The sequence below is a fragment of the Triticum urartu genome, chromosome 2A (genome assembly GCF_056163025.1).
Source record: "Triticum urartu cultivar PI428250 chromosome 2A, HENAU_Tu73, whole genome shotgun sequence".
Taxonomy (NCBI): Eukaryota; Viridiplantae; Streptophyta; class Magnoliopsida; order Poales; family Poaceae; genus Triticum; species Triticum urartu.
The window spans coordinates 279,335,118-279,406,548 of NC_141874.1; the positions used below are offsets into that span (position 1 = coordinate 279,335,118).

General features: G+C 48.0%; 2 protein-coding genes, 1 long non-coding RNA gene and 1 pseudogene across 3 annotated transcripts in view; 2 read left to right on the forward strand and 2 right to left on the reverse strand.

The window, feature by feature from the left end:
• Positions 1-22,183: 22,183 nt before the first annotated feature.
• LOC125537162 (ubiquinol-cytochrome C chaperone family protein) lies at positions 22,184-27,257 on the reverse strand. The gene is made up of 7 exons (XM_048700468.2): positions 26,931-27,257; positions 26,034-26,247; positions 24,968-25,134; positions 23,555-23,679; positions 22,906-22,966; positions 22,762-22,810; positions 22,184-22,611 (listed from the first exon to the last, which is right to left on the reverse strand). The coding sequence occupies exons 1-7, from the start codon at positions 27,240-27,242 to the stop codon at positions 22,529-22,531; spliced, it is 1,011 nt and encodes a 336-aa protein (XP_048556425.2). The 5' UTR covers positions 27,243-27,257; the 3' UTR covers positions 22,184-22,528.
• Positions 27,258-27,292: 35 nt separating this feature from the next.
• On the forward strand, positions 27,293-34,039 carry LOC125537164 (FKBP-like peptidyl-prolyl cis-trans isomerase family protein). Its single transcript, XM_087543749.1, has 7 exons — positions 27,293-27,518; positions 27,601-27,676; positions 27,909-28,123; positions 32,400-32,509; positions 32,992-33,097; positions 33,308-33,387; positions 33,710-34,039. Exons 1-7 carry the CDS (start codon positions 27,473-27,475, stop codon positions 33,827-33,829), a joined length of 753 nt encoding a protein of 250 aa, XP_087399875.1. The 5' UTR covers positions 27,293-27,472; the 3' UTR covers positions 33,830-34,039.
• LOC125537163 (uncharacterized) lies at positions 28,133-30,219 on the forward strand (annotated as a pseudogene).
• A 35,269-nt stretch (positions 34,040-69,308) lies between the features above and the next one.
• The window catches only part of LOC147984816 (uncharacterized), a 3,032-nt gene continuing 909 nt past the window's right edge, over positions 69,309-71,431 (reverse strand). Inside the window, exons 2-4 of the long non-coding RNA XR_015616237.1 lie at positions 70,894-70,969; positions 69,848-69,966; positions 69,309-69,712 (exon numbers count right to left, since the gene is read on the reverse strand). This is a non-coding gene — a long non-coding RNA (uncharacterized LOC147984816). The remainder of the gene's footprint in view (positions 69,713-69,847; positions 69,967-70,893; positions 70,970-71,431) is intronic.

Sequence of the window (71,431 nt, forward strand, 5' to 3'; positions counted from 1 at the left end):
CATAAGTTGCCAGGCTCGGGCGGGTCACTTAGTGAGTCGTCCAGTCAGGGCGGGTCATTAGTGAGTCGCCAAGTCCGGTCGGGTTATACATCTGGCGGGTCATACCGCGGGGTATATCCCCGACAAATACTATCAGGTCCGAGGGAAAAACATAGTTACCAATCCTTAATGGTAACCGATCACACCATAGACTAGCCACATACTCTGCTCCCGGCAAGGTTACTAACATGGGTGACCTAAGGGCTTGGGTTGATAGGTTATACTTATCCACAAATCCCCTTGAGATGTATGAATGCGATGCACCAGTATCAAAAAGAACGAGTGCAGTAAATGACTTAACCAAAAACTTACCTATTACTACATCGGGCTGAGCTTCAACCTCCTCTACGCTAACGTGGTTCACCTGTCCCCTGTTGAAAGGGTTCGGCTTCTTCCCAGAACTTCCATTGCCATTTTGGCCTTCAGGACATTCATTGGCATAATGTCCAGTCTTCTGACACTTAAAGCAAGTGACTTGGCTCAGGTCCTTCTTGGCTGGGGTTGGTGGGTTGGTGCGGTTCTGGCCGTTGCTTCCTCCATTGCCATTATCATTCTTGGTGCCATTGTGATTGTGCGAGCTACCTCCTCCATGGGTATGCTGAAAATGTCCTCCCAGTCTAGGGGTAAAACATGGCTTCTGCTGAGCTCCTGAATTGTACTTCCCTTGTCCATACTTCCTCTTGCGATTCTCAATTTGCTGCTGCTTCCCTTCAATCATAAGAGCACGATCTACCAACTCCTGGTAGTTGTTCAAGGTTGCTACCATCAACTGCATGCTCAACTCATCATTCAGTCCTTCCAGAAACTTCTCCTACTTAGCTGCATCCGTAGCAACGTCATCTGGGGCATAACGTGCTAACTTACTAAAGTCCTCCACATACTGGCCAACTGTCCATCCTCCTTGGCATAAGTTGCGAAAATCACGGTCTTCATGGTCATAGCTCCTACTGAAACATGTGCAGTTCGAAAAGCCTGCTGAAACTGGTCCCATGTGACAGTGTCGACTGGGAAAGTGGCTGTGAAATTTTCCCACCATGATGCCGCGGGTCCTTCTAACTGATGTGCGGCAAACTTCACCTTCTCCGCATCTGTGCATCCTGCTGTGGTCAACTCCCTAGCTGTCTTGCGGAGCCAATCATCTGCTACTATCGGCTCAGTGCTACTGGAAAACACCGGCGGATTTAGCCTAAGAAAACGGGCTAAGTGGTCAACAGGTGGTGGTGGTGGTGGGTTGTTGTTGTTGTTCCCCTGATTCTGATTCTGGACTAGCAACTGCATCAATGTGTTCTGCTGCTAGATCAACTGGGTAAGCTCCGATGGAAAGGCAAATCCGGGGTCACGTCTCGGAAGCATCTAAGGGTTTAGAAAAGATGAGATGTAAGAATAGAGGGGGTCTAAAGAGAAAACACTACCCATATGCACATGAGGCAAAATCAAACAATTCACTTCATTCAATCAACAAGGGCATACAATCGATCTATCTATCGCAAAAGTGCTCGGACTACTATATTTACATGGTGGACTACTACTACTGATGAGGTGGTCTACTAGAATATTCTTCGGTTGCAGACTCCATGATATCTGCTCCCGCTTCATCAACATAGTCATCATCGCTACTATCTGGATCCGAATCGGTGCCGTCGATGATGATGTAGTCTTCCGGGCTAATCTCCTTGGGTTCTTCGTCTTCCTCTACTGGCGTAGGGCCTCCCATAAATATTCCAATCTTCTTGATCAGGTCGTCATTCTTCTCCACCAATACTTCAATTTCCTCTTCATAATCTTCACATGTAGCCTTGAGTTCTTCCTCCAGTTCCTTGATTCTAGTCTTATCCTTCTTTAGATCTATCATGTCGGCGCACATCTGGTTCTCCTGTCGTCGGATGTGCTGGTTTAGCTCCTGGATAAAAGCTGCGATTGATCTATCCTTCCTAGTGCTGATCATCTCCCAGTGTTCATCTCGGCGCCCACAAATCTGGTAGATAGTATCCTTGAGATCATTGCGGTAGACTTCTCCAATGCGTCCCATGGCGATGTGAGCTGCCATGCTCTTTCCTAGACTCCAAGTTGGTGCATCAAAAGAAAACTCTATGGGCTCAGTGACTGGCATGAACGTCCTTCCTGGAACTTGAACTTGAATCATCCAACGCTCTTCTTCAGGTAAAGTGGCGTTGTAGGTTCCGGTGAAGCTTGGTACTCCTATGTTCAAGTATCTAGTGACTTCCTTCAAGTGACGTCCAAAGGGTGTATCTTCATACAGTTGCGTGAACTTGTTCCTTGCATCCACCATCCTAAAAGAGTAGAAAAAGATGAGAAGTCAGAAGAGAGTGAATAGTGATCTAGGTCTTTAGCTTAGTGGTCGTGTCCTACAGTCAGCGTGTGCTCTGATACCATCTCTGTAGCGACCAGACCTCAAACAGTCTGATCTCTGTGCTCCGGTGTCATCCCTGGATCAGTAATGCTGACACCACACAGTACTCGGAGGATTTATAGCAGAGTAGCAATCACACACTTATTACATCGAGTGTCTCAAAAGAGAACTTATTACAATAAATATGGCTTAAGGCCATCTAATAACGATAACAGCGGAAGGCTTGGAAGATAAGTGAGTCCATCAACTCCAACGGCATCACTGAGTATAGAACCACGACCTAAAACTCCTTAATCGTCGTCTGAAAAGTCTGCAACATTAACGTTGCAGCCCGAAACGGGTCAGCACATGGAATATGTTGGCAATGTAACACATAGAGAGTAATGGAATGAAACAGCTATACTATATGCATATTTGGCTGGTGGAAAGCTCTATGGTTACAGTTTTGCGTAAAGCCAAATTTTCCCTACTTCAAAGAAATAAATTTATTTAACTATCATGGTAGTTGTTAAACATTGAGAATGGTTGACAGCATTCTCAATCCCAATTAAGCATGTAGCGACCCGACCCGAATGGATCAAGTCTCTGTGCTTATGTGTCATCCCTGGATCAGTATGCTGACACACACAGTACTCGAAGGATTTATAACAGAGGTAAATCACATGTATAAAGTAACGTAAATACTATTACCTCAATCCATATAGCGGAAGCAACAAGGTTGTGGATTCCCATCAACACCAACGGCAAAGTTGAGTGTAGAAATCATAACCCTAACGTATCACTTACTCGTCGTAAGAAACCTGCAACATAAGACGTTGCAGCCCGAAACGGGTCAGTACATTGAATGTACTGGCAAATTCACACCATAGAGAATGATGAACAATGGCTATCACTACATGCATATTTGGCTGGTGGAAAAGCTCTATGGTTATAAGGTTTTTGCGTAAAGCCAATTTTTCCCTACTGCAAAGGAATAAATTTATTTAACTATCATGGTGGTTGTTGAACATTGAGAATGGTTGACAGCATCCTCAATCCCAATTAAAAATAATTAAAACCCAACAACATTAATTAGAAGTAACATGTTGAGATTCACAGGATATTCAAGTACTAGATACTCAAGTTGTCCATAACCGGGGACACGGCTAATCATGATTAGTTTGTTACTCTGCAGAGGTTTGCGCACTTTTCCCCACATGACTCGATCGCCTCCGTTTGTTTTCTCGCACTACATGGTGTTTGAGAAACGGATGACCGAGACATAGTCTTTCAGAAGCACTAGCCCCTTACATGTGGGGTAGACCGGTACACCTACATCCCCTACATCTGCTAGTCCACCCCGTAAGAGTTCGCACAACTTAGTCAACTATGCCAGAGCCCATAGTGGCATGTGGCTGCACACGGAAGTTTCTAGCATGAAAGATCTTATGATCCCTTTGAGCCTGGGTGGCGGTCCAAAAAAAACAGGCAAGTCCTGATAGACATCAGGTGCCTCAATCCACCCAGATGTGTGTTTAAGTTACCACCTTAGATAAACCATTAAAATTATCAACTCACATCTGTCATGGATATCACTCACCCAATCCACGTCTACTAGCATAGCATGGCATAATAAGCGAACGTAGAAGTAACTCCCAAGGGTTTCATAATAATACAGGTAATAGGTACTACCTCATCTACTTCCCATCCCACAATTTAATTAGATCCTAATCATGCAATGTGTGAGGATTGATCTAATGCAATAAAACTGGGTTGTAGAAAAGGTATGATCAAAGTGTGAACTTGCCTGCAATGTTGATGAAGATGATTCGCACTCAAAACTCGTGATAGATCTACTCGTCACACTCCGGTCAATCTATCGTAAGCAAACAATAGTAACCACACAATAAGTACTCATCTAATGCACAAGGAAAAAAATCGTACAAGAGAACGAACCAGATAGTTCAACTTAAGAACTCCGGTTGCAAAGAAAGAAGGAACCGAACAAAGAAACCGAAAACAAACGGCGAAAGAACAACTCGGTTCTAGCAAGTTGAACTAGGTCAAAATTTTACAGTAGCAAAAACTTGTTTAAGTTGATTAGACGGAACGGTGGTTTCGAGACGAAACTCCAGGCGCTTGAATCACCTGATTCCGATAAACGGGCGAGAAGATAAACTAGAACGAAGATCGGATCTGAGATCACGATCGCGGAATAAATCCGACGAGAAGAAAAAGAAGAACGGTTAAAAGAACGGATGTTCGTTAACCTAGAAGAATCCGGTGATCACGTTTGTTAGGACGAACGGTCCGGCGAACGGTCCAAAGGCAACTAAATCGGAAAAGAAAACGAATCCGATCTATGGTTTCGAAAAAAGAGATCGAAACGAAAAACCGATCTAGAACACCGGAACGGTTTGGCGAAGAATCGGAGAGAAAACGAATCGGTAGAGAAGAAAAGAATCGGAACGGTTTATAAGAAAAACCGAACCGAGGGAAAGAAGAGACGCGGCGCGGTACCTCCGGCGAACGGCGGCGACGGCGGCGTTGGGCGGCGGCGGCGGTGCACAAGGCGGCGGCGGCGCGGCAAGGTGCGGCGGCGGCGGTGACGTAGGGCGGCGGCGGCACGGCAAGGTGCGGCGGCGGCGGTGACGCAGGGCGGCGGCGGCGCGGCAAGGTGCGGCGCAGGGTGAGAGGCGCGGTGGAGGCTTGGGGCTTGGGTGGTGTAGGCAAGGCGCGGCGGCGGCGGGTGACGCAGGACGCGGCGCGGGTGAGAGGCGCGGGGTGAGGCGCGGCTTGGGAAGGAGAGGGGGTTTGGTTTGATGTGTTTAGAGGAAGGGTGTGGGGTATTTATATTGGGGAGGGGGGGTTTGCTTGGAGGAGGGAACAAGGAATAAGAATAGAAGTAGGAAAGATCTAGAAAAAGAAACAGAATAAACGAAAGTAGGACGAAAGTCCTACTAGGACTTCCAAAGACAAAGGCGGCGGCTCCTGGAGCCTGGGCACGTACGCGGTGCGGCGATGGCCTTGGCCTTGGCTGGCCGGTCGGCGGCTTGGGCCTTTGGCCCAAGGCGCTGAGGTTTTTTTTTTAAACGGTTCCGCGTTCGGAAAAACACAGAAAAATAAAATCTATAGGACTCCAAAACTAATAAAGTAAATTTTCTCCGACTTCTAAAAAATGAGCCGAATAAAATGAACTTTTCTTCGGACCTAAAATAAAATTTTCAAAAACGCGCATTTTTCCCTATCCAAATAAAACGCAAACAAACAGCGGAAAACGAAATTTGATCTATTTATTAAATCTTCATTTTTCCTATATTTGGGAAAGTCATATTATTCCCTCTCTCATATTTTTTTTTGATAACGGAAAAATAATTGAAGATGAAATAAATAAATCAAATGATCCTCTTTTCCAATTCGAGAAAACTCTCAAATAAGAAAATAACGAAATCTCCAACTCTCTCCGAAGGTCCTTGAGGTGCGTGAAATTTCTAGGATCGACCAAAAAGCAAGAAAATAAGATATGCATGATGATCTAATATTCCAAATTGAAAATAATATAAATTCAAAGAACTTTGAATTTAATTCTTTGAAACTCCCAACTCATATTTCATATAATTTGAAGAAGTCATTTTATCTTCTCTCATGAAAATCATTGAGTCGCATAAAGTTTCAGAATTGGAATATTTTCAAATGAAATTCAAATATTTTCAACACCCCTTGTCATTTAAATAAATGGAAGAAGTCATGTCATCTTCTCTCCGGGGTTTTGTGTTGAAAAGAATTTGAATTCATGAAGATCAGAAAACCAATATGAAAGTTTGGGAAAGTCCTTTTATTCCCTCTCATTTAACTTTCAAAAAGAATTCAAAATTCACTCAATTCACGCAATCAATCAAACAATCAATCTATCTATCTATGTGTTTATAACATTCCAAAATTTAGAATTTTGGGATGTTACAAAGCATCATCATTAAACATAACCCAACAAAATTAATTTAGAGTAACATGTTGAGATTCACACGATAATTCGGGTACTAGATACTCAAGATGTCCATAACCGGGGACACGGCTAACCATGATTAGTTTATTACACTCTGCAGAGGTTTGCGCACTTTTCCCCACAAGACTCGATCGCCTCCGTTTGGTTTCTCGCACTACAGGGTGTTTGAGAAGATGGATGACCGAGACATAGTCTTTCAGAAGTGCTAGCACCTTACGATCGGGTAGACTGTACCACCTACATCCCCTATATCTGCTAGTCTACCACTGTAAGAGTTCGCACGACTTAGTCAACTATGCTAGAGCCCATAATAGCTTGTGGCTGCACACGGAAGTTTCTAGTATGAATAGTCTCATGATCCCTTTGAGCCTGGGTGGCGGTCCAAAACAAAACAGGCAAGTCCTGGAATACCCAGGTGCCTCAATCCACCCAGATGTGTGTTTAAGTTGCCACCTTAGATAAACCATTAATTAACAAAACTCACATCTGTCATGGATATCACTCACCCAATCCACGTCTACTAGCATAGCATGGCATAATAAGCAAACGTAGAAGTAACTCCCAAAGGTTTGATAATAAACGGGTAATAGGTACTACCTTATCTACTTCCCATCCCACAATTTAATTAGATCCTAACCATGCAATGTGTGAGGGTTGATCTAATGCAATAAAACTGGGTAGTAGAAAAGGTATGATCAAAGTGTTACTTGCCTTGCTGATGATCCGCAAAACCTAGAGATTCGAAGTAACAGGCGGCGCACTCCAGGTATTCTATCACAGACAAACAAACAAGCATACAATAAGTACTCATCTAATGCACGGGTAAAACTCAAATAAGAGATCTAACCAGAAAGTTCAACTTAAGAACTCCGGTTGGCAAAAAGAATCAAATCGAACGAAACAACAAAAATCAAACGGCGAAAGAAAACAACTTCGTTCTACTAATCTGGATCTAAGGCAATTTTTACAGTAGAAAAACCTTGTTTAAGTTGGTTAAACTGATAGAGGGTTTCGAGACAAAACTCTAGGCGCTTGAATCGCCTGATTCCGATAAATGAGCGAAAAGTTATACTAAAAAGAAAATCAGATCAGGAATCGCGATCAGAAAAATCGCAGATTTAATCCGAGAAAAAGAAAAATGACGAACGCTTGCTAGAACGAACGAACGGACGAACGCTCGCTATTTAAATAAACCGGAAAAACCGATCTATTTAAAAAAACTGAATCTAAAAAAAACCGACGGAAAACCGATCGGTTTTCTAAAAAAACCGGGCACGGATTTCGAGGTGGCAGCGAACCTCGGCGAGCGTGCGGCGGCGGCTCCGGCGGGGCGGCGAGGCGGCGGCGGCTGGCGTCGCGGGGCGAGGCGGGGCGGCTCGGGGCTAGGGTTTGCCCGGGTGGGCTGCCCCGGCTTATAAAGCCTGCCGGGCCAGAGTCCCGGACGGGCACGGCCCGGTTAGGTCGGTTCACTTTTTTTTAAAATAATTACGCTCGAAAGAAAAATAAAAAGAAATACTAAACGTACTCCAAAAATTCCGAAATAAATTTTCACGGGCTTCTAAAATCAAGCCGCACAAGGTGAACATTTATTTGGGACCTAAATGCAATTTTGAAAAACGCACAGTTTTCCTAAATTCAAATAAAACACCGAAAAACTCCGAAATAAAATCCTATTTGATTTTATTATTAAATCCTAAATATTTCTTTATTTTGGGAAAGTCATTTTATTCCCTCTCTCATATTTTTGTAATAGAAATAATTGATGATAAAAATAGATAAAATCAAATGATCCTATTCTCAAAATTCGAGAAAACTCAAATATGAAAATAACGAAATCCCCAACTCTCTCCGTGGGTCATTGAGTTGCGTAGAATTTCTAGGATCAACCAAAATGCAAAATAAAATATGGTATGCAATGATGATCTAATGTATAACATTCCAAATTGAAAATTTGGGATGTTACATGATCTTATCTGGTGTTTCCTCGTGAAGATGCTCAACAATTTCAAGTTTATCATTCCTCGTTCTCTCTTCTTCTCTGGTGGATTCTATTCAAGCTTTGATGATCATATCCTTTTCCTCGTTTCAAATGTTTTCCCATACTGGTGCACCTCGTAATCTTTCACTTCTTATTATTCATTTGTTCTGGAGTGCTTAAGATTATCTCAGAAGATTCATGTTTCCATTCTCGATCCGTTCAAATTATTTCGAGGTTGTTATCTCATTCAAGCCACTTAACTCAACCGGCGCAATCTATCTTTTAAATCGCTCAACGGTGTATCTTTTGAGTGGGTCCTAACCCACAGGTATTTTCCCAGGATCTTACCTGACTCTTCTTTTCTTTTTCCAAAGTTATTCTCAAATTCATAACAAAGTTTGACATAAGAATTAGTTATCATCATTCAAATGTCTTTCTCCAAGATCTTTCGTATTATTTTTCATTTTTGGCTCAACCTCTTTGTTTTTCATTCCGAAGTATATCAACAATTCATGGTGGTGTTTCTCGTCGTCATTCTCAGCATTTGAAGACTGAAGAAGAGTTCCTCTTAAATCCTTGCCTGTTCTCTTAAAGATTCGTGGTTCTAGCTTGATGCCATCCTCTCATAATTGTTTTGATTGCGAGAATTCTTCTCACCCATCCGACGTATTTCAGGAGTCTTTTTAGTTTGATTCTCCGGAGCCCATCATCTCAAACTTATTCATTCTCAGCGTGTAGCTATCGTTCTCCAAATCTTACCGGTGAATCGTTCAAATATCCTCTAATCAGTTCATGACCTCTTCGTTCTCATGTATCTAAATCCCCTCAAGTATCTTCTTTCGTTTTTCCAATTCTTCCCGGTGAATTGTGTCTTTGCTATTTTCATTTACAATTCTTATGGCGGTTCGTTCAAGAATTCTCTTCCGTTGTTATTGTATCAATTCATTCCTTCTTTCCAAATCCTACCGGTGGCTTGTTCAAGACTTTTCTCAAGTTTGCGCTATATCTCTCCTCAATCCTTTTTCAAGAGGAATAAGTAGTATGCCAAATCCGTTGCTTGTCATCAATTTAAATTTGTGAAGGATATGCATAATGTAATTCTTATTATTATTTCATCCAAGTGATTAATTTCTTATTCCGGAGGTTCAACAAAATTCTTGATTTCAGTTGTTCATCTTTTGTTTCCGGAGTTCCAAGTTTTCCGCATTATCTCATCGCGAAGCTCCATCTAAATCTTCGCAAGGCTTCACCTTGTGTTCTCAACTTCTCTTCCGTTTTATCATCCTTTTTATTACCGGAGTTCTTCATGGAGGCTCTACATGATGGTTCATCAACGATTTAATTCATTCTCGAAATGTTCATCGAGATTCTTTTCAAAGGAACTCAAGTATTCTTCATCTTGCATTTCAAAGTTCAATCCCTTCTCCCTTATCTTTTGAGGTGGTGTTATGCCATTCTTCACATTTTCCCTTCGTGTTTCATGATTCACAAGTTGTCCGGGATGACATATTTTAAACCCATCATTTTGAATTCGTTCATGAGATCCTTTGCAACCCATCAATCTCTTCATTAGAGTTATCTTGTGTCACATTTCACCTTAAGCCTTCCCTAAGGATTGTTGCTATTTATGGTGCTTATAAATGACCCAAGTTCTTCATTTATCCTCCCAGTGAAATAAGTTTCTCGTCTCCTTGTTGATATCAATCCAATCTATTGTTTCCGTTAGTGGCAGAATCTCGCCTCAAGTTTTGGGATGTTTTCAATAAGCCCACAACAAGTTTATTCTTTTCATTGTTCATTTCCCTACAACTCCGTCCAATCCTCTATGGAAGGATGCTTTCAAATTCATTCGAGGTAGAAGATGTTGTTTTCTTCTTCGTTACTTTCCATCTGTTCTATCTTTTGTTCCGGATGCATTGTGATGTTGCACGCTTCGACCCATCATCCCATTTTTGGCAAAGATCATGTTCTTTCCTTTGCTTATCCATTCAACCGGAGTGTCATGCCCTCTTTTCATGTTCTTCCCATTATGTCAAGTTTTGCCTCCCTTCTCAACCGGAGTGTTGTCTGAAATCTTTCTTACCCATTGTGCCATTCTTTCAATAGTTCCGGAGGCAGTGTGTTGTTGATTTCATCAAGTATCCTCTCATCTTGTCAAGTTCATGTTCAATTCCTTCCATTTACAGTCGGAGTGTTGTCCAAATTATATCATTCTTATTCCTTCTCTATCTTGTTTTAACCGGAGTGGTTTCAATATCTATCTTGTCACTTAACCTCTTGATTCTCGTCGTATCCCATGTTCCTCTTTCCTAACGGAGTGTTTTCAACTTCGTCCATCTCCGTTGTATTCTTTCTTTCCAGTTGTTCAACATCTCAAGGTTCTTTGGTTTCACTCGTTTGTCAAGAAGCAACCTTGTTTTACTTCTTCCTCTTCCGCCTCTCTTTGGTGCCATCCTTAGATCTCGGGAAGAGATCTCTTGTAAGTGGAGGAGTGTTGTGACGCCCCAAGAACGACGCTCCAGATGCCTCCATGTTTTGCATGCCAGCTGTGTTTTATTTGTGCTTGCTCTATTTATTTTTTTGCATTGCATCATGCCATCATGTCAGCATGTCATTTGATTTTTGCAACCCAGCTAAATAAATTGCATAGATCTTTCGATCTATTTAAATCGAGGGAACCCACATGGTGGTTTCTCTTTAAAACATACCCTCCCAATATTTAGGAAGCTATTATAAAAGTATTCCATTTATTTTGGAATTAACGTCAACCCACTTGCAGTTAAAATTCCTTCCTTTTCAAATATTTTAAATCGTTGATCTTTCTCTGACACCCCCAATCCAAGTTGTGGATCTTCGAACTATTTCATAGTGGCCATGTCTTATTTTTTCCCCAACTCTTTCGGTAATTATTTGGACCTCCAAGACATTTCTTTCCCTCTTTTCTTTCCTAATTTGAGAGAATGGAAAAATCCTCATACACTGAAAGCCGACCCATCTCTGCTGGTTCCCAATTCTTCCAGCCCAGCAGGCCACCAGGCCCAACCCGCTCCACCTACCTAGGCCCATTGCACCTGAGGCCCATCTGGATCCCTAAACCTAGCCCCAACCCCCTCCACTCGCTCTCTCCCTCGATGCCCCTTCAGCGCCGCCGCTTGCCCGATGCCCATCTCTCGATCCTTTCCTCCCTCCTGCCAAGTGAGAGAGAGAGAGAGAACGGCAGCGCCGCCCGCGCTCGATCCCCGTCGCCCTCCTCTCCTACGTCGCACCCTGCTGCCCCGTCCTCCTCGCCCCCGACGCCGACAAGCCCGTCGCCGTCCTCCAGGGCCTCTCCCTTCCTCCCTGTTGCCTGCCTCTCTTCCGGCAGCGCCGCCGCGCCTGCACCCCGCTTCTCACGCGGATGACCTCGTCTCCTCGCCTTACCTGAGGAGCTGCGCTCGTCCCCGACGCCGGGACGCTCGCAACCGCCATGGATCCCGCGCCCGAGCAGAGGAGGTTGCGTCCTCGAGCTCCTTCTGGTTCCCGCGCCTCCGGCAACCAGTGACCATCGGCGAGCGCCCCGTCCAACAAAGGAGCCCGCCAGGATCTCCGAGCCGCTGCAATGCCCTCGTCCCATTTCCCCTCTGCCTCCTCCTTACCGCCTCACAGTCGTCACGCCCCTGCTTGCTGCTTCGACCGCCTGCCCGAGTCCCCTGCATCAGTCCCGGTAGCCGCCATTCCCTGCCGGTGGTCTCCACTGTCCTCGTGCACCTCCGCTTGCTATTGCCGGTGTCGCCAGGGAGTAGCGTGAAGTTCCATCGTTGAAGAGTACCCTTGGTTTCACCAAACACCACACCGCAAGTGCCAAGTACCACGATGGCCCTCGAAGAGTTCGGATTCAACGAGTCGATGACACTCTTGTACAACTACGTTGCTGAGACCGAGACCGGCAAGACCACATAGACGCCCGAACGACTACCGCACCGGATTGCCAAGTCCAATGATATGCCAAGTACCTCTACCGACGACTCCGAATGTCTACAAAAACGTGTACCACTACCGTCGCCGAGATCACGAGAACCTCTACCGAGGACCTTGGAGTGGGCACGATGACCGTTATCGAAGACCCATACCTCTACCGCTTCCCGAACATGAACGACTACTTCCTCTTCGACTCTTGAACCACTACTTCCACTACCGTCACTGAGGACCGATAGTACCACTACTTCCCCTACGACCGTTCCGAGAACGTCTACTTCCTCTACTTCGCACTGACTCGATCCGTTCTGAAAATGCACGCTTCAAAGGTATAACCCCAAGACGACTGCCCGTGTATGGATGCATGTTGTATGAGATGCACCTTTGTTTGCCTCAAGTCCGAACTGTCGGTGCATGTTGCCCCTCTTTTGCCTTGCCACCAACATGTGGGAACCCGGTAACCGGGAGCACCCCACCGTTCATCGCATGACACGCTCCCGTCACACTTCCTTTTGCACCGGAATCTCAATCGAGTTACCGAAACCGGAACGTTGCCGTGGCATCGTTTTTGTTACTGTCGCCGTGGCACCCTTTCTTTCCACCACAGTGACAAATGCTTCATATTATGCTCATGTCAACTTTAACAAAAATTGCATAAAACTTGCACATTTCATTCGCATCATGATAATAACATTTAAAATGTTTAAAATTGTTGTTGCATTAAATTGCTAATGCACATGAGGATTTTCCGGAATTGTTGTTTGATGTTTCCGGCCTCATTTAAAATGCCTAACTGTGTATTTTTACTTATCCTTCACATCTTGCCATGTTTAATAACATTTAATATTGTTGGGTACATAAACGGGAGAGAACTAAATAAATAAATGTGGTGTTTCGTCAATATGCAACGCGTTGCATATTGAGCTCCACTTAATTTGTAGTATTGCTTGTTGCACTTTGCCATGCCATGCATATTTAAACCGACATGCATCATCCTTGGTTGTGCATCATGCTATGTTTATGCTTGTGTGTTTACCATGTTGCTGCCATGCTTCTGATAATAGTGGAGGGTGATAAGAAGAGGAAGACTGTGCTCCAGGCTGGCTCCAACGAGCCAGAGGCCTCAGGCAGCACCTTCTACCCCTTCTTCATGACTTCATGAGTAGCATCATCACCGGGTTGGTTCCCCCCTTCTCCGACTTCATCTACTCCGTCCTTAGCCAGTACAAGATCCACGCTCTCCATTCATCCCAACTCCATCCTCCTTCTGTCGATCTTTGCCTTCTACTACGAGGCGTATGTCGGGTGATGCCGTCCGTGGCGCTGCTGCGCCACTTCTTCTTCCTCCAGATCAAAGAGGGCCACTGCTCTAGGTGCGTTGGCTTCGTCGCAGCCAACAAGACCAACGCCATCTCAAAGGCTGGGAAGAAGGCCGAGGGCTTCAGGGGCAAGTGGGTCCTGAAGGACACCAAGCGCGTCCACCCCTGGCTGGTGCTACCGACGGATATGCCTGTGTCCCATGAGGGGTGGCTTCACGCGAAGCTCATCGACGCCCGGGTGGCACAGGTATTGGAGAGGATGATCGCCGACCTGAGACCTGGTGATTCAAGGGCGGCGAAGTTGACGGGAGCCATGATCGTCAAAGAACTCATGAAGCAGCGCGTGGCTCCCCTCCAATCACGCCGCGCCCCTTATGGAAGCTTGCAGACAAAGGGGACGACCTCCGCCTATGCCCGGAGGCCCTTTCTGACGAGGAGCTGCGCTCGGCCATCCACTCCTTGGTTGGGGACGATCAAGGGTACCCGCCAGACTCCTTCCTTCCCTTGTACCGCCGCCTGGATGGGGCAAAGGTTGTCGCCGCTCTACCTGTCTTCGACAAGCGTGGGCTCGTGTCGCCTGTGCCGTCAAATATCCTGGTGACGACAACTCAGGTAGACGTGTCTTCCGACGAGTCTCGGGCAGAGGAAGAGGAGGAAGAAGGGGAGGATAAGGAGCGCGACTCGGAGGTGACTCATGAAGGGGCGGGGGAGACCTCCCCTTTGCGCAAGGCCGACATCCTCCGCACCCTGCCTGACGACGATGAGGCTGATGCCCTTCTGGAAAGTAGGGAGCTGCATGCGGCTGGTGGCTCCTCGAGGTCCAAGGCCAGTCATCGGACGAGGTCCCCGACTGAGATTCCGACGAGAGGGAGGTCGGCGCTGATTTCCTGAGGCGACGCCCCTGTTCTGATGCTGCCCGGAGCTGCCTCCAACCCACCTGCTGCTTCTTCTTCTGCTCCTGGTGCTTGCGCGCCCGTGCCTCAGGCCGCAAAGCTTTCAGGCTTCAAGCTCAGGAAGCAAAGAGATTACACTACGGTGGACCAGTAAGTACTCTTGCCCTGTCTTGTTTCTGCTTCTGCTGTTGACTCTTAATGCTTCTCTGCTGCGCCAGCAGGCCTACACCCGCGGCGAAGAGGAGGAAGGAGGAAGTGGTGGTATTGCTCGGGACCCCTTCGCCTGCGGCGGCTGCGCCCCTCTCCATGGAGAAGGGCAGTGACAACGCTCGCGTTTCTCCGGCCTGATCGTCCTCACGAGGCTTGGGGGAGCGTCCTCAAGAGGAGGTGGCCCCTGCTGCCCCACTGGCTCCGGAGGTGCCAACGCCCGGCTTGGTTGTTGGGGTCCCCAAGGCTCACGATCCCTCAGCCTCCCAGGACATGGTGGCGACGCTGACTCCTCCTCCTCCTGCCCCACTGCTGACATCAGATCCTTCTGCCTCCCCTGACGTCCTGGAGCGCGCTCTTTCTATGATGACCCTGTTGTGAGAAGATCTTCAAGGCGCTGACCCCCGCCTGGTGGTCGGGCGCCTGGAGCTGGTCTCTAGCTGGTTTCACTCAGACGTGTTCATTCGGGCGGTGTCAGATTTCGGGTTCCGGCAAAACCCTTAAGGTTCGAACACTGGGTGCACGCAAAGATCTCTCCCTCACCAATAACGCCCTCAAGCACTTCGCGATCTCAAAGGCTAGCTCGACGAACTCCCAACACAAGAGACACAAGATATATACTGGTTCGGGCCACCGCTGCGGTGTAATACCCTTCTCCAGTGTGGTCTGGTGGACTGCCTCTTGGGCTGATGATGAACAGTACAAGGGGAAGAACAGCTTCCTGAGGTGAGGTGTTCTTGTGCTTGGTTGGTGTGTGGCTAAGGATGGGATGGCTCAGATCTAAGGTGAGGTCGATCCCCCTTCTACTATGGTGGCTAATCCTATTTATAGAGGCCCTGGTCCTTTCCCCAAATATTGAGCAGGAAGGGAGCCAACAACGGCCAATTTGAAAGGGGACAACTAGTACAAGTTATCCTGACAAAAGCAATCTTCGCCTGCCAAAGGTTCTGGTGGTGACGCCATCTTGGGCTCCACGGTGACCTCCATCCTTCCGTCCTGCTGGTCTTGGTCTCGTTGCACCGATATGGAAACATTTGCTTGACGCCTCGGTACTCTTCGTCTGCTCCTGCTTCCTTAGCACCAAAGAGGAATCAAGGACACTGTGAGCGCTAGCACCCGCCTGGTCTCGATTGTCATGGCTCACGTCATTGGAACCTCGCGAGGTTTGCCTGGCCTTGATCTCTCCGCTCCTCGCGAGCCGGCCTGGCGAGGCCGCTCCCGAGGAGGTCTTGCGTCGTCCGCCTCGTGAGGCTTGGCCCCTCGCGAGGGTCTTGAATGCTTGTTGGTGAGGATGGGCCATATGGGCCCGCTCGCAGCGCCATGCCGTGGGCTGTAGGCAGGCAAGTCTGGGGACCCCCGTTCCCAGAACGCCGACAGTAGCCCTCGGGCCCAAGGCGCGCTCGGTCTTGGCTTTGAGGCGAAGCCCAGGGGCAAGTGCGAAGCGCCGCGGGCCCCAATAGCCTGCGGCCTTGGTCGATGCGTGGCGGTTGATTGGACGTGGGCGTCTCCGCTTCCCCATGCCGCCTCGGCAAATGCCCGATTTGACGAGTCCTTGCTGCATGCAAGGAAAAACCATCATTACCTGTAATCATGGGGGCGTTGGTTCGCCTTCTTCAGCTATAAATGGGGAGGGGGCAGAGCCCCCGTCGCCCATCTCTCCCATTCGGCTCGCTTCTCCGCCTTTGCTCCATCGCCAGTTGCTACACTAATGGCGCCGTCGAAGAGGTTCTCCACCGCGGAGAAGGGGAAAGTCCCTCGGGAGGGACCCGGCTCTTCGGTGCCCAAGCGTGCTCGCGGCCATCCCCGCAAGCACACCGTGACCCCCGCCGCGGCCCCACGCGGCCGTGGCGGTGCCGCTTCATGTGGCAGGGGTCGCTCCGGTCGTGGAAGTCCTGTTGATGAGGTGAGACGTGCCGTGGTCGCACGGCCTCCCCGGACGTGCTTCCACTCGGCGGAGGTGCTGCCAGAGTTCGTCGTCTGGTCGGAGAACCCGGCCGGCAACTGGCTTCAGCTCCCGCGCTTCTTCGCCGACGAGCTGCCGGCCTGAGGTCCCGGCGGGCTCTGGCTACAGGCAGACGGTTGCTGCAGCAGGGCTTCCTGGGTCGCGGTTGAGGTCTCCGTTGCGGGCAACATAGCCCTGGCCCGCAGCTGGCAGACGTTTGTCCGCGTGCGCGGCTTAGGCCGGCGGTGCACCCTCCATTTTAATTATGACGGTGACGCGACCCTCTACGTGAGGGTGTTTGGGGAAGATGGTCGCCGCGCCGGGTGCTGCCCTGAGGTCAATAACGGCGAGGAGGTGCTCGGCCTTGGTGATGGTCGTGGTGAGGATGAGGATGAACCCGCCCTTGGGGCCGACCACGTCTCGTCCAGCTACGGCGGCTCTTCCTCCGACGACAGCTCCAGCAGCGGCGGTTACGACCAGCCACCGCGCCCACTTCGAAGGCGGAAGTGGGTCGTCTCATCGCCGTGCCTCCGTGAAGCGTGAGGAGGGGTGTGGCTGAGCTCGGGACAGCGCCAAGAGCCCGCCCTCGCGGATTCCTATAGGGGCCTGCTGTGACGCCCCGAGACTGTTGCGCTAGGTGTCTTCCAGTTTTGCGCCGTCATTGCCATGTCATTCGCTTGCGTGTCGCATCTTGCCATTTCATCATGTGCATTGCATCATCATGTTTTCAAAACTTGCATCCTTCCAGTTCTCCTCGTTCTCTTCGTTGTCCGTTCTGAGCCCAACCACACTTGCACGCGCCCGCGGCATGTCCGAAATATCATTTATAAGAGGCCAGAAAATGTTCTCGGAATGGGTTGAAAGATGGCATGCGGTGTTGTTTTGTTGTCAGTAGGCCGCCTGCCAAGTTTCATCGCATTCGGAGTCCGTTTGACGCCCCAACGGATAACTATAGCGGCATTATAGTCGCTCTAACGTCGGACGTTTTCGGTCTCCGAAAACCGTCATCGGGCTGCACCCTTTCTCCTCTCTCCTCTCAGCCCAAGCCTTCATACACAGCCCACCTGCAGCCCACCTAAACCTCCCCTTCGATCGGAACCGTTCGATTGCGAACGGAGGCTCCGAAACGGAGCAAGTCCCCTCAAACCCTAACCCCCATCCTTATTTAAACACCCTCCACATGCCATTTTGGCCTCCTACCTACCCCCTCCTCAAATTCTGCAGCCAGCCGCCGTTTAACCCCTCGGATCTGGCGCCGCCAGCCCACCTCCGCTACTTGGTGCGCCACCACTCGCCGGCGTCGCCACCTGACCGCGCCTCGACCACTCAGCGCCCTCCACGTCGCACCACTGTCTCCCACCTCGCGCAGGGCCCGCAGAACCCAGATCGGGGCCCTGGAAGCCCATCTAGGCCCGAACGAGTCCACCTCGCTCCCCGTCGCTCGAGCCTTCGTCCTCCTCGCCTCACTCGGCCAGCGCCTCCCGCCGGCGAGCCTCGCCACGTCGTCCTCCGGCGACCCCATTTCTGCGCCTCCTTCCTCCGCGACCGGACCCCGTCGGGACCCCGCGCCATGCCGCATCCACGCCCTCTGCTGCCCGGAAGCTCGTCGCCATCACACGCGCTCCCGTCCTCGACCTCCGCCCTGATCTGCTCCGCCACCCTCTGGATCCGTCGCCGGCGCTCGTCCCCATCGTTCCCGCGCAGGATCCGGAGAGCCACCGCCCGTCCCCGACCCTCCTGCGTCACGTCGTCGCCGCCGGAGAGTGCCGTCGCGCCGTGCCCTGGTCGGGATCGAGCAGGCCCCCTCGCCTCGCCTGCCTGGGCCTCCTCCGGCCTCACGGGCCTCGTGGGCCACGGCCACGTCCAACCGCCTGCCCAAGGCAAAGTTCGCCCCGGCCCCCGCGACCTCCTGCAGCCCAGTACCCCCCCCCCCCAGGCCCATGGTGAGACCTCCCCAGTCCTGCGCCCAGTGCACTATGCAGCCCAGTCCGCCTGTGTTTCGTCCCGTGCATGTTTTTTTCCTTGCTGCAGATTTATCTTTTATTTCCAGAGAACCAGTTTTACAGGAAGCCCCCTAGACTTCATGCATATTATAACTCCACAACCGTGCATCAGATCTAAATAAATTATATATGTAACTTGCTTAGAATTTTATCTAGTTTCATAATTTCCAACTGTCATGCATGTTTAAATTTTTTAAAATGTTGTTTATGTAATTTTGCCCATATGCCATGCTAAAATGCTTTAATTCATAACTAAATAACCGTAGCTCGGTTTTAAATAAACTTTATATGTAAATGGGGTAGAAAAATGCATAGTTTAACATGGCGACTTTACTTTGCATGTTTAAAAACTCTAAAATATGGTTTAGGGAAGAACAGTACCAAATCTAATATATGCTCATGAGGATTTTCCGGAATTGTTGTTTGTTATTTCCGGCCTCATTTAAACTTGACTAGATAGTTAGTTTAATTATGCTTCACCCCTTGCCATGCTAACCAACATTTAATTTTGTTGAGTACATAAACGGGAGAGAACTAAATAAGTCATGTGGTGTTTCGTCAATGTGCAACTCGTTGCATATTGAGCTCCACTTAACTTGTAGTTTTTCTTGTGCACTTTGCCATGCCATGCCTCATTAAACCGGACATGCATCATACTTGATTGGAGTTATCTTGGGTTATATTTCATCTAAGGAATGTTGGGTTATATTTCACCTAAGGAATGTTGCTATTGTGGTGCTTATCAATAATCAAAGTTTCCTCCTATTCTTGCGATGAAAGAATTTTTCATCTCTTTGTTGCTCTCAAGCAAGCAAACTTTCTCGATTAGTGAAAAAGTTTCAGGTGCTCCCAAAACGTGTATGCTACCGTGATACGAGCTTTTAGGCCATTGGATCTCACATCAGACGGCATCTTACAAGCATTTGTCTGCATGCAATTTTGAGAGTCTTCAAGAGCTTTTTGTAAAATGTTCAAGAGCTCCTGAAAGCCACTGGATCTTAGATCCAATAGCTCTCAGCAGCCTATATCACGGTAGCATATAAGCCTTGGCAGCATCGGATATTTCTCTTAGCATTCACATAGGGCCCAGCCTACAATAGGATCTTAGATCCAACAGCTCTCAGCAGCCTGTATCACGATAGCATATAAGCCTTGATAACACTGGATATTCCTCCTATCATTCACATAGGGCCCAGCCTGCAATAGACAGGCTACAGCAGATCTGCTCATCCAGTTTAATCTCCTTATTCTGTGTGCATAGAGATAAAGCTTGCTCTTATATTTAGATAAGAGAGATATTTTTCTCGGTGCTTCCCTTTATCGGCTTGATCTTCTTCTGCCTCTTGGTAGAGTGAGCCTATTTAGCGAACTGGCAGGACGCGGAGATAGATTGATCAATATGCATATCGAGCATCTATAGTTACTCTCTCTTCCCAAAAGATATCTCATGTCACTTCAGCCAGAGGTCGAGGACCACTTCAAATGGTTCGTCCACGTTTCTAAATAAATGGTCCGAGCGCACCCAGGTTTCTTCAACCCCCAACACGATAATAACTGGCAAAAAAGACGGGGAAAAGGATCTCTTGCATCTCTGCTGGAAAAAGGGCTGAGAAAAAAAGGGACCATGCAAGCCCAAGAGAGCGCTGCACATTATCCTTCATGTTTTCCGTGCTCTCGTGACTGAGCACATCAGTTGCTTAGGGCATCTCCAGCCGTTGGCCCCCCCAGGACGCATAAAAATCGCCCCCTAGGGGCGAGCCGGCGATACACTCGGTGCTGGGGACGGTTTTGCGCCCAGTCGTCGCCCCCAGCTCGTCCTCAGGCGCCGAAATTGGCCCACTTTGCAGCCCAATTTCGGCGAATAAAGGGCCCATATGGGCGAGAATAGGCCCATATTCGGCATGGTTTCGCCGTGTCTCGGCGTTCAATTATGGGCGTATTTCATCAAATATTTCTTATCACATATTTCAATAATAGAAAAATCAAATACTTCAACAAAATAGTACAACAACAAATAGTTCAATACAAATTATATAGATCAACAAATAAAAACTCGTATTTCATCACACGGCGTCTCCCTTGAGACTCCATAGGTGCTCAACCAGATCTTTCTGCAGTTGATGATGCACCTGTGGGTCTCGGATCTCCAAGTTCACCGGAGGAGAATGGCCCTCAACGAGCTTGGCAAAAACAGGAGAGCACTGCAGCACGTTGATGTCATTGTGAGTTCCTGGCATACCAAAGAAGGAGTGCCAAATCCAGAGGTCCTGTGTGGCTACCGCCTCAAGCACCACACTGCAACCGCCTTTGGCGCCTTTGTACATCCCCTGCCAACCAAATGGGCAGTTCTTCCATTTCCAATGCATGCAGTCGATGCTTCCAAGCATCTCAGGAAATCCTCTTGCTGCATTCTGGGCTAGGATCCGAGCAGTGTCTTCCGCATTGGGTGTTCTCAAGTATTGTGGCCCAAACACTGCCACCACTGCCCGACAGAATTTGTAGAAACACTCTATGCTGGTGGACTCGGCCGTGCGCCCATAGTCGTCGAGTGAATCACTGGGAGCTCCATATGCAAGCATCCTCATCGTTGTCGTGCACTTCTGGATGGAGGTGAATCCAAAAGCGCCAGTGCAATCCATTTTGCACTTGAAGTAGTTGTCGAACTCTCGGATGGAATTCACAATCCTGAGGAAGAGCTTTCGGCTCATCCGATAACGGCGCCGAAATGTTCTCTCGCCATGAAGTGGAGCATCGGCGAAGTAGTCGGAGTAGAGCATGCAGTAGCCTTGGAGACGATGCCGGTTCTTTGCTTTCACCCGCCCCGGCGCCGAGCCACCTCGCCGCGGCTTTTCATTGCTCGCCAGCAGCTGGGCGAGGGCGGCGAGCACCATGAGATGCTCTTCTTCCTAGACGTCGGCCGCGGCTTCCTCCTCCAGCAGCGCGGCGAGCTCTTCCTCCTCATCTGAGTCCATCGCCGAGACAGGCAAAACGCCGAACACCTTACGCTCGGTGGGCGTGTACCCACCGTTAAACTGCGCCTCCGCGGCCGGAAACGCCCAGCTGCTGTGGGAGGGGCTGCCGCGGCGAAGTACTGCTATTTTCCGGCGGGGAATGGCTATCTAGCGAAGTAGGGCGGCGGCCGTCACCGGGATATAGCTAGTGATGGCCGAGGGCGCGAAGGGTGCGAGGCAAGTCGGGGGAAGAAAACCTTGACTTTTCCCCTATCGGTGTGGGCCAGGCGTGCTTTTCCCTAGCGCCGGAGCCCCCAACTGCTCCTCAGCACGCCGGGTTCGGCCTGTGACCGCCGGACGGAAAAAAGGTCCGAACCGGAAAAGTGGCCTGAGGGGGCCTGTTGGGGGCGCGGCTGGAGATGCCCTTAGAAGTTCAAACACCAAAGAGATGATGAAATTTTCTCAGCAATTACGAATTGGCTCCAATATGCTTTGTTTCACAATCAGTTTCCACAGATCACCCACGAGACCAAAACCATGCTCGTGATGCAGACAATACATCGTTACCGACATTGCGAATGATCTCAAGTCCAAATCGGCAATGAAAATGGTAAAATACTACAAGCATTCAACCAGGAAAACGTTTCCACCGTGTGCTCTATTCCGAGAGGGCAGCCCATCAATGCAATGCTCACACAGGATAAACATAAAGGAGATTCCTAGCTAGAGGCAGGTGTAGCCACCAAAATGGCCCGAAATGCTGAGATTCGTGCATAAATAAATACTGGAAATTTCCTATTATTTGTAATGATGATAGGACTTTCAGTCTTCCTTGTCCATGTATACCAGCCAGCCTTCATATGGAATACTGATCTACCAATGCCAAAGCTCATCGACGTCGCTTCACTGGGCTGGGGACGGTTGGCAAAACGGTCGTAAACTTGAAGTTGCCAGAGAACACAGCTTCTTTATCTGTTGTTGAAAAGTTTAGGAAGTGCAGAATTTAGTCAGTTTAATATTCAACAAGACGTTTTTCAATTTAAGGAAAGCGAGAAGAAAAGCTAGTGTGTTTGTATCTCACATGCATGGGAGATAGAGATGGGAGAATTAGTCAACACTGACCTGTCAATGATAGGCAAGTTGCCTCCCTCCGAGTATATCTTGCCAATGCCTGAGATTCAACAGAACAGGTAGTCTTAGGTTTTGTAAAATATGGCATGTAATCAGCTACTTTCTAAAGCTGTCTCCATCAGAGAAGGAACTTGCCTGGACAGCAGGGGTAGCAGCTGCGTCCATAGGCTCTGAACCTTCGTCAGCGTACACATTCCTAACAATTCAACACAAGTAACTATCATACATAAGGGCAGTGCTAGATTATGAAAGAAATACAGTCCACAATTTACACAGCTACATCACATAATTACTATGGTGCCATAACCAGAAAGTTGCCGCTTTGATGTTAGAAAGCTGCAGTGCTAACTAATACTCCCTCCGTCCCATAATATAAGAGCATTTTTGACACTAGGTGTAGTGAACTACTGCTTTCCTTCATAAAACATTTATTTTCCAGGAAGTATTTAATTTCCTTGACAATAATGAACTGGCCTCATAAGAACAATGGCTGATCACTAAGATAAGATAACACATATTTTATCTTCTGGTCGATAGGTGCCATAAATATATTGAACAAACATCAGCCTAGATGATTTAAGACCAGTGTCTTTATTTATTATTATATTTTTCTTACTCCTATTATATAGGAGAAGACCATGTGACCTGTATCAGGTATTATATCACAAAGCCACAAGAGAGGCTGGATCTTGCAATTAGTTGGGACCTTGGATAATGGATTGCCTATTTTTCATCTTTATGAAACAATCAGCTACATATTTAGAGAAGGTAACTGAACAATTACCTCCAGATGACATTTACAAGATCATCCTGGCTTGCTTCTGGGCTTATTGCAGTATCATATTTCACAATGTTCCCATAGAATATTTTTTCTAGCTCTTTCATCCATTTTGTCAATAGCAAGTTGACCTGTAGACGCACTAGTATGTCACACATGAACTTTCACAACAAAAAACAATAGCATGCATAAAGAGAAATCAGTCTTCATATTATGCAAGACGAAGTGAAAAGATGACCAACACTATGGATTCCAGGCTTTATAAGATTAGTTGCATTATTCATTTTTATTACACAAAAATAGTGATGTCTTTTCAGTATTTTACACATAATACCAGCTTTTTCCTCACAAGCAAAACGAAGTTCTACTTTTGTTCCATATACTTGTAAGTCATGATAATGGGTTAACAAACTGCCACAAGTTCAACCTTTCAATCTAGCACTCCCTCGTTTGAAAACATTTGAAGTTTGACCAAGTATATAGAAAAATATACTAATATCTAGAATATCAAATATAATATGAAAATATATTTTGTGAGCAATCTAATGAAACAAATTAGGTTTTGTAGATGTTAACATATTTTTCGCTAGACTTGGTCAAACTTAAATAAGTTTGACTTAGGACAAACCTAGAACTTCAAATATTCTGAAAAGAGGGAGTACGTAAACTATGGTGATTCCATCTCCCTGTGCCATAAACAACCCTGTGCAAAAATGACAGTAGGATTACAGCCAGAACAATGGCTGTACAGTACAAATATATCCAGTGCAAATACAGCCAACGCAAAAAATGACAGTACAACAACAAATTGGAAATATAAATAACCAAGAAGTGCATCACCACTCACATCATAAAACATCCAAACATTTGCTGATATATCCCAATGGGAACTAGGAATAACATGTAGGTTATGCTTCTTGCCACAAGTCCCAACCCCAGATAGATCACACTTTCCAAGTTTGACTAATGTGTTGTGCCATAGTTTGATGGCATGGCACCTAAGCATGATGCACTGCCGATACACTAGTTTGGTTCCTTTGCTAGACCGCTCTCTATATAAGTGTGTCCAGCTGTGTATCGCATACACAAATGAAGACGTACCATTTAGATAGGTTGAGCATTTCTCCAGTTCTTTTTTGACACTGGTGGACAAAGAAAGCACAATCTAGTACTATTTAGCTTCTTGCGTTCAACCAGCAAACTTTATATCCCCTTAGGGTATCACATCTCTAGCAGATAATGTATAAAGAAGTCTGGCATCAAATGTACATGATGGTAATGGTGTGTTGCTAATCAACGTTCATTAGGACGATTAATAAGGAGGATTAAAACCATCAGATTCAATAATTAGGATAACAGGATGTGTGGATAATTTAACCTCGGATATATATCAATTTTTCAGAATTATGGATGACCTACCCCAGCCTTAGAAACTCTGAGCTCCACATCATGATTGTAAGTTTCATAGATGTACTGTCCAAATTTAACACCGTCCTTTCCTTCTTCCTTCAAGCGACGTAGAACGAGCCACATATGGAGAACAAGCAATGAAAATGTTGTTTTAAATGTTTTCTCCAACTGAAACACTGCAAAAGAGAGACATCAGAAATTGCTGTCTCCATAAATATCAAACATAAAAAGGAGTGAAATGATGTGGTTAACTTCAATTAAACGCAAATGACACGATATCCCAGCCCAATTTCATTACCAATAACAGGCTAGAATTCACAAAGCACTTCATGTTTATCAGCCGTAAGTGTTTATTGACAGAAAGCCTTAACGCACAACATGACATTCAAATGGATTATTCTTTATACTCTCTAAGAATGCAATTGCACAAGCATTTCTTTACCTTCCATAAACATACAAAAATAGCAAATGTAATGTACCTCTATAAACCGGATCTAAAAGATAGAAGTAGTTCAGTGATGCAATTTGGGGAACATGATGCAACTGACTGGACACTAATGCTCTAGTAATCAGCAATTCAGTACTTGTACAATCAGAAATTATATTGTTTCGGGATTACACAAAGTTCATTCTTTCGTTTGGAAAACAAGCTGGCACTTCATTAAAACCTCAGGAAAGCACCCTACTTTTAAGAGCAGAAAATATAACTCCTCAATGGCAAAGCAAAAACATGATCCTCCTATCTGGTTCTCACCATTAAAGATACTAGTATGTTCAGAGAAGAATGAAAGCTAATTTCTGCCGCACAGCTCAAACTGAATAATTACGGATCTATATAACTCCCATGCACTTCAGAATATCAGAAATTAAGTGCTCATTGTTAAATTAATGTTAAGATCAACCATGCAGAAAATTATGGACAACCAGAGGTATCTTTTTCTTAGTACGAAGTACCAGAACATGCATAAATCTTATTGCAGCAGAAATACAGAAAAAAAACAGCAAATAGGAAATGATCAAGGAAATGCTGAAAGTGCAAAAGGAACGAGTTTACCACCAAGTACAAAGGTGTTACCTTCATAGATATCAGGCTTGTCAACATGAGAAGTGATGCGGTGATAAACAGCGTTTGCTCCTCTGATGGACTTGCTTTGCTTACTGTAGAACAGCAGCAGCGTGAGCATCAAGCGCTTAATTCCCTCATAGTGTGGATCTTCTGCTCTAAGAGGAGAATCAGGAGGCAATGCCAGTGAAGAAGGCTTGGACAGGAACATAGAATTCAGTCGGACCTATAAAAGAAAGAATTCATCCTTAACAACAGGCATATAGGAGCTACAGATATCAGTTCTAGTTATTAGTTAAGCCTTTGTAGCATGTGTGGTAGATAGGTAGTACACACTAAGTAGCGATGAATATCACTAAATGGAAAAAAAATAGTCTGTATAAGTCAGCAACAAACTTGTTGGACTTTGCAATATAATCCTTCCATTTCTCCATACATCCACACATCTTTACAGACTTGTTGGATGTTGCAATAAAAGCCTTCCATTTCTCCATACATCCACACAAAGTGCACATCTTTGTAGATCGAAAGCTTAAAAAACACATCACTTGATTTCGCCCAATTTCTTGAAAACATTCGAGTGTTGCTAGGTAGTCACAGTCCTATGAACGAAAATACTGTAGGAAATAGACGACATTTAGAGAACCTTACAAATTTTGAAATCTATCTACATTGCAGAAGGACGGAAGCACACATATCAAGCCTATGAACATATTCCATGTTGCAAATCTACGTGGTGATGGAGCAACCCAGACCTAGAATGCGTCGAGCCCAGTAGGTACTCGCAACAGCGATCCGCCCTGGAGACAGGGGCCGTTCTAATCCGCCAGATCACACTATGAGCCCACCTGAGCGCAACAATAAGCGGCAAAAATGGCATCTCAGGGATGCGAGAGCTTCGGGCCGTACCTCGGGCCTCGGGCCGGCAGAGGAGGCCGCGCTAGGGCTGTGCGACGTGGCGGCGGCCTTGGAGAAGGTCCTAGACAGAGGCTGGGGAAGAAGCGGCGGAGGCTTGGAGAAGGCCCTGGAGAGGAGGTGGGGGGCGGAGAGGCGGGATGCGACGGCGCGCCACCGCGACATGGCTTGCTTTTCTGGTTGCGCTTGGAAGCCGGCGGGCGGGGCGGTGCGGTGCGGTGGGTGAGGAGAATCGAGAGATGGTTTATGGCCGCGGACACGCCGCGCGGGGTCCAGCCACAGAGATACCCTTCTGGCCACCGACATGCAGGGCCCCTGGCCCGCATGTGTGTATGGCTGGGCGCGGTCCACCGAGCTCACGTACGCAGGCAGAACCCAAAAACCCCATCGTCGGTTTCTTTGGCTCAATTATCCCCTTCCTTCCTTCCTTCCTTCCTTGTGCTTCTTCATTCACCTGCGACTGCGAGTGAGTGCGAGTGCGAGTGCGGGGTGGGTCAAAGGCTCAAAGCAAGTGCGTGGGATTGGAGGAGAAGGAGATGGAGCTGGTGTCCTCCTCCCGCTCCACCCTATCCTCTTGCAGCCGTGAGGCCTCCCCTCCCCTCCCCTCCATCTCCATGAACGAGCTCTTCATTTGCTCATTTCTCTCGCGCTTCTTTTCTTGCAGGACTGGTTGCTCCCTCCAGGTCCAGTTCCACGACGGCATCCGCAGCTGCTAGGCGCCACGGGAAGAGGCTATTATGGTAGTAAATCATCAACTTTGTTTTACCTCACCTCTCAACAAATTTAGACCCCTCCTTGTCATTTTATTTTGATTTTTTTCATGTATGTATCCCTATGTGTGTGTGTGTGTTGGTCGCTAGCCTTGCCTGTTTGGTAAACAGAGCTATTCTGCTCTAGAAAAAAAAATACGCACATTTCATCGTTATATCTTGTGTTGTATTTGACCTGATTTTGTTAATGCAAACAATCCAGTGTCTTGGGTGGAGACAGGAATGATGAGCTCAAGATCGGGAAGCGGGCGGTTCTTGCTCTGCTCCTGGCTACGCCCACACTCTCACTGCCTTTCTCCGCCCACGCCAAGACCAAGACCATAAATCCTTATGATGAAAGACGCTTGCTTCAGCAGAACAAGAAAATCCAGGAAGCCAACCGTGCACCTGATGATTTCCCAAACTTCATCAGAGAAGGTAATCATGTCCCATTATCTATGTATGTAGTACTCCCTCTGCAAAGAAATACAAGAGCCTTTAGATCAGGGATTATTTATATTTCTTGTCCATGCATATTGTTAGATGTGTATAGTTCATTGTGTACATCCTCATTATATAAGGGGCTTTTCTGCACTTTACCACATCTGTATATGTACTGGTCATTGGCCATTAGTAAAGTCAGTTGCTCATTATCTAACATGGTATTAGTTGCTAGGCTAGCTCCCTCCTCCCGCACGTTGCAACTCCGTGCATCTCGATCCTAGCCTACTTGCCTCCGGGCGCCGCAGGCTGTCTCCGGCCATCTGGCCGCTGCCTCTCCCTCCAGCTCTGTCCGGCCCGCCTCGCTTGGCTCCTCTGGCTGCTGCGGGCGCTGCCCTTCTCGCCTCCTCCGTGCTGCGGGCGCTGCCCGCTTGGCTGCTGCTCGCCTGGTCGCTGCGGGAGCTGCGGGCTCTCGATCCCCTTTTGGATCGACCCCCCCCCCTCTCCGCGAGCGAGCGCTCTCTCCAACTCCTCCCGTGAGCGCGTGGGACTTTCCCACGAGCGGGCGATCGATCCATCGAGTGGGTGTTCGATCCCCTCGATCCCGCTTGATCCCGATCCAGATCGAGTTCTTCTGGGTTCGTTGACTTCAAAAAAAACTGCAGAGAGACTTCTTCATGTCCTCTTCGGGCTATGTCGCCGTTCCTCGGTGCTCGGTGATCTTCGATGGCACCAACTATGCTGAGTTTGTGGGCTTTATGCGCATCCATATGCGTGGCCTCCTTTTGTGGGGTGTTCTCTCTGGCGAGGTCCCTTGTCCGCCATGCCCTGTTGCACCAGTGGCCCCAATCCCATCAGTGCCGCCGGTTCTTGCTGCTGATGCTTCTCAGGCTGACCGGGATGCCGCCAAGACTCTAGATGATGCTGCAGTGGATGCTTATGATCAACAGGTATCTGCATATTCTGATGCTCTTTCTGTCTACCGGGATGATCTGTCTGCTTACACTCAGTGGTGCAATGATGATGCTCGAGCTGCTGCTGTCCTCACTGCGAGTGTCCTCCCTCAGTTTGCTTCGGAGTTCATGGGTCTCGGCATTGTTGCAGCGATGTGGTCCTATCTTTGTCAGCGTTATCAGCCCTCTGGCGATGCTCTATACCTTTCTGTGGTGCGTCAGGAGCATGCTCTTCAGCAGGGTGACTCGTCTGTTGATGAGTTCTTTTCACAGTGCTCTGCCCTCTGGCGTCAGCTTGACTCACTGAGGTCTGTTGTTTGTGGCACTTGCCGTTGCTGTCAGACTACGCGGTCTGACTTGGAGTTTCAGAGGGTTCATGAGTTCTTATCTCGTCTCCGCATCGAGTTTGAGCCCCGCCGGGCTCGCTTGCTTGCTCATGGTCGTGTTCCTATCTCGGAGGTGCTTGCTGAGCTTCGTGCTGAGGAGACCCGTCTTCGCTCTGCTGGGTTACTTGTGATTTCTTCAGTGTTGGCTACCCGGGCTCCTGTGTCATCTTCTCGCCTCACTGCTCCACCACTCCTACCCACTCCTTCAGGGGGGTGAGCCGTCTACTTTATGCTGAGAAGAGTACGTCGCACCGTGACACTTTTTGCGGTTACTGCTCCCGGTCAGGTCACCCAGAGTCTGATTGTCGCCAGAAGAAGCGAGACCAGAGACGCTCCTCTTCCAGTGGCACTCCTGTATCTTCCTCGACTCAGTCACTCACTGACCAGGACATTGTACGCCTCAAGCGTCTATTTGCCTCCTCTGGCTCCTCGTCGACTGGTTCAGCTGCTGCTATGACTGCACCCCCTTCTACACCACCACAGGCCTCTACACAGTCAGGTACATCCTCGTGGGTTCTGGATTCTGGAGCTTCCTTTCATATGTCTTCTGATTCTTCTGTGTTGTCTTCTCTCCGACCTCTTGATTCGCCTGTTAATGTTCTTACCGTCGAGGGCACATGGGATCTGGTTCCCCTCCCTTCCGGTGTCCGTCCCATCACCTGCAAGTGGGTCTACAAGGTTAAGACTCGCTCCGATGGTTCTCTTGAGCACTACAAAGCTCGTCTTGTGGCTCGTGGTTTTCAGCAGGAGCAGGGGCGCGATTATGATGAGACATTCGCTCCTGTGGCCACATGACCACTGTCCGCACTCTTCTTATTGTGGCTTCTGTTCGCCAGTGGTCTATCTCTCAACTTGATGTTCAGAACGCCTTTCTCAATGGTGAGTTGCGTGAGGAGGTTTATATGCAGCCACCACCGGGGTACTACGCTCCTGATGGTATGGTCTGTAGACTTGGCCGCTCCCTTTATGGTCTTAAACAGGCTCCTCGTGCCTGGTTTGAGCGCTTCGCCTCTGTGGTGACTGCAGCTGGTTTCTTGCCCAGTGATCATGATCCCGAGTTGTTTGTTCACACGTCTCCTCGTGGTCAGACTCTTCTCCTCCTCTATGTTGATGACATGATCCCGAGTGATCATGATCCCGAGTTGTTTGTTCACACGTCTCCTCGTGGTCGGACTCTTCTCCTCCTCTATGTTGATGACATGATCATCACTGGTGACGACCGTGACTATATTGCCTTTGTTAAGGCTCGCCTTCGTGATCAGTTCCTCATGACTGATCTTGGTCCACTTTGCTACTTTCTTGGGATTGAGATCTCCTCGACCTCTGATAGCTTCTACATCTCCCAAGAAAAATATATTCAGGATCTTCTTGCTCGCGCTGCTCTTGGTGATGAGCGTACAGTTGTGACTCCTATGAAGCTCAACGTTCAGCTTCGTGCCTCTGATGGTGACCCTCTTCCTAATCCCACTCGCTATCGTCATCTTGTTGGCAGTCTTGTCTATCTTGCCGTTACGCGTCCTGACATCTCCTATCCTGTCCACATCCTGAGTCAGTTTGTTTTGCCCCCACCTCTGTCCACTATAGTCATCTCCTCCGTGTTCTACGATATCTTCGTGGCACGATCTCTCAACGCCTTTTCTTTCCCCGCTCCAGCTCTCTTGAGCTCCAGGCCTACTCTGATGCTACCTGGGCCAGTGATCCCTCTGATCGACACTCGCTGTCTGCTTACTGTGTCTTTCTTGGTGGCTCTCTTATTGCCTGGAAGACAAAGAAGCAGACTGCGGTTTCTCGCTCGAGCACAGAGGCTGAGTTGCGAGCCATGGCTATGTTGACGGCTGAGGTGATCTGGTTACGGTGGTTACTTGAGGATTTTGGTGTGTCTGCTACTACCTCCACTCTACTGTCTGACAGCACCGGTGCTATCAGTATTGCGCGTGACCCGGTGAAGCATGAGCTCACCAAGCACATCGGTGTGGATGCCCACTTTGTGCGTGCTGCTGTGCAGGATCACACTCTCGCTCTTCACTATGTGCCCTCGGAGTTACAGTTGGCTGACTTCTTCACGAAGGCACAGACTCGAGCACAGCATGGGTTTTTCCTCTCCAAACTCAGTGTTGTTGATCCACCATGAGTTTGAGGGGGGGGGGGTGTTAGATGTGTATAGTTCATTGTGTACATCCCCATTGTATAAGGGGCTTTTCTGCACTTTGCCACATCTGTATATGTACTGGCCATTGGCCCTCAGTAAAGTCAGTTGCTCATTATCCAACACATATACCTAGCCTGACGGTAGCACGGGTTATCTTCAGCCGATTTGGGTGGTGAGCTAATAATAGGCTAAGTGTGTAGGCATCGTAGCTTATTTTTATATTGCCGGATGTGGCACTTTTTCAGTCTTATATCACCAGGTGTGGCGCTTTCCAGTTTTATTTACTTTCGACTACTGCTCACTATGAGCATCTTTGGACCTTATGACCTTATTACGTTTTTATTTAATAATATGGCTGCATGCATCGATTGATGCAGAGGCCGGGGGTACTCCTTCTTTTTCAAAAAAGTGCATATACCTAGCCTGCCTCAACTGGTTTGGTTGTCACCACCAAAATTCTTTTGGATATAGGCTGCAACTCAATTTACTTGATTCCAAACTATGCAAGCTAATTTTTCACTTGCACAAATATCTATGGATTTCCTTTTCCAAAAAATATATTATCGATGGATTTATTTGTAGCCTTCTTTTTGTGCCTACCGTATACGCTTGTTCATTTGCAAGTCAGATGCAAGTTTCGGATCATCAGCATTTTACACTTCAGTCAGTTGGTGTTTCGTTATTCAGGGTATCATTGTTGATATGGTTTTTGTTTCTATCTGCTAATTCTGCAACCCTGATGACTAATTAAATATCACGCTATATATTGACTAAATGCATTTCAGGTTTTCAGGTCAAAGTAGTGACACCCGACAACTACATAACTCGGGACTCCGGATTAATATATGAGGACGTCAAAGTTGGTACAGGCGATTGCCCAAAGGATGGTCAGCAGGTTATTCCCTGAATTATACTCCCTCCGTAAAGAAATATAAGAGCGTTTAGATCGGGAGTAACATATTTATGTCTGTCTGATCTCTTTTCGAAACGAAAAAAATGTGTGTGATCTGGCATTCATGTTTTCTTTTTTTGGATAGGAATTAACTGTTTGTTATTTCATGTTTATTTTCTTGTGTGTGAACACGTTTCACGTAATTTGTCAATCTCGTTCTCATGTTTTTTTGTTAAGCATGGACCAGCTGGTTCTTCCATTGTTATTATAATATACTACTAAAGGATGATTAGGGATATTGGGTAATAATGTTGCATTTACATTTTCACTAATAGAAGTCTAAAGCAAAATAAGTAATTTTAATTTTATTTCTTTGTAAATTGGTGACTAATATAGGGAACTACATTTAGTTTATAAATATTTGCAGCATATGTTATTGTTCTATTCTTCTTGTGCGATACTGACTTCCATCCGCCAAATTACAGGTTATATTTCACTATGTGGGCTACAACGAATCAGGACGAAGGATAGATAGCACCTACATCCAGGGTTCGCCTGCCAAAATTCGACTAGGCAACAAATCATTAGTTCCAGGAAAGTATTCACTAATTACATGATATGTCCTCCTTTGGTCTTCTGGAATGTTGAACACCGGACTGAACTATGCCTAGCTATGTCAATAATATTCTAAACTGGGGCTGGGCTTGCAAAACTATCCTCGGCCTGGTTATTCTGATGAACTTCTCGCCTTCTCAAGACATATCGTTGTAACACCACAACTTATTTCAGGCTCTCTTGATGCAGGTTTTGAAGAGGGGATTCGGGACATGAAGCCAGGGGGGAAGAGAAGACTAATTATACCTCCTGAGCTTGGTCCTCCTGTAAGTGACTGTCATCTCTTGCATGGCAGCATTTTTCACTTGTTGACTTCTTGTGTAGTTTAAGATTAGTGTGCTGATGATGCTAATGGTAAACAAGACGACTGTTTACGAAGAAACAACAAGGGAAAAAAATCTAGTTATATAGGAACCAAAATAATTTCATATATCCCACCGAACCAGCTTATAGTGGCTGCAGCTCAGATCTTTACTCATCTGCGATGCTGCCTCATACGGACATCCTTGGCATAAGAATAGAGTACCAATCACTGTCAAGAGCAAATATGGTACAGAGTTTCTGACATATATGTTTTGTTTGCTGAAGGTTGGGCCATCGACGTTCTTTAGCGCGAAACAGTTTGAAGTATTCGACGTCGAGCTACTCTCAGTGCAGGACTGCCAGCGGAGGACAATAGCTTTCTACTCTGATGTTGTCTGCACTTGATCATCTGGTCTGTTAGTCCCGACCGGTGCAGCATTCTCCTCCTACAACCCTGTAGGAAAATATTGTTAGCTATTGTTTTTCGAGAAAACGCAGGGGACCCATGCGTTTCATGCCATTGAAAAGAGAGAGTTTGTAATTACAATCCTTCTAGGAGGTGGTTTCAGACATCAAGTAGATGCTAGTGCACATCCCATGTGGTGGGCAGCACAACTCTAAGCCCAGCAGCGCCAGCAGTAGTCCAGAGTCTGGCTTCGGCTTTGATCCTACTCACTAAGGTGTGAACGGACGGTTGCGCGCGGTCGAAGATGCAGTCGTTTCTGTATTTCCAAATCATTCAGGATGTCAGAAGCGTCGCGGATGGAAGCCCCTTGCGCATCAGCTGGGGGGGGGGGGGGGGGTGTCTTGCCTGGCGTTGAGCCACCAGTCGAGCAGGGAGCTATCATTGGCCGGCGCTCGGCAGGTCATGCGCATCCAGGAAAGGATCTCGTGCCAAATCTGCCGCGAGAAGGGGCAGGCTAGCAGGAGGTGTTGCATCGTCTCCGGGGCCTGGTCGCACAAAGGACACGCCGTGTGGTGCTGAAGCCCATGCCGTGCGAGGCGGTCAGCCGTCCAGCAGCGGTAAGGCTGACAAGCCAGAGAAAGAATTTCACTTTCGGCGCCGCCCAACTCTTCCAAGTGAGCTTCCAGTGGTTGCAGGTGATTGATCCGTGGAAGGATGCGAGGTAGGCGGATTTAGCAGTGTAGGTGCCGACCTCAGTCCACTTCTAAATCAGCTTGTCAGGCTTGGCGGAGAGGGCAATACACCATAGGAGTCGCCAAAGCAACAAGTACTGACCAATCTCGTGAACTCTTAGGATGCCGTGAATGTTGCGCACGCAGAGGTGGGCTTGTAGGCCCTCAGTGACCGTCCTGTTCTTCCTTCGCCGTTTTGGGATGCAGGCATGCAGCAAGGGGGCAATCTCGTGAACGGAGTGCCCATTGGTCCACCGGTCTTCCCAAAATTTGGTGTTATGGCCATTCGCAATGGATGTGTGGGTGCTGGCGAAGAAGAAGGCCTGCTCCTCGACAAGGAACTGGAGGCCGAGACCAGCCCATGCACGGCGCTCGTCGGTTTTGCTGAACCAGAGTCAACGGGTCCTGAGCGCCATGCCGGTGCGCTCCAGGTCATGCACTCCCAATCTGCCAAGGCTCCTGAGGCACGCGACGCGGCCCCAGTTGACATGGCAGTGGCCTCCTTTGGCCTCGGCGCACCCAGCCCAAACGAACCCGTGCTGGATACGCTCGAGCATGCGGAGGATCCTCTTTGGGGGCGCCAACACAAGCAGCTGGTGTAGCGGGATCACGCTGAGCACCGATTTCACCAGTGTAACACCCCAAGAATCATGCTATAGTAATCTCCTTCTAATGGTGGCCATGTCATCATGATTACTATGCAGCTTGCCACTTGTCCAAAAATTCAAAGCCTTTTTCAAATTTAAAATAAGTCGAATAAATTATTTTTTCGAGCAGTAAAACTAAAATGTTTGCATTATTCTAAAAAGTCTCCTGATCATTTCTCATGTTGAAATCAACATCATTTGACTCACCAATTAACCCCTAGGAAATTATAAAGTGGTCCAACAGTAAATGAAAATAGTCCTTTTCAAAATAAACAAATACTTATACAGTTCCAAGTGTCCCCAAACTTTATGGGACGCTCCAGAATATTGCATAGTAATTATTTGCAAATTTTGAGTCCAAGAAAAATTCATTTGCTATTTGAACTAAATAGAAAACTGAGACAAAATGATTAACAAAAAAGGAGAAAGGAAAATGGACAAACTTACATTTTGGACTGGGCTCTATGTGCATAGTGGACAATCGCCCCAGCCCAGCCATGCCTTCTCCTTCCTTCCTGTTCACACGAGACCGTGGCGCGCATCCGGCCGCCATGGCCGCGGATGGACGCGTGCCGGCCATCCCACGACTCCCTTACCGGATAAGGCCGAGCCAGACCCTTGCAAACCCTAGCGCCTCCCCACTTCTCCTCCCCTCGCGCCACTTCGCTCTCTCCCACACCCACATGTGTCATCGTTGCCATGGCCTCCTCCGTCTGTGTGGCCATCGTCCACCTCGTCGGTTCAGGCCCTCGCCTGGAGCTACGTCTTCTTCGTATTTGTCGACTCCGAGGAGTAGCTCGAGCAGGAGATCGCCACAGCACCGGGATCGACCGCTTCTTCCTGCTTCGGTCGCCCGAGTTCCCCGCCGAATCCACTTACGGCTGCTGCTACTAAGCTGCCAATGGGACCCCATGCGCCCCTAGGTGAGCTCACAGTCCTCCTCGACCCCCTCTCGCTCCTCCTCGTGCCTCATTGGCTCATGTCCGGCGCGATTGAGCTGTCACCGCCGTCGGACATCGTCGTCCCGGTCACTTCCGGCCGTTCTAGCTCGCGCCCGTGCCACATACGAACGCGGGGCGGTGCCCTGGTCCGAATGGTTCGAGCCATTGCTCGAACTGGACCCATAGATACATTCCCGTGCATCGCCGCCGCTCCTGAAGCTCGTCGGCGGTGCGCGCGTGCGTTTAAACGCTGGTCGTGCTCTGCGTGTCGGCTGTTGCTCGCACCTGCAGTTGTTGCTGCTCATGCTGGTACCTCTGCTTACAGCCGCTGCTCTACTACTGCGCTATTGTTGCCTGCGACCACAGCAGCTGCTGCCTACACCACGCCCGCGCGCGTGTCCCCTCCTACATCCTACTCGCGTGGTCCTCGGATCGGCCTCAGCCGACCGCGCCTTGGCCGCACTGGCCCCGAGCTCCGAGCGCCCGGCTCACCCGCAGCCGCCCGGGCCTGCTTGTGCACGCCCCGCCACGTCGTCCTTCCCCCCAGCCCGCTCGGCACTGTCGCCACCGCCTGCTGCGCAGCTGCACTGCTCTGCTGCTCCGCAACGCGTGCTCGCCCGCCCGAGTCCGTCGTTCCCCTCCCTACGTGTTGCTACCCCGCGCTCCGGCCACGTCCAGCGTGCGCGCGCGCCCCGCCGTCGAGTCCAGCTCACCCGCACCTCCACCCGCCGACGCTGCTTGCGCCTGCCGCCCCGCCTCCGCTCGCCACTGCCAGCCACCTCCGCCTCCACGCGCCACTGCCGGCGGCCCCCTGCCCCGCGCCGCCTACTGCTGCCATCGCCACCTTCACACGCCTCCCCAGTGCCCTGGCCTACTGCTCCTGGCCGCAACCACCGAGCGTCGGTGCGCATGCAGGTGGGCGTGCCCAGCGAGGCTGCCTGTGCCTCTGTCCCTGTAATTGGGGTCCGGCCCCGTTTAGTTTAGGAACTAATCCTAATTAGTGCTAACCCCCCTCCTAATTAGTGTATGAGACATGGGCCCTATCTACTAACTACCCCTTTAAAACAATCTATTAAAAATAAAAGTGTTCCTATGACTGGTGTGTGGTGGGACCACCCCTGCATTATTTCTATGGATAAGATCAAATAAAGCCCCTCTATGACATGACCAGTCAACCCTGTCAGCTTTAACTGTTGACTGCTGACTGGGCAGTCAACGGGTCCCACATGTCATATACTTACACACATGGCTGGTACACTCCTGAGTACCCAAAACAATTTATCTAATTATTAATTTAGAATTAAATTAAATTCAGTAATTCTAAAAATGTTTTGAAACTTTGAAAATAAATAGAAAATAATCCGTAACTCGGATGAAAATAATTTATATATGAAAGTTGTTCAGAAAAATCCAACGAAACCGAATACGTGGTCCGTTCATCTGTCACATGCCCCTAGCATGCTGAACATGGAACCGTCCCCCTCTTTTCTTCTGTCCAGAAAATGCCAAACACCGAAAAACCCTCCGGATGTTCCCCCCTCCGTCTGTAATGTATAGCACTATGTTAGGTCAACCCTAGCTCTGCATATTTTCATGTCATGCTTAGTGATGCATTTGTTTGCACTGTATTTATTGTTTCTTCCCACTCTTCTCTCCGGTAGACCCCGAGACCGATGATGCCCCTATGATCGACTACGTCACTGACGACCCTTCTTCCTTTGCAGCGGAGCTTCCAGGCAAGCAAACCCCCCTTGAGCATTCCAATATCGCTCATTTCTTTTCCTCCCATGCTTGCATTAGAATTGCTACTATTTTTCTATGATCCTATTCTGATGCATAGCCTGTTTTTGTTACCTGCATTTGTACCTTACTTGTTTATTCTAAACTGCTTAGTATAGGTTGGTTAGTGATCCATGTGTGACCCTTAACCTTGTCCCAGTTGCCCCGCTTTATGTTTGATGACTCGATCAACATGATCGACGTCCAGGCCCCGACACCGCACATCACCCCCCTTAGTTGTACAACTCTGCAGAGTTATTTATCGAGTGCCGAGGATGATACCTCGTCAGCACTTCTTATGTTAACCCTGTAGTGTAGCTATTCGATCGTGGTCATCGAGGGTGATTCCTCCTTCACCACTCCCGATAACGACTCTGTCGTGCAACCCCTCAAGTGTGGACCATCGAGGGTGATCCCTCCAAGTCCACCTTGACGGTTACATCGAGTGGAAATCCATTGAGGGTGATTCCTCGGGTTCCCCCCTTGTTGTTTCGGACACACTGTTACTTTGACTTACCATAGAACCATGATGACATCGGGACGGCCTTGAGGGGTACCCACGAGTGATGTGAAGTCGGGTTGACCTGGAGGGTACCCGAGAGATAATTATGTGGAACGGTCGGGCATTCTTAGCCCTTGCCGTAACTCCACGAGACAGGGCAACGGGGTCACATGATCGTGAGTCTCTGCTCGTTACCGCGCACTACCAAGACACTAACGGTTTGGATATTTGATCCGAGTAGACCTCTGGCCTTTTTTGCATTGACCACCACACAGGAATAAGTGTGGGCACTCTGCGTCGTATGTATCAGTTGAAATCTCTTCGGACGTCAGCAATGGAGCGGCACACACCCGGGTGGCCCGCGTAAGCACCTGCCTTATATAAGGAGGTAGCCAGGACTGATCCCAGCCGTCCACGCCAAGTGCAAGAGTGCGAAGGGCGATGTGCCAAAGACCCCTGAGCGCTTAGGATGTAGACCGATGTGTTGGCCTCTCTGTTGAGCCTAGGTAGGACTGCAATGTGTTGATCAGCCGAGGGCGGTCATGACCTGATGGTGTGTCCGGTCGGAGTTGATTGAGCGTGTTGGGTAAGTTTGTGCACCCATGCAGGGAAGTATTATCTATTCGAATAGCCGTGTCCACGGTAACGAACGTGCGGAGTTGTATCCCGATCGATACAACTAGAACTGGATACTGAATGCTGAGGCATGTTATGGAAATGATGGCTCCGAGATTGCTTTCTCGCAGGGAGTCGAGGAAGTGATCTCTAGGCGATGTTACAACATACTTACTGATATTATAATATGCTACTCTTATCTCTTCTGATCATGCAAGATGCTTGAAGATGCTAGTCTATGATAGGCTAGGCTTTCCCCCTTCTATTTTGGCATTCTGCGGTTCAGTCCATAGATACTACCCATTTCGTTGATACCAATGCATATGTAGTGTAGATTCTTGCTTGCGAGTACTTTGGATGAGTACTCACGGTTTCTTTGCTTCCTCTTTTTCCCCTTCTTCATTCTTCTTGGATGTCACAACCATATGGAGGAGCCCAGGAGCCAGGCGCCACCTTCGACAATGACTACTACTACACCGAGGGTGCCTACTACTACGTGGAGGCCACCGAAGACCAGGAGTACACTACTGCAGGATGCTGCTAACGCGTCACTACGATCATAGACCCTTTGATGAAACGGTGTGCGATGCATTAATCACAAACAGTGATGTAAAAAATCGTCAAAAATATGCAAAACATTTGCGATGAAGGATACATCAAACACGGTTCAGATTTTAGTTGCGTGTGCGATGAGGGGCATATGGTTCAGTTCAATTAACTGTTTGCGATGTGGCAGAACAAAAGAAACGGGTAGCCAGATGAAGGCGTGCGCGATATATGACATATAGTTCACTCGAATGAACTTTTTGTGATTAGGCAACAAAAAAGAAACGGTCAGCCAGATCAAGGTGTGTGCGATATACGACATATGGTTCACTCGGATGAACTGTTTTCGATTAGGCAACACAACAGAAACGGTTCAACCGGATCAAGGTGTGTGCAATAGAGGGCATACAGTTCATTCTAATAAACTGTTTGTGTTGAGCCAAGAGAACAGAAACGTTTCACATAAACAAGATGTGTGTAATACGCGGCAAATATCCAATTACATAGGTGGCTAGTGCACACATGACATTTCCACACACCAAAGTAAACTATTACATGCATAATTAACTAGGATAAATGATCATATGATCATCATCTACTTCTTGTGCTAGCTCGATATTCCTTCTATGCTAAGTTTCCATTAATTGATGGCATTTTATGAACACGCCACCATTTCCCGCCATTTCCCCACCAGTTTCCCGCCACCCAGCGATATTGTGCATAAACCTAGGTGGTGCGCGATGCACGGAGGCAGCAAGCGCAGCCTGTAGCACATCCACCTTTTTCAAGCATGCCAACCCACCAAAGCGCCGCCTCTGCCATCAACCTGGTCGACGAGGAAAATGAGCAGGCGCCACGGCCCGTCGAGGCCGAGGCGCTCCCCAGCAACGCTATGGACGATGTCGTGATGCGCGTCATCGCCAGGGTTGAGCAGGCCCTTGGTGCATGGCGCTTCAACTCCGTGGATCAAGATAGACCCTCGTGCTGGGGGAGGAACGCTGGCAGCAAGCCTCGCTCAGTGCGGCAAGGTACCAGCAGGCGCTGCGGCGATACCACTGTCGCAGCGTCGGCTCCAGGACGCTCGAGGTGGGCGATCTCGTCCTGAGGCGGGTGCTCTCCAGGGAAGGGCTGCATAAGCTCTCACCCATGTGGGAGGGCCCGTTTAGGATTGCCCGTGTCTCTAGGCCTGGCGCTGTGCGCCTGGAGACGCAGGATGGGATCCCCATCCAGAACGCCTGGAACATCCAACACCTCCGGAAGTTCTACCCATAAAGCAAGGCCGAGTGCCTGTGAAGGTCTCCGCCCATGAAACTCTCACGTAATAATGAGTGGGGCAGTACACGCCCCGGAGTCTCCAGAGTGCCGCCCTCATGACTCAGGGGCTCCCTCCCACGTCCTAGTGGCAGCACTTAGCTCCGCGCTGGTGAGAAGACTAGACTAGGTTCCGGACGCGGCTGTTCATTTGCTTTCTGTAGTTGGTTTGCAACTTTTTTTAATGAAATTTGAAGTTCCGGCGTTTCTCGATTGCTCGGTTGAATCCTTTCTTTTCTCCACTTCGCTCGGTTCTTTGTTTCGCGCCAGGGAGGACAGCAGTTGCCCGACGCTCTCCCTCGCGTGCCTCACATGGGGGCTGGGCAGGTGTGTGCGTGCACTGGGCTAGCCTAAGCCACGGACACACCTTGCCAAAGCCCTGTCGCTCTAGAGCTTCAACTCCCCTGACCTTCGCGAGGCACCCTCGATTGAGCTCGCGGTTGGCGCACCCCTCTAAGTCCGTGCCGCACGGGTACCGCGACGTGGTGCGCTGGGCCATGATTATGATGCCTCACGCAAGGGAGGATAAGGCACCCGACGGATGTCCTAACAATTTCTCCAGCTTTGTGACGCCTCCCGAGGTCAACGGCTCCCGAGCCAGCAACAAGGAGGGCTCACCAGGCGCCAGAGGGCGCGCCCTCACGAGACGGGAAACTACCCCGGGCGCATCCAGCTAAGTTATCCCTCTATGTCTACATGAAGCACGAACGTCATAACACAACACAGGAACAATAAACATGGCATGAAAATTACGGTTCATTACACGCCCACGCAGGGCCCCATGCTTGTTTCTTGGAATGCAGGAAGAAGGGAAAGGACAAGCAAAGGCGGCGCGCGCTCACAGCAGCTCCCGAGGGTCGGCTCCCGACGCCCCCCGGACTCAGCCAGAGTTCTCCTCACGCTTCATCGGAGCGCAGCAGTGGGACGACCCACCACCGCCCTCATAGCGAGCCCGGTGATGTGGCAGCTGGTCGTAGTCACCGCTGCTGGGGCTTTCGCTGGAGGAGGAGCCGCCGCTGCCAGATAGGCCACAGCCGTCGCCAAGGGTGAACTTGCGTCCGGCGTCGTTGCGGCCGTGGTCAAGGCTGGCTCGTCGTTGCCACCGCTGTCCTCGGGCAGCACCCTGCGCGGCAACCATCTTCCCCAAAAACCCTCACGTAGAGGATCGCGACGCCGTGGTACTTGAAGTGGAGGGTGCACCTCCTGCTCAGGCTACGCGTGCGGGTGAACGTCTGCCAGCCGCCGGCCAGGACCGCGTTGCCCGCAGCGGAAACCTCCACCGCGGCCCACGAGGCCTTGCTGCAGCAGCCGTCATCTTGCAGCCATAAGCCGTCAAGACCTGCGGCCGACAGCTCACCGGCGAAGGAGCGAGAGAGCTGGAGCCAAGTGCCGGCCGGCTGCTCCAACCATACGACGAACTCTGGGAGCACCTCCGCCAAATGGAAGCGCAGCTGAGGAGGCTGGGCGACCATGGCGCGCCTCCCCTCGGTGCAAGGGATGCTCCGCCTAGAGTGGCCCTCGCCGCGGGAGGGGGCACTGCTGCGGCCGCTGAGGACGATACCGGTTCCCGAAGGAGTACGCCCGCGCCCCTGAGGGGCCACGACAAGGGTCACAGCATGCTTGCGGGGGCGGCCACGCCCCCTTTTGGGCGGTGTAGAGTTGGGACCCCTCCTGGCATGCCTTCCCCTTCTCCGCGGCCGAGAACCTCTTTGTCGGCGCCATTGGTGTCGCAGCAAGACGACGGAGCAAAGAAGAAGAAGAAGCAAACGAAGTGGAGGAGAAGATGAGCAACGGGGGCTCCGCCCCTCTCCTCATTTATAGCCAGAGGGAGGCTAACCGCCGGTCTCCACGATCATAGGTAATGATGTTATTTCTTTTGCATGCAGCAAGGTCTCGTCAAGTCGAACGATTGCTGAGGCAGCATGGGGAAGTGGAGGCATCCGCGTCCCACCAATTGCCACGCATCAATCAAGGCCGCAGGAGGTTGGGGCCCGTGGTGCTCCGCACTTTCCCTTTGGCTTTGCCTCGCAGCCAAGCTCGAGCGCGCCTTGGGCCCGGGGGCTACTGTCGATGTTTTGGGACCGGGGGTGCCCAGACTTGCCTGCCTACGGGCCTGTGCATGGCTCCACCAATGGCCTGGTACGGCCCATCCTCACCAGCAACCACTCAAGACCCTTGCGAGGGGCCAAGCCTCGTGAGGCGGATGACACCAAGACCTCCTCGGGAGCAGCCTCACTGGGCTGGCTCCCGAGGAGTGGAGATCTCTATGCAAGGGGAACCTCGCGAGGTTCACGTGACGTGAGCCATGACGACCAAGGCCAGGCCGGCGCCAGCGGGCGCAGTGTACCAGTTTCCTCTTTCATGCTAAAGAGGCAGGCGCAGGCGAGGAGTCCCGAGGCATCAGGCAAAGGTTTCCATATCGATGCAACAAGACCAAGACCAGCAGGACGGCAGTACGGAGGTCACCACGGAGCCCACAATGGCGTCACCACCAGAGCCTTTGGCAGGTGAAGACCACCTTTTGTCAGGACAGCCTGTACTAGTTGTCTCCCTTCAAACTTGTCCATTGTGGGATCCCTTCCCGCCTAACATTTGGGAAGAGGACCAGGGCCTCTATAAATAGGACTAGCCACCACCATAGGGAGGGATCGACTGATCTTGGATTGGATCCATTCCATCCTCACATCCACCAGCTCGTCGAGCTCAAGAACACCTCTCCTCCACATGATGTTCAACCATTGTACTAGTTCATCTTTAGCCCGTGAGGCAATCTACCAACGTCACACTGGAGTAGGGTATTACACCTCAAGGTGGCCCGAACCAGTATAAACCCTTGTGTCTCTTGTTCCTTGGGTTCGTCGAGCTAGGCCGAGAGATCGCTGAGCGAGTGAACTAGGGAGAGAGTGTTCTTCGTGCGAACCCTAGCCAGAACCTGCAATCCGACACTGGCAGTCGACACGGTCGAGGAGCGGCTATGCCCATGCAAGTGCGGAAGCGCCATGCTCCGCACTGGTGATAAACAACTGAGGGCGGCCCCATGGCCACATCAACCTCAGGGAGCCACCAGGCTCAATGTCTAGCCTCGTCGCAACACTTTCCCCTCGGAAGAGTCACGCGAGGGGGCTGGGCACAGGGGATAAACTCAGGTCAAGCCTAGCATACGCCACACTTCTAGGTCCCTCGGACCTGGTCGTCGCGCGCCCCTCCCGAGCGGGTCCTCGATGAGAAAAGGTATGGAGGTCTGTTTGTACGTCAAGGGGGACTCCTGAGCATTGCGACTCAGGATCCTAACTGGTGATGTAGCTCCTCACCCCTTGGTCTCGTCCTGGTGATCCGGACGACCCAATGGCACCTAGGGTATGCGAGGGGCCGGGCCTTGCCGACGCAGAATGCTAAGGCCTACTATCTCATCTCCTTTCCGCGGGCCATTCGTACGTCAAGGGGGACTCCTAAGCATCGCGACTCAGGAGCCTAAATGGTCACGTAGCCCCTCACCCCTTGGTCTTGTCCTGGTGATCCGGATGACCCAACGGCGGCTGAGGTATGTGCGGGGCTGGGCCTTGCCGACGCAGAACATCAAGCAAGCGGGAAGGAAATCACAAAATCCTAGAAAATTATTACAAAACGTTGTCTCTTAATAGCATGGGCACATAAAGTTTTAACGCCTCCACGAGGCACGGCGCATGTTGCAGGAAATGAAAATGGAGGGAAGCTGTGACGCCCCAAGACCGGCACTCCAGATGCCTACCATGGATTCCGAGATTCGTCGGGTGATTTGTTTTGTTCGTTGCATTCATCTTTGCATCATGTGCATTGCATCATTTCATCATGTCGTCATGTTATTAATTTTTCCAACTAAAATAAATAAATCGCATAGATCTTTGATCTATTTAAACCGAGGGGATTCACATGGTGATATCTCTTTATAACATATATTCCCAATATTTTAGGGAGCTATAATAAATATTCCATTATTTGAAACTGCTTTCGTCTCTAAATTATTCAAATCCTCGATCTTTCTCCTCTTGCTCCAAATCTAGTTGTGGAGCTTTGATATTATGTCAAAGTAGTCACATACCATTTCAGTTAACTTCAGGTTCATTTGGCCCTCCAAATAAATTCCTTGGCTCCTCTTTTCTTTTTCTGAAATATGGAAAAGAAATTCTTTTCTTTCTTTTGGACAGCCTAGTCGGCCTCTTGGGCCTGACTAGCCACGCCCACCCTTTCCCATAGCCCACCTAACCCATTCTTAACCCTAGGCCCATCTGCACCTTAGGCCCAGCAGCCCCCGCTGCGCCCGATCCCCCTCCTCTCGATCTCACCCTCTCCCTCCCGTGGCGCCGCCATCTCCCCTCGCACTCTCCTCGACCCCGTGCTCCAGCCCCTCGCTCGCCCGTCGTCCTCCTTCCCCGCACCTGAGATGCTCTCCATCGTCAGCCACCTCGCGCTCGCCTCCTTCTCTTCCTCGCGCGCCCGCGACCATGGTCGCCTCGTCAGCAAGCCCGTACCCTTCGCCGGAGCCCTTCCTCCGCCTCTGCTCCGGCCTCCCACGACCGCCGCGCCGCCATGAAGGACCCTGTTGCCCGTGCCTCGAGCTACGCCCGCCGACCTCCTCTGCTGCCATGGCCGCCGGCGACCGGAGTCTCCCTGTGTGTCCTTCCCATTCCTGCCGTCCCTGCCACCGGATCGGGCCGGCTCCGCCCGGCTCCACCCGCCCCGACTAGCAGTGCTCGCCTCCCGCCGCAGGGCCTCATCTCTACTTCGATCAGACGAACGAAGCTGTCGCCGCCCACTTCGTCAATTTTAGGACGTGAGCGCTGCTCGCATTGACCGCGCCCTGAACCGCCTGAGCTCGACCACCTATGTAGCCTCATGTTGCTGTTTTGTGCACCTTCACTGTCGGTTTCCGTTGATGCAAGACCAACAGCCTCACTATTTTTCGCCTACACGCCCGAACCCCGAAGATCCCGTGGAACGCCAAGTACTACTATCCATCTCCGAGGATTTCACCAAGTACCGCACCGGACGCCAAGTACAACGATGATCCGCGAAGACCCTAGTTGCGCCAAGTTCCTCTTCGACCAACGTACAACTACCAGTGCATTCCTCAAGTCCGACTACAACATGAACGACTACTGTCGACCCTCGAAGACCTCATGGACGTCAAGTTCCTTGTTGTGACCCCGAACATCTACGGAATGTGTACGACTACGAAACGTGTACCACTACTTCCACTACGACCGCCCTGAGAACGTCTACTTCCCCTACATCGCATCGAACCCGATCTGCTTTGAAAACGCACGCTTCGAGGTATAACCGCCGAGACGACCTTCCGAGAACGAATGCATGTGTGTTGTATGAGATGCTCGTGTTTGCACCCTGTCCGAGTTGTCATTTCTCGGTCCTCCTCGTTTGCCATCCATCGTCTTGTGGGAACCCGGTAACTGGGAGCCCCCCACCATCCTTGCATGACTTGCTCACATTCACACTTTCTTTTGCACCAACATCTCGATGAGTTGTCGGATCATCGGAGTGTTGCCGTGGCACCATTTTCGTTGTAGTTGCCGTGGCACCCCTTTCGCTCCGCCACGGTGACAAATGCTTCATAACATGTTCTTGTCAACATTTTTTTAAAATTGCATATAACTTGCATATGTCATCCACATCATGATAACAATATTTAAAATTATTGTTTGCATTAAATTCAAAATATGCATATGGGGTTTTTCTGGAATTGTTGTTTATTATTTTCGGCCTCATTTAAATTGCCTAAAATGTGTAGTTTACTTATGCCTCACTTCTTGCCATGTTAACCAACGTTTAATATTGTTGAGTACATAAACAAATGTTAACTAAATAATTAAATGTGGTGTTTCTCCAATATTGCAACCCGTTGCATATTGAGCTCCACTTAACTTGTAGTATTGTTTGATGCACTTTTCCATGCCATAACTCATTAAGACGGACATGCATCACACTTGATTGTGCATCATGCCATGTTTAGGCTTGTTGGTTTACCATGTTGTTTGCTTCTTTCCAGTTGTGCTTCTTCTCAATAGTTCCGGTTATCGTTGCGATTGTGAGGATTCGTTCGACTACGCCCGTTCGTCTTCTTCATGGACTCGTTCTTCTTCCTAGCGGGATTTCAGGCAAGATGACCATAACCTTGGATCTCACTACTATCTTTGCTTCGCTAGTTGTCTCGATGCTATCGCTATGTCGCGCTACCTGCCACTTGTTTATCAAGCCTCCCAATATGCCATGAAATAGCCTCTAACCTTTTTCACCATCCCAACAAACCGTTGTTTGGTTATGTTACCGCTTTGCTCAGCCCCTCTTATAGCGTTGCTAGTCGTAGGTGCAGTGTAGGTTGTTCATGTTGGGGACATGGATATCATGGGATATCACAATATCTCTTATTTAATTAATGCATCTATATACTTGGTAAAGGGTGGAAGGCTCGGCCTTATGCCTGGTGTTTTGTTCCACTCATGCCGCCCTAGTTTCCGTCATACCGGTGTTATGTTCCTTGATTTTGCGTCCCTAACACGGTGAGTGTTTATGGGCCCCTCTTCACAGTTCGCTTTGAATAAAACTCTTCCAGCAAGGCCCAACATTGGTTTTAACATTTGCCATAATAATACTTGAACTAAATAATTAATTGGCATGGGGCGTCATGAACCCAAGGATTCTTTCTACATAGTAGGGTGCTAGTGCTGATGGTGTTGGTCCCAAACGGGCAGACTGCGAGGCCGCCTCAGGGAAACCCGAGGTATTTGGTATATACCTGTAGGCTGACCCATCCGGACGTGGACTGAGACGAGATACGCGCGGCTACTATCAGGGTGTCAGCACGCCAGGAGGTCTTGCTGGATTAGTTTTACCATTGTCGAAATGTCTTGTGCACCGGGATTCCAAGTCTAATCGGAGGGTCCCGAGATGGAGGATTGTCTCCACGGATCATGAGCATGTCATGGGCTAAGTTGGGACACCCCTGCAGGGTTTAAACTTTCGAGAGCCGTGCCTGCGGTTACGTGGCAGATGGGAATTTGTTAATATCTAGTGGTAGAGGACTTGAAGTAAAATCAATTAAAATACACCAACTGCGTGTGTAACCGTGATTGTCTCTTTTCGGGGAAGTTCGAGAGGAGAACACGGTTGGGGTTATGTTTGACTGTAAGTCAGGATCACTTCTTGATCATTACTAGTTTGCGATCGTGTGCGTAGTTTCTCATCTTACACTTGTACTCGTAAGTTAGCCACCATACTTTGCTTAGCCGCTGCTGCAACCTCACCACTTATCCTTTCCGTACCCTGTAAGCTTTGCTAGTCTTGATACCCATGGTAATGGGATTGCTGAGTCCTCGTAGATCACAGATTACTACAACAACAGTTGCAGGTATAGGTAATGCGATGATCTGACGCGAGTGCGATGCTTGCTTGTTTGGAGTTCTTCTACTGCTTCTTCTTCGATCAAGGGATTTAGGTTCCGGGTCGGGGAGCCTGGGATTAGCAGGGTGGATGTCGTTCTTCTTTTTTGTTTGATTTCATCCGTAGTCGGATCCTGCTCTTCTGTTTGATGATTGCTATGTATTGATGTATTCATGTTGTAGCTTGTGGCGAGTGTAAGCCTTTATCTTGTATTCTCATCCATTTAGTACATGGTATGTTGTAGTGATATCCACCTTGCTAGGAGCTCGAAATGAGGTTGTGCCCCAATCATGAATTCATCACGTGATTGGGATAGAATCACATCTTGGGTGCTACAGAAGCGCTGCCTGCGAGCCCCTGCTTCAGCCTTGGATGCTGCCACTGCCCGCGAGGAGTGCCCCATCGTCAACAACATCGCCGCCACCTGTACCATCGGCTGTGGCTGTAGGTTTGGTGCTGCCGTCAGTCAGGGGCGCAGGGTCGATGGCGAGGAACTTCCGCAGCAGAGCCTCCACTTGGTCCTTCACGGCTTCGACGGCGGCCGTGTGCAGTGCACCTCGTCCACAGTCTCAAGCAGGGCTCCGAAGTCGGTGCTAGGGTCACGAAGATGGAGGTGGCTGAAGACGCGCGTCATAGCTGAAGTGGAGAGCGCTCGGGATTCCCCCTCCACCATGGGGCCGACTCTGTTAGCAACGCCCTCGAGCTCCTCGACAACCTGGGGGAGCAGCTCGGCGGGGCCTTCCTCAGTGGTCACCAGCGGATTCTTCAACCCCCTTCCGTAGAGATCTCACAGTGCCTTGCGGGACCTCTCCTCAAGAGAATCAAAAACGGCACGATCGTTGGCAAGGATTTTCGCCTTGGACTCCAACCGGACCTTCTCCTCCTCCACCTCCTTCTTCAGCTTCTCCAGGGGATTGCGCTTTGTGGCCTGCTCTCGCGCTGACTGCTGCAGCTTGGTGTCACAGCCAGCGACCGCGTCATCCCGAGCCTTCAGCTCCTCCTCCCGCGCCTCGCACTAACGAGCCTCGATGGCGCGCTCGTTACACAGAGTCTCTAGCTCGGCCTCCGCCACCCGGCAGCACTCCTGGGCAGCCTTAGCATCCTTCAATGCCACATCGCGGGCAGCCGTGACCAGGCCGGCAACCTGATTACCTTCCTCAGAGGCTGCTAAGGCGTGACTCCATGCCACCCTGACGGACACGTCGGATCGCAGCCACGCCGAGATCAGCTCCAGGCGACCTGACGCCAGGCGATGATCGGCGCCCTGAAGATCATCGCGAAGTTGGGTCAGCACGGAGAAAGCCTCCTCCAGAGTACCAGCCGAAGCAGAAGGTGGCGCCGACGTCAGGATCGACAAGTTAGCGGCAGCAGCGGGGGCCGGGGGCTCCGGAGCCTTTGGGACCTCTGCAGGCGAGCTGAGGGCAAGCACCTCTGGAGCCGGCCTGGCTACAGAAACCACTTCCTCCTGAGGTTGGGCCCTCGAGTCTCGCAAGGACAACCCTACCGCAGGAGCACGAGGGTTATCACCGCCCTTCTATGCGAGGGGCGGTATGGCCACGACAGGCTGCTAAGCTGCGAGAACCACAGCCGTCTCCTTCTTCTTCACCACCGGCGCAGGCCTAGCCATTCCAAAGGGGGGCATCAAGATACTGCAACAAGAGAAAAGAAGGAAGATCAGGGCAGAGCACTTACTGATCCACAACGACGTAGTCTCTCACCCTCTTCAGAAGCACCATGCCCTTGGTCTTCGCAGGCTGGGGCACGGGCGCACGAGCCCCGGGAGCAGACAGGGGCGTGGCGCCCGGGCCTGCGTCAGTTCCGACCGGCGGCAAGTCGAGGGCGCCACCTCGGGGAATCGACGCCGACCGGCTCTTCTTCGGGACCCTCGGTGTCGGCTTCTTCAGAGGGGTGCCCCTGGATCTTGTGGTGACCCCGGTGCTGTTCAGGGGCTCCCGAGCAGGGTGCTCGCTGGCATCGCCATCATCATCAGAAAGGACGAGGACGGGGCCGGGTTGGCGCAGGGGGGAGACCTCCCCCGTACCTTCCAAAGTCTCCTCCGAATCCGACCCCCCCTCCTCGTCGGACTCGCTGGAAGCCGCCACCACCGGGGAGCCCGGAGGACCGGTGGGTGCCAGCGGTACGAGCCCGCACTCATTGAAGACCGGCATAGCAGCGGCGATCTTCGCCCCATTAGGATGATGGTACAACGACAGATGGGTGTCCGGCAGGCAACCCTGGTTGTCGGATCATGGGTTCCGGCTAACCCTTGATGTTTGAACTCTGGGGTGCGCACGAAGAACACTCTCTCCCTAGTTCGCTCGCTCAACGATCTCGCGTCCTAGCTCGATGAACCCAACGAACAAGAGACACTAAGGGTTTATACTGGTTCGGGCCACCTTGCGGTGTAATACCCTACTCTAGTGTGGTGTTGGTGGATTGCCTCACGGGCTAAGGATGAACTAGTACAATGGATGAACAACGTCAGGAGGAGAGGTGTTCTTGAGCTCGGTGAGCTGGGGATGTGTGGATGGAATGGACCCAATCCAAGATGAGTCGATCCTCTACCTATGGTGGTGGCTAGTCCTACTTATAGAGGCCTTGGTCCTCTTCCCAAATGTTTAGGCGGGAAGGGATCCCACAATGGCCAAGTTTGAACGGGGACAACTAGTACAAGCTATCCTGACAAAAGGTGGTCTTTGCTTGCCGAAGGCTCTGGTGGTGACATTGATGTGGGCTCCATGGTGAACTCCGTCCTGTCGTCCTGCTGGTCTTGGTCTTGTTGCACTGGTATGGAAACCTTTGCCTGATGCCTCGGGACTCCTCGCATGCGCCTGCCTCTTTAGCACGAAAGAGGAAACTAGTACACTGTGCCCGCTGGCGCCCGCCTGGCCTTGGTCGTCATGGCTCACGTCACGTGAACCTCGCGAGGTGCCCCTTGCATAGAGATCTCCGCTCCTCGGGAGCCAGCCTAGTGAGACTGCCCCCAAGGAGGTCTTGGCGTCATCCGCCTCACGAGGCTTGGCCCCTCCCGAGGGTCTTGAGCTGGTGCTGCTGAAGATGGGTCCTACCAGGCCGTTGGTGGAGCCACGCACAGGCCCGCAGGCAGGCAAGTCTGGGCACCCCCGGGCCCGGAACGCCGACACGGATCCATCCCGACTAGGAGGCGCATGACCTTGTTCAGCTCCTCCTCGGGCAGATCATCTGGCCGCTGGTGGAGCACGCCACCCTCGCCCGCGAGCACCCACAAGGGGCACGAGCGTGCCTGGAGCGGGGCCAGGAACTGTGTCAGGAATTCCTTGATGATCATAGCCCCCGTCAGAGTCTCTGCCTTCGGGTCGTTAGGCCTCAGGTCAGCAACCATCCTCTCCATCAACTGCTCCACCCGGGGATCGTTGAGCTTCTCATGATTCCATCCCTCGTGAGGCACTAACATCCCGGTCGGCAGCTCTAGCTAAGGGCAAGAGCGCCATGCACCCATGAGGACGCACTTGTTCCTGAAATCTTCTACCTTCTTCCCGGCTCGCGAGATCGCGTTGCTGCCATTAGCCGCCACAAAGTTGGTACATCCTGAGCACGTGCCTTCCTTGATCTGGAGGTAGAAGAAATGTCGGAGCAGTGCCACAGACGACACCACCCCCATGAATGCCTTGCAGTAAAAGGCAAAGATCGACAGAAGAAGGATGCCATTGGGATGAAGATGAAGGGCGTGGAGATTGTAGTGGCGAAGGATGACATGGAAGAAGCCGGAGAAGGGGGGACCAGCCCCGTGAAGATGTTGTGTAAGAAGAGGGATAGAAGGTACCGCCCAAGGTAGCTAAGCTGGCCCGGAGCACTGTTTCCCCCCTTCGTTGCTGCCATCTGCCATCACTAGGAGCATGGTGGCGAGGTTCTTCTCCGTAACGGTGGGCACGCTCAGGCAGGCTCGAACCAGGAAGACGAGCGCGCGGCCTTTGCCTTGTCGATGGCCATTAGCTACAGGCTTGGGGGAGAGTTTTGGCGGATCTGGGGCTCTCTGGGGCAAGGAGGAGAAGGGGATCAGGAGCAAGACGAAAGGAAGGCAATGAAAGCTCTGCAGCAAGCACTAGCCCTTTTGGAAGCTAGGAACGGTTGCCAAGGCGGCGTGGGGAAGCAGAGGCGCCCGCGTCTCATCAATCGCCATGCGTCAACCAAGGCCCCAGGCGGCTGGGGCCCGTGGTGCTCCGCACTTTCCCTTTGGCTTCGCCTCAAAGCCAAGCTCGAGTGCACCTTGGGCCCGGGGCTACTATCAGCGTCCTTGGAACGGGGGTACCCAGACTTGCCTGCCTGCGGCCCACGGCGTGGCTCCATCAGCGGCCCGGTATGACCCAGTTTTGGCAGCAACAACACAAGACCCTCGCGAGGAGCCAAGCCTCGCGAGGCGGACGATGCCAAGACCTCCCTGTGGGCGGCCTCACTAGGCTGGCCCCCGAGGAGCGGAGATATCAATGCAAGGTGCACCTCGCGAGGTTCACATGACGTGAGCCATGACGACCAAGGCCAGGTGGGCGCTAGCGGAAGCAGTGTACGAGTTTCCCCTTTGGTGCCAAGGAGGCAAGCGCAGGCGCGGAGTCCTGAGGAATCAGGCAAAGGTTTCCATATTGGTGCAACAAAACCAAGACCGCCAGGACGCCAGGACGGAGGTCATCACGGATCCCACTACAACGTCACCACCAGAGCCTTTGCAGGCGAAGACTACTTTTGTCAGGATAACTTGTACTAGTTGTCTCCCTTTGAATTTGGCCGTTGTGGGATCCCTTCCCACCTACATTTGGGAAGAGGACCAAGGCCACTATAAATAGGACTTAGCCACCACCCGAGAGAGGGATCGGATCATTCAGACCATCCTCACACCCACTAGCTCATTGAGCTCAAGAACACCTCACCTCCTGAGGCTGTTCAACCACTGTACAAGTTCATCCTCAGCCCCTCGAGGCAATCCACCACAAAGCTAGAGTAGGGTATTACACCGCAAGGTGGCCCGAACCATGATAAACTGCGGTGTCTCTTGTCCCTTGGGTTCATCGAGCTAGGCTATGGTATCGTTGGGCCATCAGGTTGGGGAGAAGGAGTTCTTCGTACGCACCCTAGTGTTCGAACCTCTCAAGGGTCTGTGGAGCCCAGGATCCGACAGGAGTCGTCTGCGAGCGCGGTCGTCGAGTGACTTCTGAACATCCTCTAGGCATGCACATTCAGCCATAGTAGCTACGCGTGCAGCCTCCAAAGCCCGAGCCTCGGCAGTCTCCCCAACGATGGGGGTCTGGAGAGCCTGTTCATTCCTGCACTGTAGCTCTTCTCTCTGTTCCGCAGTGAGAGCTTGCGAGTAGTACTCGTCGTTGTCGTGCGACAGACCACCGCTTTCGCCTCCACCACGGGGAAATCCTAGTGGGCTACGCTGGGGGCCAACCATGAGGACTTCCGCCGTGGGATCATTGCTTTCTTACTCGGAAAGCGTATCCGAGTGGCCAGTAGACAGATCGAACAAGCCATACAGGGACTCGCTGGGCTCGATCGCCATGATCTGGGGACTAGACAACCAACGTGCCACTGCGTGCTTCACGCATCGCTGGAGCCGCGAGCGACCGGATCGCTTGCGACAACGAGCAGCGGGGAGGTAAGACACCACAGGAGCCATCCGATACTGAGTCGATGGCTGCAGCAAGAGGACGCTATAGGCACTCGCATGGAAGTGCGCCGCCTCATAAATAGTGAGCGCCTCAATGTCGAGGGGCCTCCTGGAGCTAAGCCAAATCATCGGCGATGAAGGTGAGCGCGCCGAGATGGATCTCGCGGCCCAAAGACAATCCACCACCGGAAACCATCTCGATGGAGATCAAAGATCGCAACCTCATCGGAAGTCACTTAGACGCCTGCCCCACGGTGGGCGCCAACTATCGTTGGAACAGATCAGACAATAGAGGTAGGGGGTACGTAGGAGAGAGAAGAGTCTAGCTACGGCGAAGTTGTACACTTGGATTTACGAGTTCAGGCCTCTCTCGGAGGAGGTAATAGCCCTACGTCTCGTTGCCACGAAGGTTTTGTGTTGATTGGAGTGTTGAGTTACAGGGGATGCGAACTCTTTGCAGGAGTAGAGGAGCGGCTTATATAGAGTCCGCTGGCCCCTCATGAATGCCCCGTTACCCAAGGGTTCAATAGAGAGATAAAGGTGTGTACGTTACTGGTAACACCATACTTAATGATCTTTATAGCGATGGGGTGAACGCCTGACCGTTGCCGTCCTGAGGTGGCTCAAGATCTTCTATGCTTCGAGTGAAATCTTGTATTCTGAGTGAATAGTGGCAGTCGAGTGAAATCAGAACAACCGAGTGGATCTTTTGTCAAGTGAATTGCACTCTGTGGTGATTTCAGTCGGTATCTCCTTTCTAATCATGTGGGCCTTGGCCTCTTGTGTAGTGTCCTTGGGTAAGGCATGTAGGCCAGGCCTATGACCCTACCCTAGGTACATGTCATCGTCAGTGGGCAAGTCCAGCACGGAACTACATTACATATCAAGATCAAAGGAACATCACTCCTCTCTCTTAAACCATGTAAGGTGCAATGATACGATAAGACAATTGTGTATAAAACTGAAAAGAGTAATACACATTGGCTGCAAACTGTGCAGTTCAATGCACAAGTTAGAGTAAGTAGTAGTTAAAAGGCATGAGGATTATGGACTTACAACAGCGGCTTTGACTGGTATAGTCATGTCCTTCGTCTTGCTGGTGTGACTGTCCTTGAAGATTTCCACAACATTTGGTTCAGGTACTTTTTGGTCCTTGCGGGCTTTCCTCTGCATTTGGAACAAGTCAATATAGATCTGATAATATGGCACAGTGAAAAGAGTGAAACAACAACTAGTTACAAGAGCCTCGCACTGTGCAATATAGCTATGAGATCTTGTCGTCTGTTGGAATTTCACTTTCATATGGTTGGCCTTGTTCTTTGAACAATTCACCTACAAGAAGATAGATTTGTGAGGCACATGCGTAAATAGGAGTTCAACATGCGATCTAATCACACACACACACACACACACACACACATATATACATACATACATAAACACTATTCTGATCACGGGATCAGAATAATATTCTGCTCACAACCTGACCTGCCCCGCTAGTAGTACGTTGAACTTCCCTGTGAACTAGGTTAAACTTCCGCCAACATTGCCGAAATGGGGCTTGCGATATACTGTTGGAAAGCTATGGACACCAATATCATGACCCAACTTAAATTTTTGGCAAAATATAAGCGGTTTAAGAGCAATTTTGAAAACCGTTTTTTCTTTGCACAAAAAACATGAATCATATTTTTGATCGCATTTCTAAACCGTTTATCGGAATGAGGCATATAATATGGCGTTGGAAAGCTGCTGCAAAACCGCTCCTTCCACATGTTGAAAGTTTTCTCTAATTCCCTATGGTTAAAGAGTAATAAGAAAAAACGTAAAATTTCATAAACCGAACAGGTGAGTTCGTTTTTTCGATGTCATTTCTAAATGGCTAATCCAATGGAGGCATATGATATGGCGTTGGAAAGCTTATGAAAATGCGCTACTTTTTCATCTTGAAAGTTTTTTTTTTCTAATTTTGAATGGTTTAATAGTAATTTAGAAAATGGTCCAAGTCCTACCGAGTTCGTATTTTCGAGCTAAGTTTTTAACCATGCGTCCGAATGCAGCAAATGATATGGCGTTGGAAAGCTTGAACAAATGCGAAACTTTTTGGTATGTATTGTTTCTCCCAATTCTTTGCGGTTTTAAGTCAGTTTTGAAAATGGCAAAAAACGTATTTTCACCGTAATTTCTACCAACTTTATCGGAATTGGGCAAATAATATACCGTTGAAAAGCTACAGAAAATGCGAAACTTTTTCATGTTGATGGTTTTCTCTGATTCTTTGCCGTTTTTAAGTAATTTAGAAAACGGCGGGATCATACGTTCTGCCTCTATCGTGAAACAGATTCTTCGAAAATGCACCGCGTGAAGAACCTGAAGTTCTCAGCATATCTACCTGAACTTCACTCTGTTTTCGACGTGCTTTTTTTGCTCGCAGATGTCCATCCACTACTCGTAGTTGTCCATCCACTCCCCAGAATTCAGCGGGTGATATACCGATGGAAAGCTGCTGTAAACACGCAACTTTCCCGTGTTGATCATTTTTTCATACTCGCGATGGTTTTAGAAGTTTTTCATCTGAAATTCATTCAGCGTAGTAGTTGAACTTCCTACTGTTTTCATGTTGAACTTCTGCGACGTATTTTCGTCTGTAATTTCCTCATACATTCGTCAATGTCACATAAATGATATTTCTTTTGTACAAACCTCTCTCACAATAAATTTTTCAACTTTCTCCGACCGAGTTACACGCCTGAACTTCCCTCTGTAGGAACCCGACCTTTGGGCTATCTTCTCAATCGTGTCTCCCCGCGCGAATTTTTTTGTTACTCATGTTCTATGTGATGTAAGTATAATCTACAAACGTTTTTAGCAACTAAATGCATGTTTTAAATAGGAATCTCGCTCATTGGCGGATTTGCTCTCGGGTCGTGATGAAACATGTCTGTATTACAATTTTATTGCCTGAGTTGTTCGACCTGAACTTCTTCTAGTGCTAGGTTGAACTTCCGCCAACATTGCCCAAATGGGGCTTGCGATATACCGTTGGAAAGCTATGGACACCTGTATCATGACCCAAGTTAAATTTTTGGCAAAATGTAAGCGGTTTAAGAGCAGTTTTGAAAACCGTTTTTTTCTTCATACAAAAAACGTGAATCATATTTCTGATCGCATTTCTAAACCGTTTATCGGAATGAGGCAAATAATATGGCGTTGGAAAGTTGCTGCAAAACCGCTCCTTCCACATGTTGAAAGTTTTCTCTAATTCTCTATGGTTAAAGAGTAATTTGGAAAATTGTAAAATTTCACAAACCGAACAGCTGAGTTTGTATTTTCAATGTCATTTCTAAATGGATAATCTAATTGAGGCAAATGATATGGCGTTGTAAAGCTTATGAAAATGCACTACTTTTTCATGTAGAAAGTTTTTTCTAATTTTGAACGGTTTAAGAGTAATTTAGAAAACGGTACAAGTTCCACCGAGTTCGTATTTTCGATATATTTTTTTAACCGTATGTCCGAATGCAGTAAATGATATGGCTTTGGAAAGCTTGAGGAAATGCGAAACTTTTTGGTATATATTGTTTCTCCCAGTTCCTTATTGTTTTAAGTCAATTTAAAAAATGGATAAAAATATATTTTCACCGTAATTTCTACAAACTTTATTGGAATGGGGCAAATGATATACCATTGAAAAGCTAAGGAAAATGCGAAACTTTTTCATGTTGATGGTTTTCTGTGATTCCTAGTTGTTTTCAAGTAATTTCGAAAATGGCGAGATCATTTGTTCTGCCTTTATCGTGAAACAGATTATTCAATAATGCACAACGTGAAGAACCTGAACTTCTCGGCATGTCTGCTTGAACTTCACTCTGTTTTTCACGTGCTTTTTTTGCTCGTAGATCTCCATCCACTCACCAGAATTGAGCAAATGATATACCGATGGAAAGCTACTGTAAACACACAACTTTCCCGTGTTGATCGTTTTTTCATACTCGCGACAATTTTAAAAAATTTCATCTCAAATTCATTCAGTGTAGTAGTCGAACTTCGTGCTGTTTTCACGTTAAACTTCTATGACGTATTTTCATTTGTAATTTTCTCATCCATTTCGTCAGTGTTACACAAATGAAATTCTTTTTGTACAAACCTCTCTCACAATATTTTTCTTAACTTTCTCCGACCGAGGACTTGAATTTACACAAATGATATTCCTGTCGTTTTGAAGTAAATTAGAGAAATGGCAACACACTGCGTGAAGTAGTTGATCTTCTCGGGCATGTTTGTTTGAACCTCACTCTGTTTTTGATGTGTTGTTTTTTGCACTGCGTGAAGTAGTTGAACTTTTGGGGCATGTCTATTTGAACTTCACTCTGTTTCACTTTATTGTATTTTTCTTATATGAAATACACACCATGTAGTACTGAACTTCCGGTTGTTATTGATGGGTTTCGTAGTAATTTCAAAAAATTTCCTACGCTCACGCAAGATCATGGTGATGCATAGCAACGAGAGGGGAGAGTATGATCTACGTACCCTTATAGATCGACAACAGAAGCGTTTGGTTGATGTAGTCGTACGTCTTCACGGCCCGACCGATCAAGCACCGAAACTACGGCACCTCCGAGTTCTAGCACACGTTCAGCTCGATGACGATCCCCGGACTCCGATCCAGCAAAGTGTCGGGGAAGAGTTCCGTCAGCACGACGGCGTGGTGACGATCTTGATGTACTACTGTCGCAGGGCTTCGCCTAAGCACCGCTACAATATTATCAAGGACTATGGTGGAAGGGGGCACCGCACACGGCTAAGAATATGATCACGTGGATCAACTTGTGTTTCTCTGGGGTGCCCCTGCCTCCGTATATAAAGGCTCATGGGGGGGTGCGGCCGGCCTAGGAGAGGCACGCCAGGAGGAGTCCTACTCCCTCTGGGAGTAGGATTCCCCCCCCCCCAATCCTAGTTGGAATAGGATTTGCGGAGGGGGGAAAAGAGAGAGGGGGCCGGCCCCCTCTCCTTGTCCTATTCGGACCAAGGGAGGGGAGGGGCGCGCGGCCCATCTAGGGCTGCCCCTTCTCTTTTCCACTAAGGCCCACTTAGGCCCATATAGCTCCCAGGGGGTTCCGGTAACCTCCCGGTACTCCGGTAAAATCCCGATTTCACCCGGAACACTTCCGATATCCAAACATAGGCTTCCAATATATCAATCTTTATGTCTCGACCATTTCGAGACTCCTCGTCATGTCCGTGATCACATCCGGGACTCCGAACAACCTTAGGTACATCAAAATGTATAAACTCATAATATAACTGTCATCGTAACCTTAAGCGTGCGGACCCTACGGGTTCGAGAACAATGTAGACATGACCGAGACATGTCTCCGGTCAATACCAATAGCGGAACCTGGATGCTCATATTGGCTCCTACATATTCTACGAAGATCTTTTATCGGTCAGACCGCAACAACATACATTGTTCCCTTTGTCATCGGTATGTTACTTGCCCGAGATTCGATCGTCGGTATCCCATACCTAGTTCAATCTCGTTACCGGCAAGTCTCTTTACTCGTTCTGTAATACATCATCCCGCAACTAACTCATTAGTTGCAATGCTTGCAAGGCTTAAGTGATGTGCATTACCGAGAGGGCCCAGAGATACCTCTCCGACAATCGGAGTGACAAATCCTAATCTCGAAATACGCCAACCCAACATGTACCTTTGGAGACACCTGTAGAGCTCCTTTATAATCACCCAGTTACGTTGTGACGTTTGGTAGCACACAAAGTGTTCCTCTGGCAAACGGGAGTTGCATAATCTCATAGTCATAGGAACATGTATAAGTCATGAAGAAAGCAATAGCAACATACTAAACGATCGGGTGCTAAGCTAATGGAATGGGTCATGTCAATCAGATCATTCAACTAATGATGTGATCCTGTTAATCAAATGACAACTCTTTGTCCATGGTTAGGAAACATAACCGTCTTTGATTAACAAGCTAGTCTAGTAGAGGCATACTAGTGGCACTCTGTTTGTCTATGTATTCACACATGTATTATGTTTCCGGTTAATACAATTCTAGCATGAATAATAAACTTTTATCATGATATAAGGAAATAAATAATAACTTTATTATTGCCTCTAGGGCATATTTCCTTCAGTCTCCCACTTGCACTAGAGTTAATAATCTAGATTACACAGTAATGATTCTAACACCCATGGAGCCTTGGTGCTGATCATGTTTTGCTCGTGGAAGAGGCTTAGTCAACGGGTCTGCAACATTCAGATCCGTATGTATCTTGCAAATCTCTATGTCTCCCACCTGGACTAGATCCCGGATGGAATTTAAGCGTCTCTTGATGTGCTTGGTTCTCTTGTGAAATCTGGATTCCTTTGCCAAGGCAATTGCACCAGTATTGTCACAAAAGATTTTCATTGGACCCGATGCACTAGGTACAACACCTAGATCGGATATGAACTCCTTCATCCAGACTCCTTCATTTGCTGCTTCCGAAGCAGCTATGTATTCCGCTTCACACGTAGATCCCGCCACGACGCTTTGTTTAGAACTGCACCAACTGACAGCTCCACCATTTAATGTAAACACGTATCCGGTTTGTGATTTAGAATCGTCCGGATCAGTGTCAAAGCTTGCATCAACGTAACCGTTTACAATGAGCTCTTTGTCACCTCCATATACGAGAAACATATCCTTAGTCCTTTTCAGGTACTTCAGGATGTTCTTGACCGCTGTCCAGTGATCCACTCCTGGATTACTTTGGTACCTCCCTGCTAGACTTATATCAAGGCACACATCAGGTCTGGTACACAACATTGCATACATGATAGAGCCTATGGCCGAAGCATAGGGAACATCTTTCATCTTCTCTCTATCTTCTGCAGTGGTCGGGCATTGAGTTCGACTCAACTTCACACCTTGTAACACAGGCAAGAACCCTTTCTTTGCTTGATCCATTTTGAACTTCTTCAAAATCTTGTCAAGGTATGTGCTTTGTGAAAGTCCAATTAAACGTCTTGATCTATCTCTATAGATCTTTATGCCTAATATGTAAGCAGCTTCACCGAGGTCTTTCATTGAAAAACTTTTATTCAAGTATCCCTTTATGCTATCCAGAAATTCTATATCATTTCCGATCAGTAATATGTCATCCACATATAATATCAGAAATGCTACAGAGCTCCCACTCACTTTCTTGTAAATACAGGCTTCTCCAAAAGTCTGTATAAAACCAAATGCTTTGATCACACTATCAAAGCGTTTATTCCAACTCCGAGAGGCTTGCACCAGTCCATAAATGGATCGCTGGAGCTTGCACACTTTGTTAGCTCCCTTTGGATCGACAAAACCCTCCGGTTGCATCATATACAACTCTTCTTCCAGAAATCCATTCAGGAATGCAGTTTTGACATCCATCTGTCAAATTTCATAATCATAAAATGCGGCAATTGCTAACATGATTCGGACAGACTTAAGCATCGCTACGGGTGAGAAGGTCTCATCGTAGTCAATCCCTTGAACTTGCCGAAACCCTTTTGCGACAAGTCAAGCTTTGTAGACAGTAATATTACCGTCGGCGTCAGTCTTCTTCTTGAAGATCCATTTATTCTCAATTGCTTGCCGATCATTGGGCAAGTCAACCAAAGTCCACACTTTGTTCTCATACATGGATCCCATCTCAGATTTCATGGCTTCAAGCCATTTCGCAGAATCTGGGCTCACCATCGCTTCTTCATAGTTCGTAGGTTCATCATGATCTAGTAGCATGACTTCCAGAACAGGATTACCGTACCACTCTGGTGCGGATCTTACTCTGGTTGATCTACGAGGTTCAGCAGTATCTTGTTCTGAAGTTTCATGATCATTATCATTAGCTTCCTCACTAATTGGTGTAGGTGTCACAGGAACAGTTTTCTGTGATGCACTACTTTCCAATAAGGGAGCAGGTACAGTTACCTCGTCAAGTTCTACTTTCCTCCCACTCACTTCTTTCGAGAGAAACTCCTTCTCTAGAAAGTTTCCGAATTTAGCAACAAAAGTCTTGCCTTCGGATCTGTGATAGAAGGTGTATCCAATAGTCTCCTTTGGATATCCTATGAAGACACATTTCTCCGATTTGGGTTCGAGCTTATCAGGTTGAAGCTTTTCACATAAGCATCGCAGCCCCAAACTTTCAGAAACGACAACTTTGGTTTCTTGCCAAACCATAGTTCATAAGGCGTCGTCTCAACGGATTTTGATGGTGCCCTATTTAACGTGAATGCGGCCGTCTCCAAAGCATAACCCCAAAACGATAGCGGTAAATCAGTAAGAGACATCATAGATTGCACCATATCTAGTAAAGTACGATTACGACGTTCGGACACACCATTACGCTGTGGTGTTCCGGGTGGCGTGAGTTGCGAAACTATTCCGCATTGTTTCAAATGTACACCAAACTCGTAACTCAAATATTCTCCTCCACGATTAGATCGTAGAAACTTTATTTTCTTGTTACGATGATTTTCAACTTCACTCTGAAATTCTTTGAACTTTTCAAATGTCTCAGACTTATGTTTCATTAAGTAGATATACCCATATCTGCTTAAGTCATCTGTGAAGGTGAGAAAATAATGATATCCGCCACGAGCCTCAATATTCATCGGACCACATACATCTGTATGTATGATTTCCAACAAATCTGTTGCTCTCTCCATAGTACCGGAGAACGGTGTTTTAGTCATCTTGCCCATGAGGCACGGTTCGCAAGTACCAAGTGATTCATAATCAAGTGGTTCCAAAAGTCCATCAGTATGGAGTTTCTTCATGCGCTTTACACCGATATGACCTAAACGGCAGTGCCACAAATAAGTTGCACTATCATTATCAACTCTGCATCTTTTGGTTTCAACATTATGAATATGTGTGTTACTACTATCGAGATTTAATAAGAATAGACCACTCTTCAAGGGTGCATGACCATAAAAGATATTACTCATATAAATAGAACAACCATTATTCTCTGATTTAAATGAATAACCGTCTCGCATCAAACAAGATCCAGATATAATGTTCATGCTTAACGCTGGCACCAAATAACAATTATTTAGGTCTAATATTAATCCCGAAGGTAGATGTAGAGGTAGCGTGCCGACTGCGATCACATCGACTTTGGAACCGTTTCCCACGCGCATCGTCACCTCGTCCTTAGCCAATCTTCGCTTAATCCTAGTCCCTGTTTCGAGTTGCAAATATTAGCAACAGAACCAGTATCAAATACCCAGGTACTACTGCGAGCATTAGTAAGGTACACATCAATAACATGTATATCACATATACCTTTGTTCACCTTGCCATCCTTCTTATCCGCCAAATACTTGGGGCAGTTCCGCTTCCAGTGACCAGTCTGCTTGCAGTAGAAGCACTCAGTTTCAGGCTTAGGTCCAGACTTGGGTTTCTTCTCTTGAGCAGCAACTTGCTTGCTGTTCTTCTTGAAGTTCCCCTTCTTCTTCCCTTTGCCCTTTTTCTTGAAACTAGTGGTCTTGTTGACCATCAACACTTGATGCTCCTTTTTGATTTCTACCTCCGCAGCTTTCAGCATTGCGAAGAGCTCGGGAATAGTCTTATTCATCCCTTGCATATTATAGTTCATCACGAAGCTCTTGTAGCTTGGTGGCAGTGATTGGAGAATTCTGTCAATGACGCAATCATTTGGAAGATTAACTCCCATTTGAATCAAGTGATTATTATACCCAGACATTTTGAGTATATGCTCACTGACAGAACTGTTCTCCTCCATCTTGCAGCTATAGAACTTATTGGAGACTTCATATCTCTCAATCCGGGCATTTGCTTGAAATATTAACTTCAACTCCTGGAACATCTCATATGCTCCATGACGTTCAAAACGTTGTTGAAGTCCCAGTTCTAAGCCGTAAAGCATGGCACACTGAACCATCGAGTAGTCATCAGCTTTGCTCTGCCAGATGTTCACAACATCTGGTGTTGCTCCAGCAGCAGGCCTGGCACCCAGCGGTGCTTCCAGGACGTAATTCTTCTGTGCAGCAATGAGGATAATCCTCAAGTTACGGACCCAGTCCGTGTAATTGCTACCATCATCTTTCAACTTTGCTTTCTCAAGGAACGCATTAAAATTCAACGGAACAACAGCACGGGCCATTTATCTACAATCATACATAAACAAGCAAGATACTATTAGGTACTAAGTTCATGATAAATTTAGGTTCAATTAATCATATTACTTAAAGAACTCCCACTTAGATAGATATCCCTCTAATCCTCTAAGTGATTACGTGATCCAAATCAACTAAACCATGTCCGATCATCACGTGAGATGGAGTAGTTTCATTGGTGAACATCACTATGTTGATCATATCTACTATATGATTCACGCTCGACCTTTCGGTCTCCGTGTTCCGAGGCCATATCTGTATATGCTTGGCTCGTCAAGTATAACCTGAGTATTCCGCGTGTGCAACTGTTTTGCACTCGTTGTATTTGAACGTAGAGCCTATCACACTCGATCATCACGTGGTGTCTCAGCACGAAGAACTTTCACAACGGTGCATACTCAGGGAGAACACTTCTTGATAATTTAGTGAGAGATCATCTTATAATGCTACCGTCAATCAAAGCAAGATAAGATGCATAAAAGATAAACATCACATGCAATCAATATAAGTGATATGATATGGCCATCATCATCTTGTGCTTGTGATCTCCATCTCCGAAGCACCGTCATGATCACCATCGTCACCGGCGCGACACCTAGATCTCCATCGTAGCATCGTTGTCGTCTCGCCAATCTTATGCTTCCACGACTATCGCTACCGCTTAGTGATAAAGTAAAGCATTACAGCGCAATTGCATTGCATACAATAAAGCGACAACCATATGGCTCCTGCCAGTTGCCGATAACTCGGTTACAAAACATGATCATCTCATACAATAAAATTTAGCATCATGTCTTGACCATATCACATCACAACATGCCCTGCAAAAACAAGTTAGACGTCCTCTACTTTGTTGTTGCATGTTTTATGTGGCTGCTACGGGCTTAAGCAAGAACCAATCTTACCTACGCATCAAAAACCACAACGATAGTTTGTCAAGTTGGTGTTGTTTTAACCTTCGCAAGGACCGGGCGTAGCCATACTCAGTTCAACTAAAATTGGAGAAACTGTCACCCGCAAGCCACCTATGTGCAAAGCACGTCGGGAGAACCGGTCTCGCGTAAGCGTACGCGTAATGTCGGTCTGGGCCGCTTCGTCCAACAGTACCGCCGAACCAAAGTATGACATGCTGGTAAGCAGTATGACTTATATCGCCCACAACTCACTTGTGTTCTACTCGTGCATATAACATCAACATATAAAACCTAGGCTCGGATGCCACTGATGGGTTTCGTAGTAATTTCAAAAAATTTCCTACGCTCACGCAAGATCATGGTGATGCATAGCAACGAGAGGGGAGAGTATGATCTATGTACCCTTGTAGATTGACAACATAAGCGTTTGGTTGATGTAGTCGTACGTCTTCACGGCCCGACCGATCAAGCACCGAAACTACGGCACCTCCGAGTTCTAGCACATGTTCAGCTCGATGACGATCCCCGGACTCCGATCCAGCAAAGTGTCGGGGAAGAGTTCCGTCAGCACGACGGCGTGGTGACGATCTTGATGTACTACTGTTGTAGGGCTTCGCCTAAGCACCGCTGCAATATTATCGAGGACTATGGTGGAAGGGGGCACCGCACACGGCTAAGAATATGATCACGTGGATCAACTTGTGTTTCTCTGGGGTGCCCCTGCCTCCGTATATAAAGGCTCAAGGGGGGGGGGTGCGGCCGGCCTAGGAGAGGCGCGCCAGGAGGAGTCCTACTCCCTCTGGGAGTAGGATTCCCCCCCCCCAATCCTAGTTGGAATAGGATTCGCGGAGGGGGGAAAAGAGAGAGGGGGGCCGGCCCCCTCTCCTTGTCCTATTCGGACCAAGGGAGGGGAGGGGCGCGCGGCCCATCTAGGGCTGCCCCTTCTCTTTTCCACTAAGGCCCACTTAGGCCCATATAGCTCCCGGGGGGTTCCGGTAACCTCCCGGTACTCCGGTAAAATCCCGATTTCACCCGGAACACTTCCGATATCCAAACATAGGCTTCCAATATATCAATCTTTATGTCTCGACCATTTCGAGACTCCTCGTCATGTCCGTGATCACATCCGGGACTCCGAACAACCTTCGGTACATCAAAATGTATAAACTCATAATATAACTGTCATCGTAACCTTAAGCGTGAGCACCCTACGGGTTCGAGAACAATGTAGATATGACCGAGACACGTCTCCGGTCAATAACCAATAGCGGAACCTGGATGCTCATATTGGCTCCTACATATTCTACAAAGATCTTTTATCGGTCAGACCGCATAACAACATACATTGTTCGCTTTGTCATCGGTATGTTACTTGCCCGAGATTCGATCGTCGGTATCCCATACCTAGTTCAATCTCGTTACCGGCAAGTCTCTTTACTCGTTCTGTAATACATCATCCCGCAACTAACTCATTAGTTGCAATGCTTGCAAGGCTTAAGTGATGTGCATTACCGAGAGGGCCCAGAGATACCTCTCCGACAATCGGAGTGACAAATCCTAATCTCGAAATACGCCAACCCAACATGTACCTTTGGAGACACCTGTAGAGCTCCTTTATAATCACCCAGTTACGTTGTGACGTTTGGTAGCACACAAAGTGTTCCTCTGGCAAACGGGAGTTGCATAATCTCATAGTCATAGGAACATGTATAAGTTATGAAGAAAGCAATAGCAACATACTAAACGATCGGGTGCTAAGCTAATGGAATTGGTCATGTCAATCAGATCATTCAACTAATGATGTGATCCTGTTAATCAAATGACAACTCTTTGTCCATGGTTAGGAAACATAACCGTCTTTGATTAACAAGCTAGTCTAGTAGAGGCATACTAGTGACACTCTGTTTGTCTATGTATTCACACATGTATTATGTTTCCGGTTAATACAATTCTAGCATGAATAATAAACTTTTATCATGATATAAGGAAATAAATAATAACTCTATTATTGCCTCTAGGGCATATTTCCTTCAGTTATCACTTTGAACTTCTCTCTGGTTTGAGAGAATTATTTTAAAACACAAAACACAATATGTTTTTTATGTATTTTGGACATCTAAATACACGGTGAACCTCTCTCACAAGAATGTTTTGAACTTTTCCTCGTCGAGCACTTGAAGTTCTAGCAACCATTTTTTCCGTTTATGAGTTGTCTTTAAAAGTGCAAAAAATGGCTTGTGTTTTTTATTTTTTGAACAGGTAAATCCTATGTTTTAATAAACTCCGAACTTCTTTGTTATTTCAATTTGAACTTCACTTTTCTTTATTTTTGAGTAAGAATTGTATTGGATTTTTATATGGAAAAACAGAACATGAAAATACAAGGTGAACCTCTCTCGCAAGAATTTTTGAACTTCTCCGGACAGAGCACTTGAACTTCTTTCAACAAACCTTTTAAGCTTTTATTTTTCTATACTTTTTATTCTCACCTGAAATGCATTCCTTACAGTACTTGAACTTCTCATTGTTTTCACTATGAATTTCTGTCACATTTTTGTGTATACGTCGAATTACACGCAATTGAAGGTCGGACGTCATTTTTTGCCATTTTAGAACATGTAATTGGAGGTCGGGCGTCCCGCAATATAAATTATGAACCGTGCACGGAGGTGCACGTGAACTTCCTGCAACAAATTTGAGTTTTTATATACTTCGACCTTCTCTGTTATTTTAATTTCAACTTCTTAGTCATATTCTTAGAAAGGAAAAATGTTTTTAAATAAGCATCAAACATTTTTTCTGTAAATTGCACTTCATAGTTTTATCTTTATTAGAGACGGTAATAATTTGAGTTTCCCGTATACATCGAACTACTCTATTTTAATTTGAACTTCGTCATTTTTATTCTTTAGTAACAAGAAAAATCTGAGTTTCTTTATAAATATCGAACTTCTCGATTTTGTAATTTGGACTTCTTGGTATATTTCTTTTAGCATCAAAATATCCTAGTTTTGTCATAAATATTGGAACCCTCCACATTTTCTAAAATTCTGATTTATTTGTAAAAACATAGACACAAACGGGAGAGAGAATTATGTGTGCATAAAGTGGGTAGCAATTTCCAACTTTCCCTTGTCAAGCACTTGAACTTCTAGCAAGAAATATTTTTCATTTTTATGAGTTGGTTTTAAAAATGCCAAAATGGAATTGGTTTTTTTTGAACATGTAAATCTTAGGTTTTAATAACCTCCAAACTACCATGTTATTTTAATTCGAATCTTACATTAGTTTATTTTCTATTAGCGGTTAGAATCCGTGTTTTCAATAAACATTGAACCGCTCCATTACTTTAATTTGAACTTCTAGGTTTCTTTTAGAAATGGGGAAATCCATTTACTAATTAAATTTTCTAAACCTTTTTTTGTTATTTTAATTTGAGTTTTCGTTGTGGTAACTTGTTGAACAAGAGAGACTTTTTGAATTTTCTCGGTTTGTGCACTTGAACTTCTAGGACCAAAAATTTTGGACTTCGCCTTTTTTACTTCTATTTTCTCATATGAAACACACACACACCATGCAGTACGTGAACTTTCGTCTGTTGTCAATTTGAACTTCTCTCTATTTCACTTTAGTAACGAAAAAAATCTGAGTTTTTTATAGACATCAAACCACTCACTTCTTTAAATTTTAACTTCTAGATCTTAAAAACAGGGGCAAATCAATGTTTACAATTTTTTTAAACTACTCGATTTTCTTAATTCGACCTTCTTGGTTTTGGAATAAACATTTTGAACTTCTATGTTAATTAAATTTGAAATTCTCCATTTTTTTAGCAAAATATAGAAACATCATTTTTTTATAAAATTTTCGAATTGCTTCATTTTTTTACTTTTGAACTTATTGGTTTATTCTATAGTAACGGGGAATATCACAAGTTTGTAATAAACCTTGAACCGCCCCATTATTTAAATTTGAACTTCAAGGTATTTTTTTGAGAAATGGTTTAACTTATAAAACAAATTTATGGTTTTTTCCACTTTCTTTGAACTTACTATGTTATATCTTGTGAAGTCCTATTTTTTTGTCTAGCGGCATTTTTAGGCATTTTTGTTGTCGGTGAAATGGCCTAGGCGGTCCTTTTTTCCATTGATGAATTTGTTCACTATGTGGTACACGTGAGCTTAACATTTTTTGAAACATGAACTTCACATGCTATTGAAATTCAAGAAAATTACACAACTATATACATACACTTCATGTGCTGCATGCACGACCAACACATTAGCAAGCTTAGTACCAACATATACCTAAGTAGCAGCACACTAATATTACATTGTTTTTGTTCTGATCATTCAGAATGTTGTATCTTCCAAGAGGATGGAGAATGATATATCTAATGGAAGACCATATGTAGAAAAGAAACATCATAATCTTTAACCATGGACAACAGCAACTTCAAACGCAAAACCAAGGACTATAATAGCTAAACTCTCACAGAAATCTCTCTCTAGCATTCTAGTTGAACTTCAACACCAACATTAGCTAGAGGGCGAGGCAGGCCACAACAACAGCAGCTGGCAGCGACCAGCAAATGGAGGCTGGGTCGTGACGGCGGCACCGAGATGGAGAAGGTGCCTGGGCATGTCAGGCAAAAATAACTAGGATTGAATAGTCTCAATCAGGTAGTTAGGCGTTACAAGAAAAGAAATAGCAAGTACATCAAGTTTCAGTGCCTCTTTCACACATAGATGTACAACAAAATTGGCATACCTTCTTATATAGATGGACTTGAACCCGCAAAAACTTGTGAGATATGAACATCTTTCGAAAGACATCGACCGCCTCAGAAAAATTCCTAGAATCCTCTGACATCGTGCATCAAACTTGGCCTTCAGTCTCAATAATATTATTTCAGAATCCTTTATTCAATTGCCATCAACATGACTTTACGATTCTAAAAGTACTAGCTTTTGGCAAAATGTGTACAAGCTACTCAAGAAATTGAAGGTGGTTGCAAACAACATACGAGCTACAGCCTAGCGATTTTTGCAAGTACGTGAGTGAAGACTTGTGATTGTTCTGATTCTGAACTTCCCATTTTTTTGATTTTGAACTTGTGATTGTTCTTTTTTCGCAGGGTGCAGTGCAACTGCCGGTGTTAGGAGGCTGGCTTCGCGACATCAGGTAGCCTCGTCCACCGCCGCACATGACGGCGAGGAGGGAATGAAGGAAAGACAGACCTGGCAGCAAGCGGGGGAGGAGCCAGAGCAGCGCCATGTCGGGGATGCAGGGTGTCAGCAACTATGTTTTTTATAAAACCTAAATTACTTCATAGAACATAGTTAAATATTTTAACATCACAAAAAGCTATGTTTTTATACAAGAAGTTGTTTTTCTAGGTAGTAGCACTTGCTTGCGTTGCACACGTTCCTCTACCACACACATATTTATCCTCTCACGTGCTTCCATTCTCCCCATGTTTAAGTCTGAACTCGTGTTGCACTACCAAAAGCTAACATCAAATGCAATCCTAATTAACATACGATGCGGAGCATCATCTCTGGTCAAAGCGAGGAAGCATTAATTAACAAAATTGCACATTTTTTGTACTCTCCGGCCTTGGGTGTGCTGGGCAAGCTGGGCAGCGGCGGTGCTCTTTTCTTGTTGTTGAAACCACGAGTGATCCAACTAACACAAAGTCAAGTTGAACTCCATGCTTTTTTAGAGGCAAACTTTGTGTTCAGAAGCCATGCCCTTGTCATTTCAGTCGTATGAACTTCATAGGAATTGTGAATGAAACTCGTGGTTGGTGTTACCTTCTTTTTGCTAGCCATCTGGTTGAGGAAAGAGAGCACCCGCTGGTTGCCGAGAGAGCCCGGAGCGCGCCAGGATCTGTTCCATTCACCAACACAAACATACGAGCTGAGACCACGAGAGAAGCTAAAAGTACACAACTCGAACACCGGTCATGAAATTTTCTGCACCACAAACATTGCTGAATCCATTTATTTAACTGTTAAGAACGGATAATTTTCTTTTGTCAACGATCTCTTCTAACATATGTGCTAGAACTGCTAAAAATGAGCATTTTTGCTGTAATGCATATAATGAACTCCTTAATTTCAGACATGAAAACTAAATAATTGTGTTTATACGCAGTCGAACTGATTCATAGAGGAGACGAGGAGGTTGACAGAGAGAGATGATTGCAGCCGAAGCCGGTGTACGTGGCTGGCCGCGCTACTGAAGCGCCGGTGGAAGGGAGTGCCGTCGCCAACAGCAGGAGATGAGGCACGTAGCGGCACAGGGTCAGCGGCCGCCGGCTCGAGGAATATCATGTAAAAACCAAAACTG

Excerpts from the sequence above, each read along its gene's own strand:
- LOC125537162 (XM_048700468.2), bottom strand. The coding sequence starts at position 27,242 with ATGTCGGTGGCCAGAAGGGTATCTCTGTGGCTGGACCCCGCGCGGCGT. Across the intron at positions 26,248-26,930 it reads CTGCCGGCCCGAGGCCCGAG|GTCCGACTGAATTCTATGTT; the intron begins GTACGGCCCGAA and ends TTTCTTTTATAG. Across the intron at positions 22,612-22,761 it reads AACTTGCCTATCATTGACAG|ATAAAGAAGCTGTGTTCTCT; the intron begins GTCAGTGTTGAC and ends TTTCAACAACAG.
- LOC125537164 (XM_087543749.1), top strand. The coding sequence starts at position 27,473 with ATGGAGCTGGTGTCCTCCTCCCGCTCCACCCTATCCTCTTGCAGCC. Across the intron at positions 27,677-27,908 it reads CACGGGAAGAGGCTATTATG|TGTCTTGGGTGGAGACAGGA; the intron begins GTAGTAAATCAT and ends CAAACAATCCAG. Across the intron at positions 28,124-32,399 it reads CCCAAACTTCATCAGAGAAG|GTTTTCAGGTCAAAGTAGTG; the intron begins GTAATCATGTCC and ends AATGCATTTCAG.